At 40.8% G+C, this 72089-nt stretch overlaps 3 protein-coding genes across 5 annotated transcripts; 1 reads left to right on the top strand and 2 right to left on the bottom strand.

Annotated features, from left to right (window-relative positions):
• Positions 1 to 36232: 36232 nt before the first annotated feature.
• Positions 36233 to 37279, bottom strand: LOC109156478. The gene has a single exon (XM_019304336.1). The coding sequence runs from the start codon at positions 37277 to 37279 to the stop codon at positions 36233 to 36235; it is 1047 nt and encodes a 348-aa protein (XP_019159881.1).
• Positions 37280 to 46626: 9347 nt separating this feature from the next.
• On the top strand, positions 46627 to 56733 carry LOC109156480 (protein LHY). 3 transcript variants are annotated; one of them, XM_019304338.1, is made up of 8 exons: positions 46627 to 46914; positions 47088 to 47113; positions 47397 to 47613; positions 47699 to 47810; positions 48028 to 48089; positions 54092 to 54298; positions 54447 to 55910; positions 56043 to 56733. In XM_019304338.1, exons 3-8 carry the CDS (start codon positions 47575 to 47577, stop codon positions 56487 to 56489), a joined length of 2331 nt encoding a protein of 776 aa, XP_019159883.1. In that variant the 5' UTR covers positions 46627 to 46914; positions 47088 to 47113; positions 47397 to 47574; the 3' UTR covers positions 56490 to 56733. The 3 variants fall into 3 exon arrangements, with proteins under 3 accessions (XP_019159883.1, XP_019159884.1, XP_019159885.1); XM_019304339.1 differs by having other exon boundaries at positions 47330 to 47613; XM_019304340.1 differs by lacking the exon at positions 48028 to 48089.
• A 64-nt stretch (positions 56734 to 56797) lies between these two features.
• On the bottom strand, positions 56798 to 71223 carry LOC109156479 (endoribonuclease Dicer homolog 1). The gene is made up of 20 exons (XM_019304337.1): positions 69793 to 71223; positions 69534 to 69647; positions 67534 to 67744; positions 66743 to 67137; positions 66400 to 66631; positions 66046 to 66218; positions 65829 to 65951; positions 64226 to 64386; positions 63907 to 64140; positions 63603 to 63753; positions 63334 to 63516; positions 61940 to 62101; positions 61647 to 61742; positions 60924 to 61552; positions 60456 to 60556; positions 60176 to 60366; positions 58087 to 59004; positions 57823 to 57987; positions 57305 to 57687; positions 56798 to 57233 (listed from the first exon to the last, which is right to left on the bottom strand). Exons 1-20 carry the CDS (start codon positions 70783 to 70785, stop codon positions 57053 to 57055), a joined length of 5796 nt encoding a protein of 1931 aa, XP_019159882.1. The 5' UTR covers positions 70786 to 71223; the 3' UTR covers positions 56798 to 57052.
• Positions 71224 to 72089: the final 866 nt, after the last annotated feature.

The following is a 72089-nucleotide window of genomic DNA, read 5'->3' as shown; positions in this document are numbered from 1 at the left end:
ACTTACGACCCTACACACCGCCGATGGGTACGCCGGTGGACCATAGCGGATCAAGCCCGACAGACCGCAAAGCTATACTCAGTCGGTGGGGGAAGATCCTCGGAGACTATGGCCCTACACACCATCGTCCCATCACTCGGTGGGTCGCAGCCAGCCGTAGCCCTACACACCGGTCCGATTACTCGGATCGGTGGACTACAGCCTTCCTCGGCTTATTGGCCCTACACACCGTCCTGGCGCGTTCAGGTCCGGTGGGTCATAGCACCGAGGCCCATGTGGACCGCAGCCCAAGAAGTGAATCACTGACAGCAGCCAGGAGAATGAACTGCAGCTCATAAGTAGCCAAACAGTGGACCGCAGCCCTATATAATATTTATATACCTGACCGATCACAACCGGCTGGTTAACAGTTGGTATGGTTCTCAACCCATCCAACTGCCCGTATAGCCAATTTGATCGCAACCAAATTGGGGAATCATGCATCACATAACACGTTATAACACATAATAGCACATTGGGAAGAGGAGGCATATAATTAAACTTACGTGTGATCATTCACATACTAAGAATTGTCCTAAGAGGTTCATACGACTTCCACCTAGGTCAACGGGCTACCAATTCAACTAGCATGCAATTCCTAAGATTCACCTATCCTACGAACGATACCCGAAACATCAAACTAGACTTAGGTACGACTAACGGGGTCCGTTGGGAGGCCACGGGGAATGGGGGACATCAAACGGGGAAGCTGGAGACCCGGGAGGGGTCACGAACCAGTGGGTAGCCGGTGGGTGAGGGATCACCCGCCGGCTGCCTGCCGGAGATCACTGCCCAGCAGCGGGTTGCCGGCGGGCGGACGCCTGCCCGGCGCTTGCCCGCTGCCCGGCGGTGATCTTCAGGCAGCGGGTAGGTGGCAGGTGGATCCCGAAACCATGCCTAGACACTTTTAAACGCAATTAACGACAGCACGTAGTCAATTAATGGATCAAAAGCAAGAATCACGTATAACTCATCCTATTATGACTTCTAAACATAAACAACACCCGAACATGTGAATTCCCACCCAATATATATCAAGAACATTACAACACAATTTCCCAATCCATCCTAGGGCTCTAATTCCTCCCAATTCAGCAAAATCACAATTTATCTTTAACATCAAGAACTATCAAGATTTGTCAAGAATCATTACATCAATATCAAGAACCTCTTTTCATCATCAAGATCATCAAGATTATCAAGAATACACACAAATCATCTTATCAAACATCAAGAATATGTCACAATTAACATAGAGGAATTAAACAAGACACACGCATATAGAAGGGGGCCAAGGAAGGAGATTATAGAGAAAAAAATAGGTTTTGTTGAGACATGGGTTACCTCTTAGCCATAATTAGTTTCCTTGGCTATGAAGGGTCTTTCTTTAAGATTTCTCCTTTCTTGATTTCTCCTAAGGGAATTCTTGGAACTTCTTGTGTAGTGAGAGATTATTTGTGGTGTGAGTTCTAGGTGCCTCCTATGTCCCTATTTATATAATTGGCTACTTCTATTTCCTATGGGACTAAGGGTTGGATTTAGGGATAAGGGTCTATTGGCTTATGGTGGGATTTTCCTAATTAATGAGATTTTAATCTTTCTTTCTGGGTAATTAATTAATTGGTTTATAGGCCGTAACACGGGGTGTTACATGTTAAGTATCATACATAGGTAGGATATATATACAAAAATCATTTCGAAACGGAATAATATATATAAGTGTAAAACCAAGAGTAAACACCAACTCAAGACTCAACACTCATCAATAAATACCACGGGAACACATCCCAAGACCACAACGGATAACGACACCACAAGGATAAAGACACGACAAATGGCAACACATGCCTAGGCATCACATGCCTTTGTGACTACACACGTCACAAGTAGAATACACAACCGCGGCTACACAAGCCCTCGTGACATCACCCGCCACGAGTTGATATGCCTTCCTTATGCCCTGTTCCAACCTTATGGCTACCCCCAACCTTATATCTAGTTCCAACCTTTACCTCCAGGACCCCTATACATACAGTCCAACCTTATTCCCCCGGGAATCGTCATTCCCCCTCCGACAGTTCTCCAACAAAAACCACCGATTCATAGTACACGAGGTACCGTACATGCACATGGCACACATGCCCGGATAACACATGTATCCCCCAAAAACGTGAACCTTACACAAAGGCCACAGCTCCATAATCACGCCACGGCCACCACGAGGACCGCTGCAATACCTTGGTGACTAGTGTCCCATACCACTAATCGTGCAATCCAGGTAAAGCCACACACACACCACAACTCAACAAGAGTCAAACAACGAATCACAACGAAGGTATGAAACATACTCAATCAAGGAACGGGTCACAGCCCAACAACATCAATGATGAATAACACAAGTTATCATCAACCAAACGGAAGGTACAAACCACACACACACTAGCATTAAGACAATAAACTAGCATGCTTAACAACGGAGAAACTCAAGATAATTCCGAGGAACACACAAGACACCTCTCGGTCCAACGAAACACAATGCTGAACACTTAGCACGATTCAAGACACCAAAGTCCTACATGGATACCTACCATATAGTTCTAGACATACGAAACATCAAGAAGACGCACAAATAGTTCCACAAAAGCACATTGGGAAGTCAAAAGACCAAATACCGAATCAAACGGATCACGGGGAACAAGTCCCATCACAACACCAACCATGTACTCGCAGGTGGACCCACGGGTAGTGCCCCACCCGTGGTTCCGCCCGCGGGAACATCATCGCACAAGGCCGTGTACCTGCGGGTAGACCGGCGGGTGGTGCCCCGCCCGCAGGTACACTCTTGTACCATAACAAATCCCTTCGGTGATTTTCTTCTCCAAACACAAATTCAAGTCCAAAACATGTCAAATCTCACCCAACACAACAAAATGACTTGAATCATGGAAAATGCCAAGCAATGGCACAAAGGAACCCTAAACACAAGCTCTAGATATGCAATATCACAAGACAAATGCATAAACCCTCACATTTCATAGCAAAACACAAGTAGAATCCAAGAAATCACATATGGGTAAGCAAAATAGGTTTTAGTAGAGCATGGGTTACCTCTTGTAGACCAAAAGACTTCACTTTACACCTCAACAAGCTCCTTACAAGGCTCACTATCCAAACCCACTTCAAGATCAAACCAAAAGATCATAAAGATCCTACCTTTAAGAAAAAGACAACTAAGATGGAACCAAAAACACAAGATAGACTTAGATCTTACCCTCCTAGATGCCCAAATAGGTGAAAGATTGAATCTTGGAAGCAAATCTTTGAATCTTGACAAGGGTCTCAACTTAGCTTGGAGAATAAGCTACACTTCTTTTCTAGAGAGAAGGTAGAGCTAATTTCTAAGAATTGTAAGGAATGAAATGAAGAAGTCTTCTAGGTTAGGTTACAATACTAACTCTTGGTGAAAAGTCAAGAATACCCTTACTAAGCTTTAGAAACTGTAAGGAACAAGGGAACTCCCATCAAAGCTCAAGGTACAACACAACTTAAAGATTGACTAGTCAAATACTAGTCTTTGAGTATTAAAAATCAGGATTTTAGGAATTAATTCCTCAAATGAAATAGGATTAATTACTCAATTAATCCATGGATTGAATGTGGATTTTTGGGGTGTCACATCCTCTCCCCTTTCAAAGAAGCTTCGTCCCAGAAGCTTGGGTCCGACTAATTAGAAACAAACGGTGGTAAGAAACAACGTTGTGACAAGAGTTTCAAGAACGAGTCCTTTTGGTCAAACTCAATAGGTTCCACAAGGATTTCAAACAAGAAGAAAGGCATAGCAATTCAAGAATTGTCAAGAACATAACAAGGAGAAGATTGAGCATCACAAACTCTATGCTTAACACCAACATCTATTTCTACCCAAACACTAAGAACAAGACAACCAACACAAAACACCACTACCACTACAAAGCTAACTAAGCCACAAGGCTCCAAACAAAGCAAGCACAAAGCAACAACAAGCAACCAATAACAGCGACAACGCCTAAAGAAAAGCAACTGCAAGAAAGAAGGCGAACAAGGTAACCACAACAACTAGAAAGACTCACTCTCCGACTCCTCGGACTCTTCCTCGGCTTCTCCTTGATGACTCGAGCTGGCTTCGATCTGATCTAGTCGATGGTGCACAGCAACGAACTGCGTCTTCATGAAGGCAAAGCCCTCCTCTAACATGCGGTTCTGCTGCCGAAGCAAAGCAACAACACGCTCTTCGTGCGACGTGGGGTCGTGCTCCCTCTTGGTGCGAGCTTCCCTTCTTCGTTGGTTCTCTTCACTCTCCGAGTCACTTTCCTCAGCTTCAACAGCTTCTGGCGCTCCCACCTCTTCCTCATGATCGGCTTCATCATTGGCTTCTTCGTCACCTCCCAAGCTCTGAACAGCGAGGCTCAACTTCCCGGCATGGATTCCGAGCTCAGCTGCCAACTCTGCTCGTTCATCAGGTTCCTTCCTTGCCACTTCTTCTAGCGTGATGTACTCACCATCATCCAACTGAAACAGGTGACAACTCCGAAGGTTGGCGGCATCCAACACTAGCTTTCCCACAGCCTTAGGAAGACAACCACCCACACTGACGCCCTTCCTAACTAAGATCCAGCTCAACACCATCCCATAAGGCAAACTCTTCCGATTGTGATCCCGGCAAAACACCATATGTTGCAACACCAAAGCAAGCAAGTTGAACTTAACCATATTCTTCAGACAGAAAGCAAAAGTGCACTCCAGCTTACCCAACAACTTGCTCTTGTTATTGTTTGGCAACAAACAATCCGACACCAACATCACTAAGATCCTTTGATCCGCAGACAACCACTTCTTTTCCGGCCTAGAGGCTTGAGTGAAACCATTCGTACGGCCTAACAAGTAGCTCAAGTAGTCACGGTACCCCATGGTATCCGTACTAATCCAAGAATGACCATTGTACTGAGCCACTCCGGTAGCAGACAAACTGAACAACTGAGCCAACCTCTTCTCAGAAAACACAACCTTTACACCTCTCACCTTAGAGGTGATCTCAAGCCTTTCACCCTCCTTCGCCACAACCATGTGACGGTAAAACTCTTTCATCAAACTCGGGTATGTCTCGGCCCTTATGGCGAGAAACTCATCCAACAAACCTTGATATCTAAGCATATCCAACAAGGAACTAGAAAAAGATTCCAGATCAAAAGCTTTACCTTCAAGAACAAGGTAGTGGGTATCCACCCATTCCGCTTTTCTAGCGAAGCTTGACCTTCTAGGCATGGTAGGAGATGATCCAAAGCTCAACAAACAAAGCCCACAACTTCTACCTCTTCACACACGCTGCCTCTCTCTCTCGAGCTCTCTCTCTCTCGCGCTCTCGGCGACGCGGCGACAGCAGACCGGCGACGGCGGCGGCAGCTCCGACTGTAGTGACGGCGGTGTGGCGGTGGTCCGGCGGTGGTGGGGCGATGGGTTGGTGGTGGTGGAGCTACGAGTTGGGGATGAGGTTTAGGGTGTTCACGGGTAGAGAAGAAAGAAAAGAAGAAGGAGAGAAAATTTGGGATTTAGGGATTTGGGAGAAATTGGGGAAAAAGATGATTAACTTTGGGGATTTTGAATAAAGTGGGAATTCATGGTTTAGAAGGAATTAAAATTGGATAGATTCTAAGAAAGACAATTAGCTCAAGTGGTTTAGAAGTTGGGTTGAAAAGAAATAAACTTAGGTTTGAAACTTAAAGGTTACAATTAAACTTTAGGCTTGATTTTTAGAATGCACAAGAAAGAATTTTTGGCAAGAATTTTGCTATTTCCAAATTCAAAGAATACTTGGAAAAATTAGGAAGTTCACAAGGAATTGTTGTAAGAACAACCAAGTGTAGGGATTGTAGAATTGGTCTAAGCACAAGACATTCCAAAGATAGATGGCTATTTCACAACAAGACTTAGATGCCAACTAAAGAAGTCACTTAGCAATAAGAGAGTTTACACTAAGCTCCAAAGAATTACTAGCAAGAAAAGCATGCCAAGAATTACCAAGCAAAAGACAACTATGAAACACAAGATAACACTCAAGGCAACAAAGGACACAACACTCTCGGGAAAACAAGGATAGACTCGAAGACAAGGGTTACCTGCCAACTCTTCTTCCACCAAACCCTCCGACTCCGCCTGCGAACGCGCCATCATGAAGACTCTTCCAGGTGGCCTTGCTCCAACTGCTCCACGGCCTAAACCGACTCCTGATGCTCCTCCGACTCCTGGGGGTGGCGGCAACGCTCTCTGGCCGGCTAGCTGGGGACACTCCGCAACTCTGTGACCACGATCTCCGCAACGAAAACACCTAAACGCAAAGCCGTTGCAACATTGACCCACATGCATCTTCCCACAACGCTGACAAAGAGATGCCTTAGCTTGGTTCCTGGGCTCCGTCCTGATAGGTCCTTGAGAAGAAGATGGCACAAACTTGGCTGGGAAACTCGGTCTTGACTTCTTGAAGGTAGAAGAACTTCCGCCCTCAGATCTCTTCCTAGCTTGCTCAAACGAACCCCTCTGAAGCTATTGCACGCGATACAGATCAGCGGCACACACGTAAGTGTCCTTAAGAGAACTCGGCCTACTCACAGTCAAAGCTTTTCGCGCCTCATAATTCAGACCGGCCACGAATTTCTCGACTTTAGCGAGTTCTGTAGGCACAAGCATCCTCGCAAAACGTGCCAGCTCCAGGAACCTCTTGTGGTACCCAACCACAGACAAGGACCCTTGCTGCAGGTGAAGGAACTCTTAGAACATGGCCGCGCGCACATGTGCAGGGTAGAACCTTTCACGCATCCGGTCCTTGAGCGCTGTCCAGTCGAACTCTGGTTCTTCAAGGAGAGCCGGGCCATCGTGAACCCACCACAAGTCCGCTTCTTGGCAAAAGTAGAACGTTGCCAGTTCTACTCTTCTTTCTTCGGGGCAGCCCACCACGGTGAAGATCTTATCAAACACCCGTAGCCACTCTTCTAAGACTACAGGGTCTTCCTCGCCAGCGAAGGTTGGTGGCCGATGACCCGACACTAAACGGTCCTACGTCACGGTGCCCAGCAGGGGGAGGAGGCGGCACAGCGTGATTATTGTTCAACAAAGCTTCATTGAGCGTCTGCATGGTCTAAGTCAGCCGATGAAGGTTCTGAGCAAGCTGCTCGTTGGTCGGGGTCTCCGGGGTGCGTGCGCGAGGACGAGGAGGCATCGCACTTCTACAACAACAACACGATAAGAGAAGCAACAAACAAGGAACAGAAAACAACACACAGCTCACTGCGCAACCTAGAGTCCAAAGCCTAACACTTAGCTTTTTAAGGTCGCTTAAAGGTCTCAAAACACACTTAACCACTTAGAAAGTCTAGACTTAACCCTTCCTAGGCTCAAAACCTAGGCTTTGATACCAACTGTAACACCCCCCCAAACACGACCTATATAAAAGGCCTTAACACCTACAGATCATACAACAAAACTAGCACAGCGGAAGAAGATAAAACGAAAACTGGATAAAAGAAATCCAAACGGGGTGTTATGCCACGTCTACCAAACACGGTAAACGCTACGGCGATCAATCTACAAGTGTATACATCTATCCCAAAAGGTAACAGTCTAACACTACAACGGCACACAGGCCACAAAACAAAGGTAAAGATACTAGACTACCGGCCACTAATATCGCGCTCGTCTAGACATCACCTGAAAGATACAAAGATAAACATTGGGACGACGCCCGGTCAGCGATAATGCTGGTAACCGACCAATACCTTTTAAGTATCATACATAGGTAGGATATATATACAAAAATCATTTCGAAACGGAATACATATATATAAGTGTAAAACCAAGAGTAAACACCAACTCAAGACTCAACACTCATCAATAAACACCACGGGAACACATCTCAAGACCACAACGGATAACGACACCACAAGGATAAAGACATGACAAACGGCAACACATGCTTAGGCATCACATGCCTTTGTGACAACACACGTCACAAGAGAGAATACACAACCGCGGCTACACAAGCTCTCGTGACATCACCCGCCACGAGTTGATATGCCTTCCTTATGCCTTGTTCCAACCTTATGGCTACCCCCAACCTTATATCTAGTTCAAACCTTTACCTCCAGGACCCCTGTACATACAGTCCAACCATATTCCCCCGGGAATCGTCATTCCCCCTCCGACAGTTCTCCAACAAAAACCACCGATTCATAGTACACGAGGTACCGTACACGCACATGGCACACATGCCCGGATAACACATGTATCTCCCAAAAACGTGAACCTTACACAAAGGCCACAGCTCCATAATCACGCCACGGCCACCACGAGGACCGCTGCAATACCTTGGTGACTAGTGTCTCATACCACTAATCGTGCAATCCAGGTAAAGCCACACACGCACCACAACTCAACAAGAGTCAAACAACGGATCACAACGAAGGTATGAAACATACTCAATCAAGGAACGGGTCACAGCCCAACAACATCAACGATGAATAACACAAGTTATCATCAACCAAACGGAAGGTACAAACCACACACACGCTAGCATTAAGACAATAAACTAGCATGCTTAACAACGAAAAAACTCAATATAGTTCCGAGGAACACACAAGACACCTCTCGGTCCAACGAAACACAATGTTGAACACTTAGCACGATTCAAGACACCAAAGTCCTACATGGATACCTGCCATATAGTTCTTGACATACGAAACATCAAAAAGACGCTCAAATAGTTCCACAAAAGCACATCGGGAAGTCAAAAGACCAAATACCGAATCAAACGGATCACGGGGAACAAATCCCATCACAACACCAACCATGTACCCGCGGGTGGACCCACGGGTAGTGCCCCACCCTTGGTTCCGCCCGCGGGAACATCATCCCACATGGCCGTGTACCTGTGGGTAGACCGGTGGGTGGTGCCCCGCCCGTCGTTCTGCCCGCGGGTACACTCTTGTGCCACAACAAATCCCTTCGGGGATTTTCTTCTCCAAACACAAATTCAAGTCCAAAACATGCCAAATCTCACCCAACACAACAAAATGACTTGAATCATGGAAAATGCCAAGCAATGGCACAAAGGAACCCTAAACACAAGCTCTAGATATGCAATATCACAAGACAAATGCATAAACCCTCACATTTCATAGCAAAACACAAGTAGAATCCAAGAAATCACATATGGGTAAGCAAAATAGGTTTTAGTAGAGCATGGGTTACCTCTTGTAGACCAAAAGACTTCACTTTACACCTCAACAAGCTCCTTACAAGGCTCACTATCCAAACCCACTTCAAGATCAAACCAAAAGATCATAAAGATCCTACCTTTAAGAAAAAGACAACTAAGATGGAACCAAAAACACAAGATAGACTTAGATCTTACCCTCCTAGATGCCCAAATAGGTGAAAGATTGAATCTTGGAAGCAAATCTTGGAATCTTGACAAGGGTCTCAACTTAGCTTGGAGAATAAGCTACACTTCTTTTCTAGAGAGAAGGTAGAGCTAATTTCGAAGAATTGTAAGGAATGAAATGAAGAAGTCTTCTAGGTTAGGTTACAATACTAACTCTTGGTGAAAAGTCAAGAATACCCTTAATAAGCTTTAGAAAGTGTAATGAACAAGGGAACTCCCCTCAAAGCTCAAGGTACAACACAACTTAAAGATTGACTAGTCAAATACTAGTCCTTGAGTATTAAAAATCAGGATGTTTTGAATGTGGATTTTTGGGGTGTCACATCTTCTTAACATCAAGATCCCTCATAAAATCATCCCATCAATCAATCAAGGTTATATCACAAATATCATAAAGAAATTCGTCAAGACACAAGCATATAGAGGATACCAAAGAAGGAGATCATAGCAAGGAAAATAGGTTTTGTTGAGACATTGGTTACCTCTTAGCCTTAATTAATTTCCTTGGCTATGAAGGGTCTTTCTTTAAGATTTCTTCTTTCTTGATTTCTCCTATGGGAATTCTTGTGTGGTGAAAGTTATTGTGATGTGAGTTCTAGGTGCCTCCTATGTCCCTTTATATATATATATATATATATATATATATATATATATATATATATATATATATATATATATATATATATCTAAGAGTCCCAATTAGGGTCTAAGTGGTATGGCTTTGCTAATTCTATTTCCTATAGGACTAAGGGATTGGCTTTAGGGATAAGGGCCCATGGACTATGGTGGACCCCCTTTTAGCTAATTAATGGATTTTAACTCCCTTTTTGGGCTGAGTAATTAATTAATTAATTTTGGTTTAGGGGTCGTAACACGGGGTGTTACTAGTGGATACATGCAGTTACGTTGAGAATGTAGAGTGCAAATTAAAGGATCTTAATTTGACTTCTGTCACTGCTAGCTAGCTAGCATAACATCATTCACGTAAACGAGTAAGGCTACATAGTCATTACCTGAGCCTCTAGAAAACAGGGAATTGTCTGGAATAGCCTGTTTGAAACCCATCTTGATCAGTTCAGCATTGAGTTTGACATTCCATTGCCTACTAGCTTGCGTCAAACCATATAAAGATTTGACCAACTTACATACCTGACTAGAGTACTATGAAACAAAGCCAGGGGTAGAGTCATATAAACTTCTCCATTCAAATCTCCATGAAAGAATGCATTATTTACATCTAATTGATGTAGTTGCCATCCTTTAACTACTGCTATTGCAAACAGTGTCCTAATGGTGGTAACCTTGGAAACAGGACTAAACGTGTCTGATAAGTGTATTTTTGCACACATTTCACCCTCATATACTTTGGCAAGTTTCATGCTTATCTTGTTCTATTTATTGCGTTACATGAGACTTATTAGTTCTATTTCTTATCTTTAGGTGTTACCATCTTCAACGACAAGTGAAGAAAAATATGATTTTAGGATGTTTTTCAACACTAAGGAGACCTTTTTGGAGATGAATGAGAACAACATTGGTCAACTCGGAAGAAGGCCAGTGCTAAAGAGCTAAGATAGGCTAGGCAGATTGCTGGTGACGTCAAATGGGTGTTGGCACGCCCGTGTAGGAGATAATCTCCAGACACGGGCACTACACGTCCGTGTCGTAGCACATTTGTACGTACGGACACCCGTTTGAAGAAGATAATTAGTCAGTATATGGTTTAGATGAGTGATTTTCTTGGTTAAAGCTGTGAGTTTTTTGTTGTGTTGTATTATTCTAGAAATTTTTGTGAGGGAACATACATATTATAGTATTATGATGAGGAGATAATATTTTGATTTGTGATTGATTTTGAACTAGCTAGCTAGTTTAAGGCTAGCTATTATCAGTATCACACTTCAGAAAATTGGATTTGGTTTTAGTGAGTTATCCAATAAGGAGGCTAGCTAGGAAGAATCTTGAGGAGTTTCTCTTTTAGAACCCTTCAGTCAATTGAGGTGCAATATTCCTTCAAAGCCATCTTTAATACCAACTCTCATTTCTTGATTAATTATTGTGCAAAGTTTATACAACTTGAATTTTAGGATCATTATATTGGATCTCTTCACTTCATTAATTATTTATGTTCTCCCTTAGCTTGTAACATGTTCCCTTGTGCGTATTGTTAGAGGCTTAGAGCAGTGAACTCTTGAACCATATCTTGTAGGTGCTCTCATTTTAAAGCTCTAGGACTATACATTTTTAAGGGGTTTATAAATGTTAGCAATATTATTATTCATATTATTATTTGTGTTACATCTTTGTCTAGTCTTTGTATTAGGTTAGTTCTTTATGGCTTTCCTGATAGATAGGATTAGTTTACGCTATTGTTTATAGTCTATAGTATTGTAATCTCTATTCTATTAGAATTGAAACAGTTAACGTTTATCTCATCTGGTATCAGATAGTCCAGGTCTCTTCTCTCTCATCTCTCCCTACACCGATCATCCTCCCCTCTCCCAAAAACGTCGGCCGGCCACCATGTCAACCAACTCGTCTGAACGGACTGTGACCACCGGCGATGCAACCCCTCCAACCACCACCCCAAATCCCCTCTCAAGTGCTCACCATTTCGTTTCGATTAAACTAACGTATCGGAACTTTCTTTTTTGGCGAACACAACTGGTGTCGTTCCTCCGTGGCCAGGAGCTCCTCGGCTACGTCGATGGCGAGACGCCATGCCCACCGCCGACTATCGCGCCTGTTCCGGCCTCCGGCGATTCCGCCTTCGACGCAACCACCGCCGCGCCAACACCAAATCCGGCGTACCGGGCCTAGATTAAGCAGGATCAGTCCATACTATCCCTGCTTATATCATCGCTTTCTGATGAGTTCATGCATTTGGCCGTCGGGAGAACCACGTTGCGAGCAGTATGGGAATCTGTCAGGGCAGCGCTCGGAAGTTCGTCGCGGGCTCGGTGATTGAGTATTCTCGGACAATTTCACTCACTCTGGCAGGGCAACAGTAGTGCGGTGGAATACTTGGACCGTGCTCAATTATTGGTGGGGGACCTTGCGCATGCCGGCCACCCCATCTCACCCGACGAACAAAACCTGTTCGTGTTCCACGGGTTGCGTCTAGAATATCGCGCCACGTCGTCTTCCCTCACGGGTGACAGGTACACCCGTAACAATTCCGCAGATCTCCGATTACCTGCAAGCGCAGGAGTTTATTCACGCCGAGGACTTCCCGGCCGGATCTGATGGTGGACTAGTGGCTGCTCCGTCGGCTCTGTTTGTTGGTCGAGGCCGTCGCAATGGGGGTGACGGCGGACGGGGTGGCAATGGCCGCGACAACCAGGGCCGTGGTAGGGGTGATCAAGGCCGCAGGCGTGGAGGACGTGGTGGTGCACCGCGCTGCCAGATATGCCGCTTGCAGGGACACACCCCGGTCTACTGCTACAAACGTTACGCACCGCAACCACCGACACAAGCGCACTTGGTGGTCTCTGGTGATGACCCAGCGGCAGCGAACTCGACGGCAGGGTGGTTCCCGGACACCGGAGCGTCGGCCCATGCCACCCCGGACGCATCCATGATGTCCCAATCGGATGAGTACACCGGTAGTGACGTCCTCCGTGTTGGTAATGGCGCAGGTTTGATAATTTCGCACGTTGGTCATGCCTCTATACCATCCGAGTCAAAATTGTTACATTTGTCTAATGTTTTACATGTCCCAAAATTATCTGTCCCTTTATTATCTGTTTACCGTCTTACGAACGAAAATAATGTGTTTGTTGAATTTCACAAAGATTGTTTCATTATGGAGGATTCAATCACTAGGGCGGTACTGCTTCGAGGTTCCACATCGGGCGGCTTATAGAGGTTCCCGGTCTCCCGGTCTCATTTTGCATATTTCACTTCCCGGGCAACTCCCATGGTTTGGCACCGCCGCTTGGGCCATCTGAATGGTCATGTTCAAAACCGCGTCTTATAATCATGTCCGGTTGCACCAAATAAAGCCAAGTCGTTAGGGTCATGCACTTCGTGTCATCTCGGCAAAGCTTCTAGATTCCCATTAGATAGGGTTTCCTATTCTAGTAAAAATGTACTAGATTTATTATATACAGACATATGGGGCCCGACTCCTATAATCTCTGCTAGTGGATTTAGATACTTTTTGCTATTTGTAGATGATTACTCTCGTTTCTGCTGGTTTTATCCCTTACGGGTAAAATCTAACATATATAAAACTTTTGAGTCGTTCCGTGTCATGGTAGAACGCCAATTTTCACATTCCATCAAGTCAATTCAGTTCGATCTAGGCAAGGAATACCGCAAACTACATCACGTTTTTACCCAACTTGGTATAACTCACCGCCAGTCATGTGCGTACAAGCACGAACAAAATGGCAAAGTAGAGCACAAAAACCGGCACATTGTTGAAACCGGATTAGCTCTATTAGTTGAAGGCTCAGTCCCTCAAAAATATTCGAACTTTGCCTTCGAAACGGCTACCTGCCTAATCAACTATTTACCCACACTAGTCTTGCAGTTTGAGAACCCATACACACGCCTATATAAAACTCCACCGCCCTACACTTTCATTCGAGTCTTCGGGTGTCGGTGTTACCCCTATCTATGGCCCTACAATCGGCACAAGGGTGGTGAGCCACAACATTGAGCTTGTCACGGAGAGTTGCAAAACGAGGCCCCGGCAACGGCTTGGTGAAAATATCTACAAGCTGGTCCTTCGTAGACACAAGATAGAGTACCGCTTCGCACCCTGTGTCTTCTTAGGTTACCCTCCCAGCTTTAGGGGCTATAGATGCATGAACCTAAGAAGTGGAAAAATCTATATATGCCGCCATGTGCGCTTTGACGAGTCTATTTTTCCCTTTTCAAACTCAACTTTGTGCAACAGTCCACAGCCCGTACTGACCGTAATACCGTGGGCCTCCGGACCAATTGTGGCACATGCTCCGGGCAACACTCACACGGAACCTACGGATATGCTCATACGAGTGTAACCAATCCGATACCATTGGCCCGGGATTCCCCGCCCTTGGCTAATGAAGGACCCGTTGAAACGGAACCAACCCGGGCTCGGGCAGCCCGCACTCAACATCAAGAACGAGAGCATATTATGCGGCTCATACACATGACACGCAGCACTGGCGAGTAATTTCATGCTCTAAATGTAACTACTGATCCAACCTACTACTCACAGGCTGTAGGGCATCCATAGTGGTGTGATACTATGGACCAGGAATTCAACGCCCTTTTACACAATGACACTTGGAAGCTTATACCGGCCGAGCCACACATGAATGTGGTTGGTTGCAAGTGGGTGTTCCGCACCAAACGGAATGCTGATGGCTCTATAGAGCGGTACAAGGCTTGTCTTGTTGCAAAGGGATTCAATCAAGTTGTAGGCGAAGATTTCTTCGACACTTTTAGTCCTGTGGTCAAGCTGACCACCGTCCGCCTCCTATTCTCTCTAGCTGTGTCACACAACTGGACATTGCGCCAGCTGGACGTACACAATGCCTTCCTTAATGGGCATTTAGCTGAGACGGTGTACATGAAACAGTCACCGGGGTATGAAGATCCCACACACCTAGATCACGTGTGTCATCTTGATGAGAATTTCCCATATTTCTTTAGCAGTAGCACACTTTCAGATCTTTGGAAATATTGTATCATCTACGGCTTTGAATAGAATATCCTTGGCAATATTGTCAAGATTATTCCGTGTTCTATCATTCGATGTCCATTCCGATTTTGGCTTTTGTACGTACTGTGGAGCATCGGGGGATAGGACAAACACCGTATTGACTTTTAATATTTCGATAGGGCTAGTGGAAATTACTTCCCACATTTCATCGTGTAAAGCCGATAAGTGTACTTGCATACGAACATTCCAATCATCAAATTTATCAAGTGAGAATAATAGATTTTGAGCGAAATCTTTCTTCATCATCATCTCGAAAGATATGAAAGATTAATCTAATCACACACTTTGTAGAATGGATCGGCCTAGCAGTCAGAAACAGGCTGACCCAAATAGGCAACGCGCTCTGATACCAATTGTTGGTCCCAAAAGAGGAAAGGTGAAAGTCTAGAGGGGGGGTGAATAGATTTTTAAGCTTTTTTCGCATAGCACAACAATTGCTAAGGCACAGAGAAACCAAAACTCTTAACTAGATTGTTAGAGTATGGTACGCAGCGGAAATAAATAAAGATAAGTGTGTGAGAGATTATGTCAAGTATATCTCGTGAGAAGCAAGCAAAGAGTAGTAAGTAAAGAAAGTAGTAAAGAACACAAGACAATTATAGTGGTTCGGAGGTGGTGTAATCCTCCTACTCCACTTGCTCTTATCTCCAAGAGCAATTCACTATATCCACCACTTCTTGGTTCCAAGATACAATGAATTCCATGATCTAGTGCTTTGATCACCAAGCCCGCACTAATCATGCCCAGTGACACCACACTGCTGCTTCGGGTTTCACGTCGCCGCGCTACTTTCCCAGGATTTCACGACTCCGCGTTACTTTCCCCCCGTCTTCTACGCTCCGGTAGAAACGCTCTTCTGTGATCTAGTGCTTTGATCACAAAGCCCGCACTAATCACGCCCAGTGTCCCCAGCACTGCTGCTTCGGATCTCACAGCTCCGTGTGACAATTCAGGATTTCACAACTCTGTGCTACTTTCCTACACTCCCGTAGGAATATCACTTGTTCAAATACAAGTTTTCTTCTTGCTTTCAACTTCTGAGACTCTGTAGATGATCTTCAATATGCAGCAAGTCTCTTTGATGAAGATTTAACACTCTTGAGTGATTTCTCGTGAAAGCTCTGTATCTCTGAGTGTTTTTCTCTCTTTGAATGTGTCAAGTAAAGCACTTGATTTTTATGCTCTGTTTAGCTTTGCTTTTAGAACTCTTTGAATATTTTTCTTTAAGCTCTCTGAGTTCTTTTTCTTATCTCACTTGAAGATTTCTTTTCGTATGCTCTGTACCAATTGAAACTCTTGCTCTTTCTAAGCTCTTGTTCCTGAGTTCGTGTTCTTGCTCTTCTCTTCAAGTCTTCATATCTTCATCCTTTCATAGCTGGTAATGAGAATCTGCCCGTTGGAATGAGACGATCTCATTTTTTAATTCTTGTATCTTTTGTCAGAGATCTTATCTTATCTTCTGGCAAGGTGTCAGAAAGATAATCTAGCCGTTTGTAGAGAGCTTCAACTTCATGCAAATGAGTTCCCAAACTTCATCTGATATTCCTCTGGTGTTCTAACATTTCTTGGGAATATCTGGGTCTCAGTTTTATGTAGAACGGCTTCTCTGATCAGCTCTTTAGTGGTTCTTGGGATTTAAATACTTCAAAAATATTCTTCAATTTAATCCCATACTAGTTAGACTAGTATTTTTCCTTCTGAGATTTTCTTCACTGTAAGTTTTCTTCATCTTCTTCATTCTCACATCTTCTTCAGTCTCACATCTTCTTCATTCTCACGTCTGGGTATTCTCATGTTTCAAACTGGCTTTGAACTTTCTCCTTTGTAATTAACACCCAATTGACTTTGACTTGTAATTGGCACCCAAACTTCTCCTGGTGCTTCAATTGCTTCCCAACCTGAATTACTTTGACCTTAACTTCGAAATTGGCTCCTAGACTTCTCCTGGTTTTGAATTTCATCTCAATTCAATTTGCTTCCCAACGTCTTCTTTGAATCGGTCCCCTACTTTGACCCTGACTTCAAAATTGGCTCCCAGACTTCTCCTGGTTTTGAATTTCATCTCAATTCAATTTTCTTTCCAATGTCTTCGATGAATTGGTCCCCTATACTACAACTTGAATTGGCTCCCAATTTCAAATTTGCATTGGCTCGGCTCCCAATTGAATTGGCTCCCAAGTGCAATTGCATCTCAATTGCCACCCAAGTATTTGCATTGGCTCGGCTCCCAAATGCAATTGCATCTCAATTGCCTCCCAAGTGAAATTGCTATCGGCTTTGAATTGGTTCCCAACTCCATCAGGCTTAATTAATTTTGGCTTCTCAAATTTTACCTTGTAAAATTGTAAATGGTGAGATTCAAACTTAAGCCATTTCGTATAATACACCAGGCATCTTCCAACTCGTTCGTACAATCATTTAATTACATCTCCAATCTTCTTTGATGTACTCCTTTCTTTCTATAGATGCTTGATCTTCAAGTCAAATTCAAGCAATCTTCCAATCTTAATTTTCTTCAACGAAAATTCTCCTGGGAATTCCTTTTTAGTAGCATCGACGTGAATTTCATATCATTCATTTTCTTCTTCAATTTGTCATTTTCACCAGACAAATTCTTGATTTTAGGCTTGATATCTTCTTCTTCTATTTTCATGCATCTTCCTCTGTTTTTCTCTTTTGTAAATTAAATAATTTCCCGATCATGGTCTAAGACTCTACTAGACCTATATAAATAAAATTGGGGGTTCTACAAATACAAATTTGGCATATCAAAACCATTACACTTTATTCCTAACAATTTCCCCCCCCCCCCCCCCCCCCCCCTTTTAATAATGCCAAAACCTATACTCAGTCATTGGCTTTAAGTCTTTGAAAAATAATCATTTTGTTCAATTTTATTTGACAAAGCCAAGATGAGTTTAACAAAAGATTTTCTAGACACAATCAAAAGCAACTTGTGAATTAATTTTTAGACAAGCTCCTAAACGCATCTTGAATTAATTTTCTTGATCAATTTTAATTTTGATGTGCGTTTGACATTCCTTGTCTTTTTAATTCACGAAGGTCTAATTACAAAAGACAAATAAAATACTAAACTCAAAATACACCATGGGAAATTATTATTGAGATATTTCGAATATTTAGAGAAAAACGCAATAGAGGTTCGAAAATAGCGAAAACATCAGTTCAGAGAATATCCAGATTACCTTCTGGGTTTCTTCACACCCATGTCTTTCTTCAAAATCTCCTTGACATGTTCTCTTAGCTTGAAGATATCATCTTTGAACTTCCCATTCTGAAATCTTTTTGTAACTTGTCCAGCCATGTAATAACCAAAAGCTTCCTTAATATTGGTGCCTGGAAGAACTTCAGCTTCCCACCATACAACACATTCTTCGAAGCTTCTTTCATCTCCAAGGTTCACGCCCATGTTTCCTGTAAAATCTCTTAATTCATACCACATCTCGGTTATTTTCCTTTTGGCTTCTTCTTCTTTGTTCTTGTCCGAGATCCATTGGGCTTGATCGGCTGCAGGCCATTTCTTGATCATGCTTGGTAGATTTTCCTTAGTCCATATTGTCTGAGTGGCGGGACCTTTTGAGCATTCAAACCATCCACGAGATTCAGCAACTTTCGATGTACTCGTACCAATACTAGGACTCGCAAACTGAGCAAAACCAATCTGAGATGGTCCTTGTGAGGATTGTCCGCGGCTTCGGCCTCGACCTTGGGTCGGTGTTACTGGCTGTTGTTGACTTCCAAGAATAAATTCTTGTTGTTGCAAAGCCAAGTGACTGAGAATTTCTTCCCCCCTTTTGGCGTTATCAACAAAAAATGCAAGGGTCTTAGAATCTCGGTTGTGGTTTGTCTTCACAGTTTCAACACCATTGTGTGTTTCAATAGAAACAGCTTGTACGTTGTCCAGCTTGTTTGTTGCAACTGTTAGCTCAACTTCAAGTTTGTTGATTCGGCTTTCTCGATCTTGAATAGCTTTGATCTGTCTTACGTGACGTTCGTTGTGAATATTTTCAGCTGCTTCACGTTCCTTCTTCATAAGTTGGATCACTTCAAGCAATCCTTTTGTCAGTTCTCCTTTCAAGATTCTTTCAGCTTTGTCAATCTAAGTCTTCAAACTGTGTTGATACTCCATGAGTTCTTTTAGATTGACTCGGGTATCCGTGTGTTGTTGTTCTATCATATGATTTTGATCAGCCAACTTCTCTCCAATGGTTTGAGTGTTTGACAAACAACATCACTAGATTCGGCAACTTGGCAAATAAAGATGTAAATATGTCATCTTCTTGATCACTTGCCTGCACAATATTTTGTGGAGATCCGAATGGACTCCTTCTTGGATCTGTGAGAACGGGTGTATCAACAAGTTGCATCTCTTCTTCTTCTTCTTCTTCAAGTGATTCGACTTCTTGATTCAGATCACCAATCTCTTCTTCTAAAACTTCTGTTCTGGTACAAGTGTCTGCAGATAAATTCTCATCTTCTAGAACGAGGTTCACGATAGGCATGGTGGACTCGGTATTGTGCACTGCCAATACACTTGAAAATTCCTCTCTGATTAGTTGTCTACTCTCAGTAGCAACTTCTACTGCCACTTCAACTGGTAGTTCTCCTCTTACTTCTTCTGACACTTCTCCTCTTAATTATTTTCTTATTTTATCCCTTCTTGTAGCCATAATAATATTTTTTATTCCTTTTTTTTATTCATATATTTTTCCCTTTTTTTGGTATCTTCTTGGCTACAAAATATTTGTTCTTTTTATAAGCCTTGGGGATTTTCATTTTTAGGAGAGAGAGATAGAGAGAACCAGTAGCAAAAACAACCATTTTTCTTTATTTATCTCCTTCTTAGGGAGAGAGAGTGAGATAACATTTCAGATCACATCACATATTCAACAAGCAGAGAAACCAGTGCTCATGCAGTTATCAGAATCATCACTCCGTGGTGGTGAAGGAGCGTATCCTGGTCCAGAGTGATCACAGAACTGGCTTTCCTCGAAAATTGATCTGTTTGAGCTGGAAGAAGAGTAGGTTTGATTGAAAAACCTAGTGAAGTCCACGGGATGACGGATGAACGGGTTAGCCTGCATCTGCTGAGGAGGCGGTGGAGGGGCAGGAACTTCTTGCGGCAGTGGTGTAAGAGTTGGTAGACTTGGTGGAAACTTCCTAACACATATTGCAATTTTATCACACAAAATTTCGAATAAATATATGCATGCAAGCACGTAAAACACATAATTTTGAGCACAAGTATCAATTTAAATTGAGAGATTAAGTCCAGTGATACTTAGCTCATTTCGATCATTCCCAATTCGTGCCTTAAGGTAGAAAATCTCGTTTCGCATAAAGGCTTCGTGAGAATATCAGCAACTTGGTTTTCCGTAGGGATATATTCGATCTTTAGATTTTTCTTTTCAACGTGATCCCTTATGAAATGATGTCGAATGTCGATATGTTTGGTTCTTGAGTGAAGCACTGGATTGTGAGTGATAGCGATTGCACTAGTATTATCACAATAAATACTAACGTCATCACAATTAACTCCGTAATCCTTCAATTGTTGCTTCATCTACAAAATTTGCGCACAACAACTTCCTACAACAATATATACGGCCTTGGCGGTACTAGTTGCGATGGAATTTTGCTTTTTGCTGAACCAAGAAACAAGCCTTCCCCCCAAGAACTGGCATGTCCCGGAAGTGCTTTTTCTGTCTATTTTGCAACCTGCAAAATCTGCATCTGAAAAACCCGTTAGAGTAAAATCTGTACCTTTTGGATACCACAATCTAACATTGATTGTGCCTTTTAGATATCGTATGATCTTCTTTGTTGTGGTGACGTGGCTTTCTTTAGGATTTGCTTGGAATCTTGCACACACTCCCACAGCATAAGAAATGTCCGGCCTGCTTGCAATAAGATATAGAAGAGAACCAATCATTCCTCTATATTTTGTTTGATCGAAATCCTTTCCATCTTCATCTTTGTCGAGCCTCATTGATGGGCTCATTGGAATTTTGATCGATGATTTTCCATCAAAGCCAAACTTCTTTATCAAGTCGCAGGTGTACTTTGCTTGATTGATGAATATTCCTTCTTTCAATTGTTTGACTTGTAAGCCTAAGAAGTAATTCAATTCACCCATCATGCTCATTTCAAACTTGTTCTGCATAAGCTTTGAAAATTTTTCACACAAAGAATTGTTTGTGCTTCCAAAAATAATATCATCAACATAGATTTGCACTAATAAAATATGATCACCATCTTGAATTCTAAATAGAGTTTTGTCAACAAGGCCTTTGGTGAGTCCACAACTTATCAAAAACATTGACAAAGTGTCATACCAAGCTCTAGGTGCTTGTTTCAACCCATACAATGCCTTTTTAAGTTTGTAAACTTTATCACCTTCGCCTTTTACCTCAAAACCTGTGGGTTGTTCGACATAAACTTCTTCTTCGAGTAGACCATTCAAGAATGCGCTTTTCACGTCCATTTGATAAACAGTGAAATCTTTGTGTGCGGCATAGGCTAGGAAAATCCTTATAGCTTCGAGTTTGGCTACCGGTGCAAAAGTTTCATCAAAATCTATTCCTTCTTCTTGAGAGTATCCTTTTGCAACGAGCCTTGCTTTATTCCTAACAATCGCGCCTTCTTCGTTTGCTTTGTTCCGGAAGACCCATTTGGTTCCTACAACATTGTGGTTCGCCGGTCTTGGAACAAGTTCCCAAACGTCATTTCTTTTGAATTGATCGAGCTCTTCTTGCATAGCATCTATCCAATTCGGATCATTAAGAGCTTCGTCCACTTCTTTTGATTCAAATTTGAGATAGATAGCACGTGAACAATGCCTCCATGATAGATGATCTCGTTTTCACGCCTTCACGTACATTCCCAATAATTAATTCTGGAGGGTGATTTTTGAGCCATCTTAAATCTAGTTCAAATGGGTGCACGGTACTGGATTGATCCATTTGTTGTGAATTGGCAGAGTTGGTTCGAATTTCTACATTTAATTCATCTTGGAATTGATCACCAACTTCACCTCTGACTTGATCACCAACTGGATTACCAACTTCAACCCGTACTACATCTCCATTCTCACGTGTAGCTTCACCTCCAAAATTATTATTAAAAGAATTTCCAACTTCTTCTGGATGACTCTAGGTTAGCTTGGGATACTGTAACACCCCATGTTACGGCCCATAAACCAATTAATTATTTACCCGGAAAGAGGGATTAAATCTCATTAATTAATTAAGAAAGGTCCACCATGGTCCATGGGCCCTCATCCCTAAAACCAATCCCCTAGTCCTATAGGAAATAGAATTAGCAAACCCATACCACTTAGACCCTAATTAGATCTCTTAAATATATAAATAGGCGGCCTAGGAGGCACTTAGAACCCACACCACAATAATCTCTCATCACACAAGAAGTTCCAAGAATTCCCCTAGGAGAAATCAAGAAAGAGGAATCTTAAAGAAACACCCTTCATAGCTAAGGAAATTAATTAAGGCTAAGAGGTAACCCATGTCTTAACAAAACCTATTTTCTTTGCTATAATCTCCTTCTTTGGCTTCTTCTCTATACTCGTGTCTTGATAAATCATTTGTGATATTGATGATATGATCTTGATGATTGATGAGATGAATTTATGCGTGATCTTGACGATCTTGATGATGATAAGAAGTTCTTGATGATTATGTGATGTTCTTGATAAATCTTGATGTTTCTTGAAGTTAAAAGATGAACTATGATTTTGATGATTTAAATATGATTAGAGCCCTAGGATGGATCGTGAAATTCATATTGTGGTATTCTTGATTTATTTGGGGTGGGAATTCGCATGCTCAGGTGTTAATTATGCTTAGGAGTCATGATAGGATATGTGCTATATGATTCTTGCTTTTGATTCGTTAATTGTCTACGTGGTGTCATCAATTGTGTTTAAAAGTGTCTAAGCATGGTTTCAGGTTTCATAAAGGATCCTGGGACGGGTATTTTGATAAAGAGTCAGTGAGGGGTAGGTAGGGGTAGGCGAACCCGCCACCTACCCGCTGCCCGAAAGTAACGCCGCCGGCAGCGGGCAGACGACTGCCCGCCGGGCACCCGCTGCCTGGAGGTTTGTCTCCGGCGGGTGGTCCCCCACCCACCGGCTACCCACTGGAAATTGCCCAACTTGGGACTTCGGCTTCCCCGTTTGATGTTTCCTCGACCCTCGTGGTGTCCCAACGGACTCCGTTTATCATGCCTAAGTCTAGTTTAATGTTTCGGGTATCGTTCGTAGGATAAATGAGTCTTATATATCGCATGCTAGTTGAATTGGTATCCCGTTGGCCTAGGTGAAAGAAGTATGAACCCCTTAGGACTATTCCTAGTTTGTGGATGACCACGCATAGGTTTCTTTATACGTTTTCTCCCCTTTCCCAATGTGTTAATATGAGTTGCATGTGCTTGCTATGTGTTATGTGTGCATGATACCCCAATTTGGTTGCGATCAAATTGGTTATTCCTGAGCTGCGGTTCAGAAGCTGGCTGCGGTCAGAATTACACTCTCGGGCTGCGGTCCACTGTTTGGTTGCGATCAAACGTTTTTCATGAGCTGCAGTTCATATTCATGGCTGCGGTCAGATGATCACTCTTAGGCTGCTGTCCACTGTTTGGTTGCGATCAAACATTATGATGAGCTGCGGTTCATCAGTCGGTTGCGATCGACCCCTTCGTGTTGCGATACGAGGCAGGGTGCTGCGGGGCCGTGTCAGAGCTATATGCGCTGACCCTCATGTATGGGCATGCAATTGGTCCTACGGCGCTAACAAAGTGTGCTTGTGTGATGAGTTGAATGATAATATAAATGAGATGAAGTGAATCCGTGGCCATAGGATATATGCTAGTATCTTTACATGATTTTTTACAACTGTTGAATGTGCCTATCCCATAGGATATATGCTAGTATCTTTACATGCTCAGTTATAACTGTTGAATGTGTTTGTCCCTATTTGTCGAGTCTATTCTGGTTTTGAAACTAGAGTTTCCTAGGATATATCTTCTGTGACACCCCGGAAATTCGTGCCTTAATCCCGAATTAATTCCTTAATTAATTCCTTGTGATCTTATCCTAAATTCCCTTTGAAATTAGTTGAGGGACCAAATTTGACCAAATCCCTTACTCTTTTAATTTGGTCAATGAGTTGTACCTTGGGCTTTAGACCTTGTACCTTAGACTTTGCCTTTCTCCTAACAAGTTTTGGGAGGAAGAGGCCCTTTTGGTCATTTCACACAATGCTAGCATTAAAACCCTACCCTAACCAAGGAAATCCAAATCACTTTTCAGGATTTCCCTTCTCTCTACATCTCTTTCTTGCTCCCTACTCCTCCTTCTCTCTAGGAAATCCTAGGGTTCATCCTCACAAGTTCTTCAAGGAATCCCAATCCAAGATTCCACCTTTCCAACTCTACAAGGCTAGGAATGGTAAGATCTATCCTTCCCCATCTTTTCCTTACAAGATTCCTCCATCTTTTCTCTAAATCTTTATTCTACCTTGTGGGTTTTGGGAGTTTGTAGAAGATCTAGTGGTGGGTGAAGTGCTAGGTTGTTCTAGAGGAGCTTTGGTCTTGCTTTGAGGTTGAAGAAGGTGTTCTTGGTCTACAAGAGGTAACCCATGTAACACAAAACCTATTTTCACTTGATAATAATGATTGTTGGCTTCTATGTGATATTCTTGATGTGTTTGAGTGATTGATGCATGATCTTGTGATGATGCATTTTTAGAGCTTGTATTTAGGGTTCTTGAATGCCATTTTATGAGTTATTCATAGGTTCAAGTCATATCTTTGTTGTGTGGAAAATTTGGGGTCATTTGGACTTGAACTTGGCCTAAAAAGTGATTTTTTGCGAATGCTGAAATTTTGGGTACAGCGGTACCCGCGGGTGGAGCCCTACCCGTGGCTCTACCCGCGGGGAATATGTTTGAGAAATGGTTTGGGGTTGTTTTCCCACCCTTTCGCCCATTCGTGTGTGATTCTTTGGCCCCCGTTTGATTGGATTGTTGAGCTTTTGTGTGTCTCCTTGTTGTTACGTATGTCTAGAGCGATGTCTTAAGTATCCATGTTAGGATTTGGTGTCTTGAATCGTGCTTATGATCCAACCTTGTGATTCGTTGGATTAATGTTGAGTCTTTGTGGTTCATTGGAACTATTTTGGTTTACCCGTTTGATATGCATGCTAGTTTGATGTTGTAATGCTAGTGTGTGTGGTTTGTTCTTTCCTATTGAGGGTGGCAACTTGTGTTGACCATCATTGGTGTCGGATTGTAATCCTTCCTTGTTGAGTATGGTTTCATATCTTCGTTGTGATCCGTTGATTGATTCCTATGATGGTGTTGTGTGTCTGGCTGTACCTTGATTGCACGGTTAATGGTATGGGACATTAATCACCAAGGTATAGATGTGGTCCTCGTGGTGGCCATGGATTGATGTGATGAGATGTTTGAGCTGGTAAAGTGAACAGTGTGGGGACTTATGTGTGAACGGACCGGTAGTGTAGCTCCGGATGGCCGTTGGATACTTTACTTGTGGGCAACATGGGAAACTTATCCCCGTTGCCAGAGATGTTAACTAACCCGTTGAGCATGGAAACTCAATAGGGGGTGTATACACTTAAAGTTGCTAGCTCTGTTTCCATTGGGCTGCGGTCCTTGTGTTTGCGATGACCACGTGAAGCATGATTGTTGATGATTTGGAGCCCTCCACAATGATCCACTATGAATCGAGTCGTGGTGCTGACTCCACGGTATATGACTTGGTGTGATAGTGTCCTATGTGTACTTGGAACTCGTTATGGTGTGAATCTGGCCTTCCATTTCTTAAGAACATGTCTATTGTGAGACCTTCGTTGTGTATCGTATGTTGTACCTTGTTGTTGAGCTTGTTGCTTGTGGTTCTGTTGTCTTGTTGAGTATGTTGGTCTTTGACCTTTGTTGTGAGTGATTGATAAGTCTATTGATGTTTCTTCTCTCGGCTTTAAATGAAATATACTGTATTCCCAGTTCCAAATGGTTTTGATTATATCTATGTATATTACGATACTTAACGCGTGTTGGTGGGTTACCAGCATTATCGCTGACCGGGCGTCGTCCCATGTTTATCTTTGTGTTCTTTCAGGTGATGTCTAGACGAGCACGATGTCTAGTGCCCGATAGTTTAGTACTTTTCCTTTGCTTTATGGCCTGTGAGCTGATGTAGAGATAGACTTATGAGTTTGGGATAGTTGTGTACACAATGCAGATTTAACCGCCGTAGCGTTTATCATTGTTGGTAGACGTGGCATAACACCCCTGTTTTGGATTTACTTTTATCCAGTTACCTTTTTATCTTCCGTTGTGCTAGTGTTTTGTTGTGTTAAGGCTTTTTATATAGCATGTTTGGGGGGTGTTACATCTTCCTGCTTCAAAATGACTTTTCTTATATCTATATATATATATATATATATATATATATATATATATATATATATATATATATATATATATATATATATATATATATATATATATATATATATATATACTTATACGGTATTTCAACGCGTTAGAGTGGGTTACCAGCATTATTCGCTGAACAGATATATTTGGCTTTCAGGCACAGACGATTAGCTCCGGAGCGCGCTAGAGGACCCAAGACTTAGATAGATAGTTTCATCTTCGGCCTGCGTGCCATAATGATGTAATGATGTTGTTAGATAGTTTAGCCTGTGCATCTGAGTTCTCTAGCTCAGATGTGGCATAACACCCCGTATTCTTATGTTTAGTACTGCTCTGTTTGGGATCTAATGAGAATTTACCTTTATTATATAAGTTTTAAAAGTTTCGAAAATCTGGGGTATTACAGTTGGTATCAGAGCCTAAGTTTGACCCTAGGATAAGACTCTTAAGACCAAGACCTTAGGACAATAGGCTTAAAACACTAGGAGTTAAGCAAGGTAGGATTTAGGGATCATAGGACGCGCGGTGAGACTGTGAGACCTTACGCTTTCCCTCACCCTAACTCACACGTAATTTAAATAAACTTCCTCTACACCCATAGCATCAAGGTAAGGATGCAAAATAATACCGACCTATGAACCCCAGGATGGCACCAAAAAGGAAACAGGAAAAAGCACCGGAACTCCCCACACAGGAATTCTTGACTCAAAATCTGCAACGTCTGGCCCAAATTGCTCAGGCACTAAACAATGCAGTCCTCCAACCGTCACCTACAAACAGAAACTTGGAAATCCACCGCCAAGTCTCGGAACACCAACCACCTACCTTCTCAGGAGAGGAAAATCCCACGATCCTCAAAGAATGGATCGGAACCTTTGACAAAATATTCAGGGCAACGGGATGCCCGGAAAGCCACCAAGTAGAGACGGCCTCTTTCTACTTCAGACACGAGGCAGACACCTGGTGGGTCCACGAGAAACCCAATTGCGTACAAAGCCCCGGGTTCAACTGGGAAAACCTAAAAATACGACTACGAGAACAATTCTACCCCAGCCACCTGAAAGCAACCGTATACGAAGAATTCCTCCATCTAAAACAAGGAGCAACCCCAATCACAGAGTACTACCAGCAGTTCCTCCAGCTAGCTCGCCTCACCCCCGAACTAGTACCTACAGAAACGATCAAAATCGAGAAATTCATAAAGGGCCTCAGCCTCGAAAACCAGAAGGCCCTAACTATACGAGAATCGAGAACTCTCGAAGAAGCCTATGCCAAGGCATCCCAACTACAACAAATACCAAACAAACCACAGTAAACACGCCTGGGACACAAAAGAAAATTCAAAGGGAACCACACGAACCCCCTCCAGGAGCCTAAAACCGCCAGGGCCACCTCGACCCACAAAGCCATAACACCGGCCACTCAAGGAAGGATCCTCAACATAAGCAAGGCCAAAATCGGAGATAGCAACATAGTCTCCGGAACCTTCCTTGTACACACCACCCCCGCCACCGTACTATTCGACTCAGGGGCTACCAACTCATTTATAGCAACCGAATTCGCCACTCAACTCAATCTTAACACCAGCACCAGAGTGCAACTCCAGGTCAAGGTGGCATCCGGTGAAATCATAAAATGTGACCGCATGTACAAAAATATAATAATCACCATCGAAGGAGTGGAATTCCCTAGCAACCTAATACAATTCAGACTGGATGGGGTACAAGTGATCTTGGGCATGGACTGGCTAGGGAAATTCCAAGCACAAATCCTATGCGGTGAACAAAAAGTGGTCTTACGGGGACCAAACGGCAAAAGGGTATCCTACCACGGAACCCACAAGGACCCGGAAATCAAATTAGTAAACATGATAAAAATGAAGAAATATCTAACCCAAGGGAACGAAGCCTTCCTATGCTCAGTCAAGGACCTCAACACCTAAATAGCCGAACCCCAAACCATTCCAGTGGTAAACGAATTCACCGACGTCTTCCCAGACGAAATCCCCGGAGCACCCCCAACCAGAGAAGTCGAGTTCACGATAGACCTAATATCAGGCGCTGCCCCGATCTCAAAACCACCCTACAGGCTGGCGCCAAAGGAAATGAAGGAACTGAAAACACAACTTCAGGAACTACTGGATAAGGGATACATCCGCCCCAGCACCTCACCATGGGGAGCACCAGTATTATTCGTTAAAAAGAAAGATGGGAGCATGCGTCTGTGCATCGACTACAGGGAGCTAAATCAAGTTACAATAAAGAATAAATATCCTCTTCCCGAATCAACGACTTGTTCGACCAACTTAAAGGAGCAGGGGTGTTCTCAAAAATTGATTTAAGATCTGGATACCATCAGATAAAAGTGGCCAACCCAGATATTCAGAAAACAGCCTTTCGAACACGCTACGGCCATTACGAATTCACAGTAATGCCCTTCGGACTCACAAATGCACCCGCTATATTCATGGACCTCATGAATCGAGTATTTCGACCCCACCTAGATGACTTCGTCATTGTATTTATCGACGACATCCTGGTCTACTCCCGAAACAAAGAAGAACATGAAAAGCACCTCCGCACAACCTTGCAAACCCTGAGAGAACACCAACTATACGCCAAGTTCTCCAAATGTGAATTCTGGAAAGACAACGTAGCCTTCCTGGGTCACGTGATAACCAAAGAAGGAATCAAGGTGGACCCCACCAAAATCCACGTCGTCAAAGAATGGCCCACACCAAAATCACTTTCGGAGGTCAGAAGCTTCCTAGGATTAGCAGGCTATTATAGGAGGTTCGTACCCGATTTTACCAAGATAGCTCAACCTCTCACCAAGCTCATGAAAAAGGAAACCCCCTTTCGATGGGACAACGACTGTACCACAGCCTTCCAAGAATTGAAAGAGAAGCTGACCACGGCACCCGTCTTAGCCCTTCCCTCCGGGATGGAAGGATTCGAAGTCTTCAGTGACGCCTCCAAAAAAGGGGCTGGGATGCATACTAATGCAAAAGGGCAAGGTAATAACTTACGCATCCAGACAACTCAAAACCCACGAAGAAAATTACCCCACACACGACCTCGAGCTAGCCGCCATCGTGTTCGCCCTGAAAATTTGGAGACATTACCTATACGGAGTACAATGCAAGATTTATACGGATCATAAAAACCTAAAGTACATTTTCACCCAGAAAGATCTAAACATGCGACAACGAAGGTGGTTGGAACTTATAAAAGATTACGACCTAGATATCCAGTACCACGAAGGAAAAGCTAACGTTGTGGCAGATGCCCTAAGCCGAAAGGCTAACCACTCCCTCAACACCACCTGGATCCTGCCAGACCAGCTATACAAGGACTTCCAGAGGTTGAACTTGGAGGTAGTAGAGCAAGGACAAACCAATTCTGAGATCCACCTATTCAATGCCAGAGTCATACCCACACTATTCGAAGAAATCAAGGCCGGACAATGCCAAGACCCGGAACTAAATAAAATTCGACTCAACCTAACTCAGGGAAAGGACGGACCCTTCGAAATATGCGAAGACGGCAGCCTCCGCTATCAAGGGAGATGGTGCATACCTGCGACACACCCCCACCTAAAGCAACAAATCCTGAAAGAAGGGCACAACTCCCCATACTCAGTGCACCCCGGAGGCGACAAACTATACCAAGATGTGAAAAAGATGTTTTGGTGGCCCAACATGAAAAAGGAAGTCGTAGACTTCGTGGGCAAATGTCTGAACTGCCAAAGGGTAAAGGCCGAACGATGCAAGCCCAAAGGACTCGTATAACCCCTTGAGATACCACAGGGGAAGTGGGATTCCATATCCATGGATTTCGTCGGAGGATTACCCACAACCCCAACAGGCAAGGATAAAATCTGGGTAATAGTGGACCGGCTAATCAAGACAGCACGGTTCATTGCTATGAAAGAAACATGGACAATGACGCAACTAGCCCGAGCCTACCTGAATCGAGTAGTAAAATACCACGGGATCCCCCAAAAAATTGTGTCCGATAGGGATCCCAGATTCCTCTCATAATTCTGGAAATCCCTACAAACAGCTTTGGGGACACAGTTGAACCTGAGCACTGCCTTCCACCCCACTACTGACGGCCAAACCGAAAGAACCATTCAGACTCTAGAAGACATGCTAAGAGCCTGCATGTTAGACTTCCAAGGGACATGGGAAGAACATCTGGACCTCATCGAATTCTCTTACAACAACAGCTATCACGCAAGTATCCGCATGGCTCCCTATGAAGCTCTGTACGGTCAAAAATGTAGAACCCCCTTATGTTGGGAAGACATGGTCGGCCCAGTAGCACTAGGACCCCAATACTTACAAGACACCATAGCTAAAGTCAAACACATACAAGAAAGAATGAAGGCCGCCCAAGACCGCCAAAAGTCTTATGCCGACCTAGGAAGAAAACAAGCCGAGTTCGCCCCCAGAGACAAAGTCTAGTTAAGAATCTCGCCCACACGAGGGGTAATGAGGTTCGGAAGAAAAGGGAAACTCAGCCCCCGGTTTATCGGCCCCTATGAAATCACAGAAAGAGTCGGGAACCTGGCCTACCGCCTCGCCCTACCCATCAAACTAGAACGGGTACACAACGTGTTCCACATATCCTAACTAAAGAAATATATACACGATCCAAGCCACGTGCTACAACCCGAGACCGTGGACCTTGACGACGCACTAGCTTATGAAGAGAAACCCGTAAGAATCCTGGACACCAAGACAAGAACCACCCGCCAGCGAGCCATAGAGGTGGTAAAAGTCCTCTGGACCAACCATGGGGCCGAAGAAGCAACATAGGAACTCAAAGACACAATGAAGGAACGCTACCACGAACTCTTCACACAAGGTAACCAAGACGAAAGCATAGGATAAGGGAAAAAGTCACTCAGCAAGGACCCAAGCTTCGGGGACGAAGCTTCCCGTTAAGGGGGGGAGAGTGTAACACCCCGTGTTACGGTCCATAAACCAATTAATTATTTACCCGGAAAGAGGGATTAAATCTCATTAATTAATTAAGAAAGGTCCACCATGGTCCATGGGCCCTCATCCCTAAAACCAATCCCCTAGTCCTATAGGAAATAGAATTAGCAAACCCATACCACTTAGACCCTAATTAGGACTCTTAAATATATAAATAGGGGGCCTAGGAGGCACTTAGAACCGACACCACAATAATCTCTCACCACACAAGAAGTTCCAAGAATTCCCCTAGGAGAAATCAAGAAAGAAGGAATCTTAAAGAAAGACCCTTCATAGCCAAAGAAATTAATTAAGGCTAAGAGGTAACCCATGTCTTAACAAAACCTATTTTCTTTGCTATAATCTCCTTCTTTGGCTTCTTCTCTATACTCGTGTCTTGATAAATCATTTGTGATATTGATGATATGATCTTGATGATTGATGAGATGAATTTATGTGTGATCTTGACGATCTTGATGATGATAAGAAGTTCTTGATGATTATGTGATGTTCTTGATAAATCTTGATGTTTCTTGATGTTAAAAGATGAACTATCATTTTGATGATTTAAATATGATTAGAGCCCTAGGATGGATCGTGAAATTCATATTGTGGTATTCTTGATTTATTTGGGGTGGAAATTCGCGTGCTCGGGTGTTAATTATGCTTAGGAGTCATGATAGGATATGTGCTATATGATTCTTGCTTTTGATCCGTTAATTGTCTACGTGGTGTCATCAATTGCGTTTAAAAGTGTCTAAGCATGGTTTCGGGTTTCATAAAGGATCCCGGGACGGGTATTTTGATAAAGAGTCAGTGGGGGTAGGGGAACCCGCCACCTACCCGCTGCCCGACAGTAACGCCGCCGGCAGCGGGCAGACGACTGCCCGCCGGGCACCCGTTCCCGGAGGTTTGTCTCCGGCGGGCAGCCGGCGGGTGGTCCCCAACCCACCGGCTACCCGCTGGAAATTTCCCAACTTGGGACTTCGGCTTCCCCGTTTGATGTTTCCCCAACCCTCATGGTGTCCCAACGAACTCCATTTATCGTGCCTAAGTCTAGTTTAATGTTTCGGGTACCGTTCGTAGGATAAATGAGTCTTATATATTGCATGCTAGTTGAATTGGTATCCCGTTGGCCTAGGTGAAAGAAGTATGAACCCCTTAGGACTATTCCTAGTTTGTGGATGACCACGCATAGGTTTCTTTATACGTTTTCTCCCCTTTCCCAATGTGTTAATATGAGTTGCATGTGCTTGCTATGTGTTATGTGTGCATGATACCCCAATTTGGTTGCGATCAAATTGGTTATTCCTGAGCTGCGGTTCAGAAGCTGGCTGTGGTCAGAATTACACACTCGGGCTGCGGTCCACCGTTTGGTTGCGATCAAACGTTTTACATGAGCTACGGTTCATATTCCTGGCTACGATCCACTGTTTGGTTGCGATCAAACATTATGATGAGCTGCGATTCATCGGTCGGTTGCGATCGACCCCTTCGTGTTGCGATACGAGGCAGGGTGCTGCGGGGCCGTGTCAGAGCTATATGCGCTGACCCTCATGTATGGGCATGCGATTGGTCCTGTGGCGCAAACAAAGTGTGCTTGTGTGATGAGTTGAATGATGATATAAATGAGATGAAGTGAATTCGTGACCATAGGATATATGCTAGTATCTTTACATGCTTGGTTACAACTGTTGAATGTGCCTATCCCATAGGATATATGCTAGTATCTTTACATGCTCGGTTATAACTGTTGAATGTGTTTGTCCCTATTTGTCGAGTCTATTCCGGTTTTGAAACTAGAGTTTCCTAGGATATATCTTCCTGCTTCAAAATGACTTTTATTATTATTATTATTATTATTATTATTATATATATATATATATATATATATATATATATATATATATATATATATATATATATATATATATATATATATATATACTTATACGGTATTTCAACGCGTTAGAGTGGGTTACCAGCATTATTCGCTGAACAGATATATTTGGCTTTCAGGCACAGACGATTAGCTTCGGAGCGCGCTAGAGGACCTAAGACTTAGATAGATAGTTTCATCTTCGGCCTACGTGCCATAATGATGTAATGATGTTGTTAGATAGTTTAGCCTGTGCATCTGAGTTCTCTAGCTCAGATGTGGCATAACACCCCGTATTCTTATGTTTAGTACTGCTATGTTTGGGATTTAATGAGAATTTACCTTTATTATATAAGTTTTAAAAGTTTCAAAAATCTGGGGTGTTACAGATACAATCATAAGGTGAAAAGTCTTCTTTACCCTTACTAAAGTGGAAAAGTGTAAGGAGACAAGGGAACAATTCATGAAGCATAGGGTACAACCCATTGACTTGGATTGACTAGTCAATTACTAGTCCTCCGACTATTGAATTTTCAGGATTTTAGAAATAAATAAATTACCAATTAAGCTTGGATTAATTATCTAATTAATCCTTAAATAGAATTAGATTTATTGGGTGTCACATCCTCTCCCCCTTAAAAGAAGCTTCGTCCCTGAAGCTTGGGTACGACGAATTCAAACAAAACGGCAACACGAAACAACAATATGACAAGAGAATCAAGAACATCTTTTTGACTCAAAACTTCAAGATTTCAAAAAGATACAAAAATGGTCAAGAAGGCATAACATTGCAAGGGTGACCACGCGCTCCTCGTGTGTCATGGCGTCGTGTTCCCTCTTGGTTCTGGCTTCTCTCCTTCTCCGGTTCTCTTCACTCTCCGAGTCACTCTCCTCAACTTCGGCAACTTCTCAACAACCGCATCCTCCTCTTGATCTTCTTCTTCATCATCCCCCGCATCACCTCCCAAACTTTGAACCGCGAGGTTCAACTTCCCAACGGGGATCTCGAGCTCAGCAACCAACGCATCTCTCTCAACGGGGGTTTTCCTGGCAACTTCCTCAAGCGTGATGTACTCTCCGTCATCCAACTGAAACAGGTTGCAACTCCGCAAGTTGGTGGCATCCAACACCATTTTGCCCACTGGCTTCGGCACACAACCTTCAACACTTACACCTTTCCTGGCAAAGATCCAACTCAAAACCATCCCATACGGTAGACTCTTCCGGTTATGATCCCAACAAAAGACCATGTGTTGCAACATAAAGGCAGGCAGGTTAAACTTCACCATATTCTTCTAACAGAAGGCAAAAGTGCACTCTAACTTCCCCAACGAACGGCTTTTGTTGTTATTGGGCAACAGACAGTCTGATACAAGCATAACCAAGATTCTCTGCTCAGCAGTCAACCATTTCTTTTCTGGTCTCGTGGCTTGGGTGAAACCACTAGTCCGACCCAACAGATAACTCAAATAATCTCGGTACGCCATGGTATCCGTCTCAATCCAGGAGTTACCACTGTATTGTGAAACTCCCGTAGTGGTCAGACTTAAGAGTTGAGCCAGTCTCTTCTCATATAAAACAACCTTCACACCCCTCACTTTAGAGGTAACTTCTAACTTTCCACCATCTTTAGTCACAACCATGTGACGGTAAAACTCCTTAACCAAACTCGGGTATGTCTCAACCCTTATGGTGAGAAACTCATCCAACAAACCTTGATATCTCAACATCTCTAACAAGGAACTTGAAAAAGAATCTGGGTCAAAGGCTTTACCTTCCAACACAAGATAGTGGGCATCCACCCATTCCACTCTCCTTGTCAAGTTTGTCCTCCTAGGCATGGTTGTAAGATGACCCAAAGACTCAAAGGGAAGCCCCAAAGTTTTTTCCTCTTTCTTCTCCTTCTCTTCTTTCTCTCTTGGCTTCTCGGCGGTCGGACAACAGCTCTCGACGGCCGCGGCTTCGGGCGGCGACAATGGCGGCAGGTGGCATCGGCAGTACTTCGATGGCAACGGGCAGGCAGCGACGAGAGGGGGGTTGTTCTTCTCGGCTGACTCACAGGTAGGGAAGAAGAAAAGGGGTGAAGGGTTTAGGGAATTTGGGGAGAAATTAGAAAAGAGAAGGTTTTAATTTGGGGATTTTTGGGTATAATGAACAATTATGGGTTAAATGAAATTTAGATGAACTAAGGTTTCAAGAAATATAATTAGTTTAAGTGGTTTAAAGGTTAGGTTGGTAACTTGCACACTTGGGTTCAAAACTTGTTGGTTATAAATTAAAATTTCCTTGGTTTTTTAGGCTATACAAGAAGGGATTTTTTATTTTTTATTTTTGTAGGATTTTTGCCTAAAATAAATTCAAGGATACTCAACTAAACTTAGATGACTCACTAGAAAGGTTGGGTTAGAAGAGCATATAAACAAGGCTACGGGATTAACACAAGCATTACCCAATCTAAGAATAAACAATTAACTTGACGAAAGACTCTCACTTAAAACCAAAAATATCACACAACAAGGAAGCGAGGCAACACGAAAAAGCAACAAGGAAAAAGATACACTCTCAAGATAAGGATAGGCTTAGGAAAAAGGGTTACCTGCCATCTCGTCCTCAACCAACCCCTCCGTCTCAGCCTGGTTTCGTCCCATCACAAACACACGACCCGAAGGTCTAGCTCCAGTTGCTCCTCGGCTTGAAATCCCTCCCGATGCTCCCCGGGTCCCGAACTAGGTGGCGACGCCCTTTGATTAACTTGCTGAGGGCACGTAGCAACCTTGTGTCCACTCTCCCCACAATGGAAACAACGGAGTGCATGACCACTGCAATCCTTTCCTACGTGCTCTCCTCCACACCTTCGGCATGCAAACGTCTTGGCTTGGCTTCCGGACTCCACCCGGGTTGGTCCTTGAGGTGGGGATGGTGCGATCTTGGCTCGGAAATCCTGTCTTGGCTTCTTGTAGTTGAAAGATCCTCCACTCTCGTTCCTCTTTCTAGCGAGCTCAAAAGATCCGCGTTGCAACTTTTGCACCCGATATAAGTCCGTAGCACTCAAGTAAGCCTCTTTCAAAGTCCTCGGCTTGCTCACGGTTAAAGCCTTGCGAGCATCGTAGTTGAGTCCGGCTACAAACTTCTCAACCTTCGCGAGCTCGGTGGGGACAAACATCCTAGCAAAACGAGCGAGCTCCAGAAACCTCTTGTGGTACTCAACCACCGACGAAGAACCCTGTTGGAGGTGCAGAAACTCCTCATACATAGCAGCTCGAACATGTGCCGGGTAGAACCGCTCTCGCATCCGATCCTTAAAAGCCGTCCAGTCGAAGTCGGGCTCCTCAAGACAAACGGGTCCCTCATGCACCCACCACAATTCAGCTTCATGACTGAAGTAGAATGATGCTAGCTCCACTCGGCGCTCTTCAAGGCACCCAACGATTGAGAAGATCTTGTCAAAGGTTTGCACCCACTCCTCGAGCACGACAGGGTCTTCCTCACCGGCAAACGTCGGTGGTCTATGGCCCAATACAAGGCGTCCAACATCTCTATGCCCGGCAGGCTGTGGTGGCGGAGCAGGATGATTGTTGTGCAACAGCGCTTCGCTGAGGGTCTGCATGGTCTGCGTGAGGTGTTGCAGATTCTGGGCTAGCTGTTCATTCATTGGAGTCTCCAGTGTGCGAGCACGTTGACGAGGAGGTGCCATAGCAAAGCTTCTACAACAACAACACCGTTACAAAACAAAACAACAAGTAAGCAAGCAAACTATAGACAACACACAGCTCACCGCGCATCCTAAGAGTCCTGAGTCCTAAGCACTTAGATACTTAAGGTCGCCTAGGGTCTCAAAACCACACTTAACTTCTTAAAAGTCTGGACTCTAGCATCCTAGGCTCAGACCTAAGCTCTGATACCAACTGTAACACCCCTGATTTTCATGCCAATTTAAAGCTTAAATATGCAAGGCAAACTAACCAATATATAACATAAAACATAAACACACCGGAAGTCTAATATAAAACCGGGAAAGCCAAGGAGTGTTATGCCACGTTCACCCCAACATGAACGCACAGGCAAAGTCTAAAACCATCCATCTAGTATGTTCAACATCTGTGGCACACAGGCCAAAACACTATCTATACTGTTCAGGGGATCTAAACTATCCACGGCTAACGCTCTCGCCATCTACTCAGGACCTGAAAAGCATATAAAGAAAGGGGACGACGCTCGGCCAGCGAATATTGCTGGTAACCCATCAATACGCGTTCAATAGCATATATATAGATAGTTTAATACAAAATCATTTTCGAAACGGAATACAGTATATATCAGTTCAAAAGTCAATAAGAGAAGTCAACTTGAAAAGACTCTATTTCACTCTCACAAAGGACAAGGGAATCAATATTCCAAGACAATATCAAGAAAAGAACAACAATAACACAAGCACAACTCGAGGTGTATTCTACTGATCACAAAGTAGAATACCACCCAACGTGCTCATAAGAAAAGGATAGACAATCACACATTAGCAACACATGCCACCGTGACACTACATGTCACATGTTACAAATACCACGTTCCATCCTTATGCACAGTTCCAACATTATGACTACCCCCGACCTTATAACTAGTTCCAACCTTTACCTCCAGGACCCATGTACTTCTGAGTCCAACCTTATTCATCCGGGAACTGTTGTTCCCCCACCAACAACCACCAACATTTCCACCAACACATAGTACACGAGGGTACCGTTCATTTCAATCACACAACCACCAACAAGTGAGCCTGAAGCCCATGAGCCTGAAGCCCATAAAACAACTCCATAAAATCATTTCATGGCCACGACGAGGACCACATCTGTACCTTGGTGATTAATGTCCCATACCATTAATCGTGCAATCCAGGTACAACCAACACACACATCATCAGAGGAATCAATCAATGGATCACAACAAAGATATGAAACCATACTCAATCAAGGAAGCATTACAATCCGACAACAACGATGATCAACACAAGTTATCATCCACAATAGGAAAGAACAAACCACACACGCTAGCATTTCAACATCAAACTAGCATGCTTATCAAACGGGTAAACCAAACATAGTTCCGAAGAACGTACAAGACTCATCATGCTTCAACGAATCACAAGGTTGAACACTTAGCACGATTCAAGACACCAAATCCTACATGGATTCCTACCCTATCGTTCTAGACATACGAAACATCAAGAATACACTCAAATAGCCTAACAAAAGAACATCGGGAAGTCAAAACATCAATTACCGAGTCAAAAGAATCACGGGGAACAAATCCCCGACAACCAACATCATTGTACCCCGCTGGTGGGGCCACGGGTGGACCCCCACCCGTAGTTCCGCCCGCGGGAACCAAAGCCCAAACCACTTGTACCCTGCGGGTGGTGCACTACCCGCCGTTCCGCCCGCGGGTACACCTCTGTACCACAATTAATCCCTTCGGGGATTTTCAACACCAAGTCCAAATTCAAGTCCAAAACACCCAAAATCTCACAAAATATAACAATATGACTTGAATCAAAGAAATAGCCAAGCAATGGCATACAAGAAACCTAATAACAAGCTCTAGATATGCATTCTCACAAGACAATGCATCAAAACTCACATTTCATAGCAAAAATCACATGTAGAAGTCAAGAAATTATCATATAGGTAAGAAAATAGATTTTGTAAAGCATGTGTTACCTCTTGTAGCATAAACCTTCACTTATCACACCCTTACAAGCTTCTAACAAGGCTCTCTTTCAACCCTAACTTCAAGAACACACCAAAAGGCAACAAAGATTTCATCTTTCGAAAAGACACCTTAAAAGGTACTAAAAACACTAAAGGACCAAGGATCTTACCCTCTTATATGCTCAAGGTTAAGAAAGGTTGAATCTTGGAGACCAACTTGAAGAATCTTAAATTGCCCAAACTTGGCTTGAAGAAGAAGCTAGCTATTTTCTAGAGAGAAGGCGGAACTTTTCTTTTTAGGGTGTTAGGGAAAAGAATGAAAGATGACTCTAGATTAGCTTGGGATACAATCATAAGGTGAAAAGTCTTCTTTACCCTTACTAAAGTGGAAAAGTGTAAGGAGACAAGGGAACAATTCATGAAGCATAGGGTACAACCCATTGACTTGGATTGACTAGTCAATTACTAGTCCTCCGACTATTGAATTTTCAGGATTTTAGAAATAAATTACCAATTAAGCTAGGATTAATTATATAATTAATCCTTAAATAGAATTTGGATTTACGGGGTGTCACACACACACTTGGTCTTTCTTGAAGATAATGTATGGTAAGCCTTCAACTAAATTCTTCTTCGCAAGTTGATTGATAGTCTTGAAGTTTAAGTGGTTGAGCTTTCTGTGCCATTCCCAATTAGCTTCATTCGAATTTCTCGCCATTAAGCACACTGAATCTTTGCTTGTACTCCAATCAACAACATACATGTTCTTTCGCCTTTTTCCAGTGAGTATAACTTCATTTGTGAGCTCATTTTTTATTAGGCAATTATCTTTAGAAAATTCCACAAGATAGCCTTTATCACAAAATTGACTAGTGCTCAACAAATTGAATTTCAAGCCTTCTACGAATGAAACATCTTCAATCTTTAAGCCATTTTTCTTGATTGTGCCAACTCCTTTTGTAATTCCATAATTTTGATTTCTTCCGAATATAACTTTTGGTCCATCGATTTCTTTGAAATTCACTAGATATGATTTATTCTAGTCATGTGGCGTGAGCAAACACTATCGATGTACCAAACATCCTCTTCTTCCTCTGCTCCGAGTGCCATAAAGCAATCTTCACTTGAACTCAACTCAATTGATTTGCATACTAGAGCCATGTCATCTTCCGAACTTGAACTTTCATCGCTTGATGACAATCCATCCGACTCATCATTTACGTTTGGTTCATTGCTAACGAGAGCTTTTCTTTTGTCGCGCTTGAACCTTTTGCTTTCGGATTTGTTCGACGTAGGTTCAACATTTTTGCCTTGATACTTGCTAACAATCGGATATGGACAATTTATTTTAAAATGTCAGGGTTTGCGGAAATTGTAGCATAAATCCTTGTTTTCTTCGACTTTTCTTCTTGTGTCATGCGAGAGACGAATTTTCCACGTGCAGAATTTTTGTTGTCTCCTTTTCGCATAAACCTTTTGAATCTTTTACCAAAAAGAGCAAACTGTTCGTCCGTCATAAAATCAACATTATTTTCTACTGACCTGGAGGTTGACGGTTGTTCGGCCATTAGAGCAGAATTTCGAGCTTCATGAACATTATCATCTTTGGCCTTCATTTCGAACTCATATGTTTTTAGATCACTAAATAATTTTTCTGTTGCCAACATTCTTAGATCTTGGTGATCGCGCATAGCCATAACCTTCATATTCCATGCAGATGGTAAGCCTCGTAGGATTTTGAGATTAATTTCTTTTTGGCTAATATTTTTTCCAAGATCAATAATCTCTCCAAGAACTTTGATCATTCGAGCTTGCATGTCTGTAACACTTTCATTTGAGAGCATTTTGAATTCTTCAAATTTTTTCATGGCGATTGTGAGCTTATTGTCTTTCTCTTGTTCATCTCCTTTGCCAATCTTGATGAGAGTTTCCCATATTTCTTTAGCAGTAGCACACTTTCAGATCTTTTGAAATATTGTATCATCTACGGCTTTGAATAGAATATCCTTGGCAATATTGTCAAGATTATTCCGTGTTCTATCATCCGATGTCCATTCCGGTTTTGGCTTTTGTACGTACTCTGAATGTAACTACTGATCCAACCTACTACTCACAGGCTGTAGGGCATCCACAGTGGTGTGATGCTATGGACCAGGAATTCAACGCCCATTTACACAACGACACTTGGAAGTTTGTACCGGCTGAGCCACACATGAATGTGGTTGGTTGCAAGTGGGTGTTCCGCACCAAACGGAATGCTGATGGCTTTATAGAGCGGTACAAGGCTCGTCTTGTTGCAAAGGGATTCAATCAAGTTGCAGGCGAAGATTTCTTCGACACTTTTAGTCCTGTGGTCAAGCCGACCACCGTCCGCCTCCTATTCTCTCTAGCTGTGTCACACAACTGGACATTGCGCCAGCTGGACGTACACAATGCCTTCCTTAATAGGCATTTAGCTGAGACGTTGTACATGAAACAATCACCGGGGTATGAAGATCCCACACACCCAGATCACGTGTGTCATCTTGATGAGAGTTTCCCATATTTCTTTAGCAGTAGCACACTTTCAGATCTTTGGAAATATTGTATCATCTACGACTTTGAATAGAATATCCTTGGCAATATTGTCAAGATTATTTCGTGTTCTATCATCTGATGTCCATTCCGGTTTTGGCTTTTGTACGTACTGTGGAGCATCGGGGGATAGGACAAAAACCGTATTGACTTTTAATATTTTGATAGGGCTAGTGGAAATTACTTCCCACATTTCATCGTGTAAAGCCGATAAGTGTACCTGCATACGAACTTTCCAATCATCAAATTTATCAAGTGAGAATAATAGATTTTGAGCTAAATCTTTCTTCATCATCATCACGAGAGATATGAAAGATTAATCCAATCACACACTTTGTAGAATGGATCTGCCTAGCAGTCAGAAATAGGTTGACCCAAATAGGCAACGCGCTCTGATACCAATTGTTGGTCCCAAAAGAGGTAAGGTGAAAGTCTAGGGGGGGGGGGGTGAATAGACTTTCAAGCTTTTTTCGCACAGCACAACAATTGCTAAGGCACAGAGAAACCAAAACTCTTAACTAGATTGTTAGAGTATGGTACGCAGCGGAAATAAATAAAGATAAGTGTGTGTGAGATTATGTCAAGTATATCTCGTGAGAAGCAAGCAAAGAGCAGTAAGTAAAGAAAGCAGTAAAGAACACAAGACAATTATAGTGGTTCGAAGGTGGTGTAATCATCCTACTCCACTTGCTCTTATCTCCAAGAGCAATTCACTATATCCACCACTTCTTGGTTCCAAGATACAATGAATTCCTTGATCTAGTGCTTTGATCACCAAGCCCACACTAATCACGCCCAATGACACCACACTACTGTTTCGGGTTTCACGCCGCCGCGCTATTTTCCCAAGATTTCACAACTCCACGTTACTTTCCCCCCGTCTTCTACGCTCCGGTAGAAACGCTCTTCCGTGATCTAGTGCTTTGATCACAAAGCCCGCACTAATCACGCGCAGTGTCTCCAACACTGCTGCTTCAGATCTCACAGCTCTGTGTGACAATCCAGGATTTCACAACTCCGTGCTACTTTCCTCCCTTCCTACACTCCCGTAGGAATATCACTTGTTCAAAGACAAGTTTTCTTCTTGCTTCCAAATTCTGAGACTATGTAGATGATCTTCAATATGCAGCAAGTCTCTTTGATGAAGATTTAACACTCTTGAGTGATTTCTTGTGAAAGCTCTATATCTCTGAGTGTTTTTCTCTCTTTGAATGTGTCAAGTAAAGCACTTGATTTTTATGCTCTGTTTAGCTCTGCTTTTAGAACTCTCTGAATATTTTTCTTTCTGAGTTCTGTTCTTTTTCTTTTCTCACTTGAAGATTTCTTTTTCACTTGAAGGTTCTGTTCTTTTTCTTTTCTCACTTGAAGATTTCTTTTTCTCTGAGTTCTGTTCTTTTTCTTTTCTCACTTGAAGATTTCTTTTCGTATGCTCTGTACCAAACTTGAAGATTTTCGTATGCTCTGTACCAAACTTGAAGATTTCTTTTCGTATGCTTTTTTTAAGTTCTATTTTTTCAGGTGGCAATATGGATGTTTTATCATGTTCCATCAATATAATACCCTAAAGGGGTTATACGATATATCTGGTTTGGAAGTAGGCCAACATTTCTATTGGCAAATAGGCTCACGGCCAAGTACTTATTACTTCTTGGGTTGTAATTGCTTTCTTATTAGGTTCAGCCACTATAGCTGTTCGCACCCCACAAACCATTCCGACTGGGGGTCAGAATTTCTTCGAATATGTTATTGAATTCATTCGAGATGTGAGTAAAACTCAAATTGGAGAAGAATATGGTCCTTGGGTTCCTTTTATTGGGACTATTTTTCTATTTATTTTTGTTTCTAATTGGTCAGGGACTCTTTTACCTTGGAAAATCATACAATTACCTCATGGGGAGTTAGCCGCACCCACCAATGATATAAATACTACTATTGCTTTGGCTTTACTCACGTCATTGGCATATTTCTTTACCAATTGAAACTCTGGCTTTACTCACGTCATTGGCATATTTCAACGAAAATTCTCCTGCGAATTCCTTTTTAGTAGCATCGACGTGAATTTCATATCATTCATTTTCTTCTTCAATTTGTCATTTTCACCAGACAAATTCTTGATTTTAGGCTTGATATCTTCTTCTTCTATTTTCATGCATCTTCATCTGTTTTTCTCTTTTGCAAATTAAATAATTTCCCGATCATGGTCTAAGACTATACTAGACCTATATAAATAAAATTGGGGATTCTACAAATACAAATTTGGCATATCAAAACCATTACACTTTATTCCTAACACTCATCTCATGGATGTCCTGGAAACAGCGCACGGTCGCTCGGTCCTCAACCGAAGCTGGATACAAAGCCCTTGCCGATGTCTCTGCTGAGGTCACGTGGGTTGTCTCCCTGCTTCGTGAACTAGGCCTTCACTCTGGCGAGCCTTCCACGCTCTAGTGCGATAATCTGGGTGCTACCTACCTCTGCGCGAACCCTATTTTTCACGCCAGAACCAAACATGTTGAAATTGCTTTCCACTTTGTCCGAGATAAGGTTGCGTCTGGGGACTTGGTTGTCAATTTTGTGTCTACGAAGGACCAGCTTGCAGATATTTTCACCAAGCCGTTGCCAGGGCCTCGTTTTGCAACTCTCCGTGACAAGCTCAATGTTGTGGCTCACCACCCTTGTGCTTGAGGGGGTGTGTTAGCAATATTATTATTCATATTATTATTTGTGTTACATCTTTGACTAGTGTTTGTATTAGGTTAGTTCTTTATGACTTTCCTGATAGATATTATTAGTTTACGCTATTGTTTATAGTCGACAATATTGTAATCTCTATTCTATTGGAATTGAAACAGTTAACGTTTATGTCATCATAAACATCTCCCATAACTCTTATTCTAATAAACGTCTTCCGAACATTATTGTTTTTATCAACTTCATCTATTTCAAAATTACCTAACTTATACCCTACCTTCATCTATATCTTATTTGATGTGGAATATATTCTTCTAAAAGGCTAAACCCCAACCCCGATCCGACAGAGCATTGACACTGAACATGAACCACAGAGGCTAGACCGATGCTCACTGCGCACAAGGAGCCCCCCTCACTTTGAGAGGTTGCTCCCACACTGCCGCTGGTGAGACTCAATCCCTGGTCATTCTTCCAAAGTTTCACCTCTATGACCAGTTGAGCTACCCATGCGGGCATTTGATGTGGAATATATGGATCATTGGTTTATTGTCAATAAAACATTTTTATTTCATTTATTGTGGTATCGATGTTAAAATCTAATTATAATATACAAATTATCAAGAAAAACTATTTGCATTTGCTAAAAGCTAAATCTAATATTTTTCAAACACAATACCTATGAAGTTCAATGCATTTTTTAAAAAAATAAATAAATCTATATTATTATATTTCTTATTATTAAAAATTAAAGTTTCATCTTCTAATATTTATAAAATTTATGTTTTTTTTTATTTATTTTGATAATTTATTTTACTATAGTTTTTGTTAGTATCCAATTGCACATGATGTGTATTTACAAGTAGTTTTACTTTAAACCGCTAATATTATTCACTGGTCAAATACATTTACCGAAATTTATTATAAGCTATCAACTAATATAATTAACTATCCATTAATTGTCAAGCACTCATAATATAGTAGTAAAAGACTGATACTATATATATATATATATATATATATATATATATATATATATATATATGCTCTAAATTAACTAACATGGTTGGTGTGGTGGTTCAGTATGAGGGTGGGGGTTCGTTCCTCATCCATGTGAATGAAGCAAACCATTTGGTCAGTCCCCTACCACTTAGTGTCCTGACAGTAGGGACGGGGAATTAGTCTTCTGACTATCGGCTGGAGGAATACCTTTGCCAACCAAAAAAAAAATAAATACTCTAAATTGTTAATATATTTTTTCCTATAAAACATGTTCTAGTTGATCCCAAAAAAATATAGATCAAACTTTTTATTTAATTTTTTTCAATATAATCAAAAGAGTTAATTACACTGATGATCCTAGGACTATTGAGGTATTATTAATTACAGTTCACGAGTTTTAAAATTATCAATTTAGTACCGCAACTATTTAATTTTTTTCAATTTTAATCCTTCCTATTAAATTACAGGTGAGAACTAGCCGAAAGTTTTTAAAGACTAAAATGACGTAATTAGTCATTAAATATTAGTTAACTCAATCACATATCACTTAAACATCTAAAAATAGGACGGAGGGAGCAATAAATTTGATAAAAGCGTTTTGGGGGGGAGTGGTGGACATTTTTTTTTTTTTTTGGTAGAGTGGAGTGGTGGACATTTGAGTATGTAGTGGAGTCAGAAATGGGTAATTCTTGGTTTTGCCCTTTGAGGAAAGAAAGGAGAGAGTTGCGGAATTGCATTTGGGAAACAGCCACGTAGGTGGGTGGGTCCCGCGTTGAGTAGCTGGAGTTCAGTACGAATTCCGAGTTTGTGGTGGAGATTTGGAGTTGTATAAAATATACCGAGATTGCCCCTGAGTGTTGAAAAAGTGCAGGGTGGGGGCTTCTGGAGTAGCCCTTTCCCCATTAATCGCCCGCCACATGGCATCATCTTCTAGCCCTTTGGCGCTTTTAGCCCTTTCCAGCCTCAAATAAATTCCTCCATTTTACTGTTTCTTCAAAATTAAAATTCTGGAAAAAACTAGTGGCTCAAATTACTCATCGCACCCAAAAAAAAAAAAAAAAAAAAAAGAAAATAGCAGCTCTCTCTCTTCTCTTCTCTTCTCTTCTCCTCTCCTCTCCGCTTTCTTCACTCTGCTGTTTTCTCTGCCTGCCAGTGATCTTCCCTTCTGTGAATTTCATCCTTTTTCCTTTATTCAACTTCCAGTTCCCGTATTTATACTTTCCCCCCATTCATTTCTGAGATTCCGATCCGCCATTGCCGGAAACTATGACTTCTCCGACGAGTGCCGGATGATTCTGTCACTGCATGTCCGGAGCCTCTACAACCTCTTCCTGCTGCTTCAACATGGCTATCTCCCAAGGTACTCCCCTGATCTTTTAGGATTTGTTGCTTTTCCCTGATTATACTGTTCACCGGTTGCTGGCTGCCTGCCTGGCTCTGGAACCTCACCTATTTCATCGTTACTGATCAAAATTTCTTTTCCTTTTTCCCATTCTCTCTTTCTATGTCTACTTTTTTCTGTGCTTTCTAAAGGTTTAGGCATCACGCGGTTCGTTTTGGTGAGGATTCTGGATAAGGAATTTTCTTCTTTTACTACTTGTTTCGGATTCAGAGATGCGTCTCTCTCCTTTTTCCCTGTCCGTTGGTGATTTTTACTTTCAAAAATTAAAATCTGCTCATTAGGATACTACCACGGTTTTAGTGTTTCTCTTTGCTTAATTTCTCCCAAATCTATACTGCTATGTTTTTTTTCTTTTCTTTGGAATTGATTATAGGTGGTCTTTGGAAAAGAGGCGGATCTCTATAGAAATTTTGTTTGTTACCAATTCCTCTCTTTTGCAGTAGTATTACCTTGTCAGGTACTTGAGCATACCACCACGGCTAAGCTATTTCTTCTTGTGTTTGATGATGATGATGTTGATATTGTCGCGAGAGTTGAAAGATGGCTTGTTGTATATCCTCTGCTTGTACGTGAGGATTTGAAGCAGCGCAAACAACCCCTAACTGGTCTTCTATTTTGATGGACACTTACTCCTCTGGAGAGGAACTTGTCATTAAGGTCCCCTTTGCACACTCCCCATTTCATTATGTCTTCCCGAAATTTTCTCCTACTCATAGTTGAAGTCTTCAATCTTTGATAGCAGACTAGGAAGCCTTATACTATCACTAAGCAGCGTGAGCGATGGACAGAAGAGGAGCATAACAGGTTTCTTGAAGCTTTGAAACTCTATGGGCGGGCTTGGCAACGTATTGAAGGTCACACTTTTTTTACTTTTTTTTTTTTTTTCCTATTATACTCAACTCATATATCTATGTCCAATTCATTTTTCACTTCACTTTGAGGGATAGTTTTATGGTGTTATTAGATTGTTGCATCAAATCATTGATTTAGTTATCTTTATTAATCCAAACCACCTCATTTTTCTTTGTTTTTTTTTTCCTTTCGGTTCTATGAATTTCTTTTTGTACACAGAACATATTGGCACCAAGACTGCTGTGCAGATCCGAAGTCATGCACAAAAGTTTTTTACAAAGGTCAATAGCTATAACTTTATGTTGATGTCAATTAGTTTCTTTGTTTTCTTAGTTAACTGCATTTTATTTCAAATTTCTGCGTAGCATTCTACTGTTTCAAGGCTGTTGCCATCTTGCATAGTGGGTGGTTTATTTGCATTCTGTTATAATCACTTAAATGGTCATTTATGCTGTATGAAATTAAATTGCTTTGAATGAACTTAAATTGTTAAAAATTGCAGTAAATTAGCATTTATTTTTTCCTTAACTTGTCTTTTCATTTGTAATGCCTATGCTAATAATGCTCACAACGAATTAAACTAAGTTTAAGGGATGTGTTGAGTAAACTCTGTAGACTTTTTGATACAGTAGCCTCTAGTTGCCTTTTATTCAAACTTCCTATTACCTATCATACCATGTTCATGTTGATTGCAATAATTTTAAACTATTAGATGATCTAGAGAATCTTTGTGAAATACTGTGCACATTCTCCTAGTATAAAGACACGGAGGACAATAGGACAATTTTCTCACACTTTATCAATCACTCAAACCTCTATTTAGCCTTGTTATATTAATATGGTATTAGCATCTGGGGTGAAAGGTCTCTAACATCTCTTTGTCCTATCTTTTTCCCTGTAGAATTACCCATTCTTATCCAAGTTCAATTCGTCTTACAGTATCTCCCTTTTCTTTTCTTTAGTCTAAAATTCTGGCATGGGCAGTACCTCGCGAAGAGTAACTTTATAAACTGTCAATTGTGCCGTCATGTTGAAATCTTCTCTGAATTTCTTCTCTTCCTGATTCCGCACCTATTCCAGGTGTTGTCATTATTCCCCAACAATGTTTTCCAACATCAAAAGTTCCAGATGTGAACAGGTTACATATGTCACTGGCTCACTGCTAAGTCCAATTATTAAGTGTAGTATATACACTCTGTTAAGAATAAGTATAGAAGGATAGAACAATGTTTTCTTATTATTGCTTAGAATCCTTCATATTACACACCAAATATATAAGCATACAAAAGGCATTGGAAAGGGCCAAAATAAATGCAAGACTGCCCAAGAAAAACAATCCTCTTCTCAAGGCACAACAGCTAGAGTAAATAGAGTAAATTTCAGGCTGCCCAAGACAAATATTTTCCAACACTCCCCTTCAAGCTGGAGCATATAAATCAAATGCTCCAAGCTTGCTACAAATATATTCAATCCTAAGTCTTCGAGCATATCAGCAAGTTGATCATTTGACCCAACAAATGTGGTAATGATGTCTTCGGATACAACCTTTTCTCGAATAAAGTGGCAATCAACCTCAATATATTTGGTCCTCTCATGGTAGACAGGATTGGATTGGATGCAATATGTTGAGCTGTTTGATTATCACAAATTAACTTCATAGGACCAAGTTTATAAAAATTGAGTTCTGTGAGAAGATGCTTAACCCAAATTAGCTCACATATTCCAAGGGCCATTGCCCTATATTTTGCTTTTGCACTTGATCGTGCAACCACTTCTTGTTTTTTTCTTTTCTAAGAAACAATATTACCTCCAAATAGAATACAATATCTAGATGTTGATCTCTTATCCCAAGGGCATCCATCCCAATTTGCATTTGTATAACCAACATTTTATGTATATCTATGATCTTTATAAAGCAATCCTGTACCTGGTGATCTTTTCACATATCTTAAGGTTCTAATGGCTTCCCAATGACTTTGACATGGCTCTCGTAGAAATTGGCTAATTACACTTACAGCAAAGGAGATATTTGGACAAGTGATAATCAAGTATAGTAGCTTGCCAATTAATCTTCGGTATCTACTTGGATTGGATAGAGGCTCCCATTGTCTTGGAAGAAGTTTGACATTTGGATCCATGGGTGTGCCAACTGACTTCAAGAATATCCAAAGCATATTTCCGTTGGGATACATTGATACTTTGTTTGGATTGAGCAACTTCAATACCAAGAAAATACTTCAATTTTCCAAGATCCTTTGTCTCAAAGTGTTGAAACAAATGTTTCTTAAGCTGATTTATTTCTTCTATATCATCCCCTATGCTAACAATGTCATCAACATAAACCACAAGATATGTACTTTTTCCAAACAATTCCAAATGGGTAAGTGGTCAACCGGTTGACTTTGTTATAACCGGTCCAAACAATTGCAAATGGGCAAGTGGTCCTCCTCCACGCAACCGGTGTGTTTCAACCGGTTGTCCACTTAGTTTTAGGGGGAGGGCCCAATCCAATTGCAAATGGGCAAGTGGTCAACAGGTTAGATTCAAAATGGCCTGATTGTTTACTTGAGGGGGAGTCTTAAGAGTCCTACATTGAAAAATAAGAGAGAAACATATGAATTTATAAGGTCATGGGTTAGACTACCTAATTGATTGGATTCAGTCTTTTAATGTGGTTTGGCCCATTGCATTATAGCCCAGTTAAGTGACCTTGGCTCTATTGTGAGATATATATTTCATGGTGTGATTACCCCATTGCTCTAATCACCATATAAGAGAACAAAGGAAAGGGTAAGACTAAAGTCACTTTTGCATTTGAATAAAACTTGTCACTTTAATGAAAGTAATTGTAGCAATGGATGTTAACTAGGTAGCACGAAAATGAGAAATGAGGACACAGAACACAATGAAATGCATGATAAGGAACACAAGAGAAGCGTATAAATATAAAAAATATGTGTGTATTTGCAAATAACTTTTTCTTTAAATATACATGAATATTTAATTGTTTACTAGTTTCTTTTTAGGAAATGCATTTTTTTAAAAAAAGGAATAAGGGTCAAATAGGCCATCGAACTGCACACGTTAATAGGTCATCAAACTGCACACGATAATGTAATTAGGTCACTGAACCTAAAAAAACTACAATTAGATCCCTAAACTAACCAATTTGAAGCAATTAGTCCAATTTGCAAGTTTTTTAGGTTTCTAACAGGTCATCCCATATTTAAAATATTTTTTAAAAATTATTATTTAAAAATAATTATTTATTTATTTTTTAAGAAAAAAAGAGCGTCGTCTCTGCCAGTAATGGTGTGAGGAACACCGGAGTTGAGCACTTAAGCCAGCTAACCGTCGACAAGCTTACTGACGCACATCGCTAAATTTCAGTATCTGTCAAGCACACCAAACTGCATCGCAAGGAGGCGGTGGTACACTCAACGGAACGGCAGAAAAATGCTTTACAAAAACTGAAATGGAGTACAAACAATCGAACAACTTTGAAACTATCCTATAAAACTATATAAATTCTTTCTCAAATCAACATATAAGATTTTTTTTTTTTTTTTTTAAAAAGGGATAAAGATGAATTGAGATAAAGAGTGAAAATAGCCATCGTCAAATAATTGTAGTTCGGAAGTAATTCCGGATCGACATATCCTTTCCTTAATCGATTATCCTCACCTCGATGGCATGTAAACATACAAGTAAAAAAGATGAAATGCAGAGTAGGCTCAGAAGGATCCATTGGTTTTATAATCACAAGAGAAGTGATTATGGATGGAGTGGTAGTGGATATCAATACTTCTTTAGTGGTTTTTTGTCCAAACTAACTCCACCATCCTACTTGGAATCACACCCATCCTCATGCATAGCTCATTTGAAAGGTGGTTTCCAGTTTTCTAACTTAGATCTCTTCATCAGTTGTCCAATCATTTTGCCATTGGCACCATACAGAGACAGTTCTGATCAACAATATTCATGTGCCTTATGCAGTGGGCTTTTTAGTGGTAGAACCAGGTGATACTCTGTCTTCAGAGAGGTTCAATAGTAGTTAAACATATTTCAGTGAAGTTGGACTTGTCTCCTTGAGGCAAGTCATTTTGTGATGTTTGGTCCTGCATTGCTGCAGGCCAGAGTCACCAGAAGTCAATATTATTTTTTTTCCTCCTTGTTGCCACTTCTCCATCCACTCCAACCTTTACCTCCTTCCATCCTATCATTATGGTTAAGTCAACATGAAGTGATCATTACACTTCTTGGGTAGCTTCCACAAAACTCTGTTCAAAGGTCAAGGTATGTTCACTTGGCAACCAAGTTAAAAGATGCTACTGAGAAAAGGGATGAGTGGGAGAGAAGATGGATGCCCTAACTCTGTGATATGTTGTAGACACAATTCACATTCTCAAGAACTTAGACTAAATGAACTTGGAACTATTTGTATAACCATATTAAGGTCATGATGACTCAAGCAGCTGTGATTGAGATGAAATGGATCAATGTTTGTGTAGGCTATGGGGAGGGAGGGGGTGGGGGTTGGGGAGGGGGCATATAAATCATGATGGAGCCCTTGATAGTGATGGATCTATATATATGTTAGTGGGGGTTCAAAATTTTAACAAATTATATTAGTATGTATAATTTTAACAAATTTTACTATGTACCTTATAATTTATAGTGGTATGGTCCTACTCAACCTTAAGAAAATATTTTAATCTATCAGTTATTTATGGTGTAAATTTAATCTCTAAGTTTTTAGCAAAGTGCCATATTTAGTTCTGCCATTTTGTTAAGAATTTAAGGATTAAATCTACATTGCAAATAATTAAAGGATTAACTTTCCACCATGGTCACAATTGAGAACTAAAAATGTCCTTTTCCCTTTCTATTAAAAAATTAGGCCCAACTTATTGAAAACTCTTATAAACTAAGATTGTGCTATAATGCACATGGGCCAAACCACCCTAAAAGATTGAATCCAATCAATTAGCTAGTTTAACCCATGGCCTTATAAACCCATATATTATCACTTATGTTATCAATGTGGGACTCTTAACAAAAACCATAGACTTGCCTCTAGCCTTTGATATACATTGTGTCAATCATTCTTCCACACTCCTGTCTTGTAAATCATGGATTCTTATAGTGACTGAGCAATTTAGAGAACATCAAATTTATATAGAAATCAAACTAAATGGGTAATTGGGCTGATAAAGAACAAAAGATAATGGGTAATGAAGTGGTTTTGCTTAACTTATTCTTGTTGTCATAGACTTTGAGCCATCTTCAAAGACAATTGAAGGAACATACCCTGGAGAGGTATGCAAGCAAAAAGATTGGTGTTTCCAGAGATAAGATTAGAAGCACCCAAATATAAGATCTATGAGCCTGAGGAATGAGATTGTAATATGCAGGCTTTGGTGCTCTGATGCATTCATTGGGAGAACCTATGACAGACGCAGGCCACGCTAAGCTAAGCTATTTATATTGGTCCTTTTCCTGTTTTATTTCTTTAACTTTTTTAGGTTTGTTTTAGTATCCTAATTTTGTGGAAGTATACGTTAAGTTACCGTTGGGTCTTAGGTATTTATTGGTTTAGAAGTGCTAGGAATAAGGCATCTGTTTTGTAATCTGAAATCTGTCTAATGACATTTGGGAGAGGAAGAACTCCAGAACTCTTCAACCTTTTGCTTTGTTTCCTGGTTTTTCTTAGTCCATTTGCAATCATAGGGAGATCATCTTCTTCCTCCATTCTCCCGGCTCGCCCCTCAAGCCCTGTCGGTCGCCCAGTGACACGTTCTCAGGCTTCCAGGCACACAACATGCTCTTTGTGTGGGTGATCGGACTTAGGAGCAATATATTGTTTACTAACCATGCTAAATATTCCCAACTACGCACTAGGACTTTTTGAGATATATATATATATATATTATATATATATATATATATATATATATATATATATATATACATGCAAGAGAGTATCTATTTTCTAGGAATATCTTACGAATTGATCATTTTTTTTGTGTTGCTCTTAAAATCTAAATAAGTACAAAGATTTTAGAGTGCTCTAAACTTAACAGCAAGACTAGGAAATTAATGAAACATTGAACCTGGATAAAAAAGTTTCCATGGATGGGATTTTGCGTCTTGAAAGATGGTCAAGACCTCCTCCTTCAATTGTGAGTACTATGGTTACATTATTTATTTATTGACAAGGTGTATATTGACATTTATTATTATTGACAAGGTGTATATTGACATTTATGTTGCTGTTCACCAGTTGGAAAAGGAGGCTCTTATTAAGGGAGTTCCAATAGGTCAAGCTCTTGACATTGAAATTCCTCCTCCACGACCAAAGAGGAAACCGATTAATCCATATCCTCGAAAGACAGTGGCAGGCACTCCTACCCCCGTTGTAGGGGGAAAGGATGGAAAGTTATATGCATCAGATTCTTCTCTGTGCCAGCAGAAGGAACCGCTTCTGGAGGTATTGTCTCCAGTACAGTTTTTGTTCTTCATTGCCTCGTATCTTTTTTATGGATTCCATAGGCAGTTTAATGTATTATGCTCACACTTTATTTCTCGCTTGTTTTGACATTTGTAAGTATTTTTGTTCTTGAACTATTCTATGTCAGAAACCTGGTGGTGACAAAAAGCTGGATATTGCAAAAGAGAACAGGGAGGAGGTTATCTCTGATGTGCTTACACTTTTTCATGAAGGTCCTACCTCCCCTTCCGTCAGAAACAGAGATTGTTTGCCAACACAAGTGGCACCTCAAAACTCCTGCACTTTTAGGGAGTTTGTGCCTATTGTGAAAGGAACTAACAGGGATGATGCAAGTAAATCTTATGTCACTGTTGAATCCAAAGGCAATCAAGAGCCAGATAAACTGGATACTAAGCAGTCATTTCAGGATGCTAGTTCATGTAATAGCCTGGATATGGAAAACTCTTTTCCATCAAAGGAAAAATTGACACATGGAGAAAAACTTGATGAGCCAAATCAGCCAGATGAAGTGTTCACAGAAAATGATATGCAAGCTGTACAGAGTTGTCCAAGGCATGTGCCCGTGCATATACTTGATGGGAGCTTAGGGATGAATACTAATAACACCCAAGATATGACATATCACGAGTCTATTGTTCACCAAATCGGCGGAGTCCAAGGGCATTTGAATCAGTTCACACATCATGCCTCGTCTAACACATCTGAGCATCAAAGTAATCCTTCCAGGTCTTCCATTCACCATATGTTTCCTAGTTTCCACCCAATGATGGCCTCAAATTGCGACTCCAATGATTACAGATCATCATGCCTGCATATCTCTTCTACATTTTCAAGTCTAATTGTTTCTGCTTTGTTGCAAAATCCAGCAGCTCATGCTGCTGCAAGCTTTGCAGCTAGCTTTTGGCCCTATGCGGCGAACTTTGAAGCTCCAGCAGAATCTTGCACGGGCACCCCTGGTGGAGTTCCATCAAGGCAGATGAATTCAGTACCTAGTATGGCTGCAATTGCCGCTGCTACTGTAGCTGCAGCAACTGCATGGTGGGCTGCACATGGTCTTCTTCCACTATGTTCTCCATTTCACACATGCGTCACCTGCCCTACATCGTCAGGAACTGCAGTTCCAATGGATGCCTGTCAAACTAACGTAGCAAATAATGAGAGAGAGGATGGGACTCCTGATCCGTCTTTGCATGTTCAACAACTGGACCCAGGATGCACTGAAACTTTGCGAGAACAACTTTCAGCTTCTAAGCCACCAGTTTTGTGTTCATCAGACTCTGAGGAAAGTGATGGCATGAAAGTTAATACGACAGTTACTGTTACTGACACTGAACAGGCAGCAATAGTCACTGAGCTTATTGATTCCAATACAACTAAGAATAGAAAACAGGTTGACCGTTCTTCATGTGGATCTAACACACCCTCGAGCAGTGAAGTTGAGACAGATGCTTTGGAAAAGATTGAAAAAGATAAAGAAGATCCAAAAGAGTCTCCTCATGTCAACCATACACCCACACCCACAGAATCTGGTAACAGACGAGGAAAGAACTCCAGCAATCCAAATGACCCTTGGAAGGAAGTCTCTGAGGAGGTAATTGAAATCTTTGTATGTATATTCACTCACTAGTTTGTGCATGTGTTCACATTGTGCCGCATTTCTTTTATACATAGTGTTTTTTCTTTCTTTCTTTCACATTAAATGCTTTCTTTCTTTTATACATAGGGACGAATTGCTTTTTGGGCTCTTTTCTCGAGAGAAGTATTACCCCAAAGCTTTTCTCCCCCCTATGATCTTAATAGCAAGGTAAAGAAAAACAGCGAGAAAGGCAAGCTAAAAGGTGAACAAAATGAGGAGAAGGATCAAAAGGGATTACAGTTAGAGGTGAATGATAAATCATCATCATCAATTAGATGTTCCATTCATTATGGGAATAAGGACAAAGAATCATCATTATCATCATCACGTTTTGGGGGTGGAAACAACACACTGACGGTGAAACTTGGAGAGGGGAAGCTGAAAGCATGCCGAACAGGATTCAAACCTTACAAGCGATGCTCAGTGGAAGCTAAAGAGAGCAGCAGGATAGGAGGAAGTAGTACGGGCTGTCAAGATGAAGAGAAAGGTCCCAAGAGGCTTCGCTTGGGAGGAGGGGAGACTTCAACTTTATAAGGGGCTTTGGCTTGGCTTGCTTGGTATTCTCATTCTCAAACAAACATGTATGTCGTCCGTCCTATTGCTTGTACAATTATCTAGTCCTAAAGATCACGAAACTTGTCGTGTAGGTGTGTGTACCATATACCCATATATATGTTGTTTTAATTGGAGGCTATGAAATGCAACTCAAATAACTTGCAACAATTATATTATATTATATTATTATATTATATTATAGCAGCCAGCTAAAATTAATGGACTTTCTGTCAGGCTTCCCCTGCTGCAAGATGGAATAAAAGGAAGGGTACTCCTTTTCTCTCTCATTATCATAATCTAATAAATTTCTTTCAGATTTGCAATAGAATTGGACAAGTTAGTCGTACTAGATACATAAATAGGATCTTCTCAGGAAGGAAATTCTTGAGATTTGGAATCTAGCTAGAATCATCCATCGAATTATTAGAGCCTAGGTGCTAGGGTTTAGTGGGGAGTTTTTACAACTTCCTGTAGATGAGAGAATGAAGGGTTAGACGAGACTGCCAATTACCAACCAGGTCACTCCAAATTCTTCACCATCATCATGAGGAGTACCATTTACTTATGAGCTCTAAGAGAACTGCTGCAGCAGAATCCTTGGCTTTCTTCACACTCGGCATAGCCTCTCCGATGCATTCATCTATCCATCCTCTATCGGAAGTATTTACACGTACTGCAAACGTAAACCTCTTTGCATGTGCAGGACCACCCTCATGGACACATCTGCAAAATTTTCAGTTCACCGTAAACTAAACTAGCAATTAACAACTTTATTCTACAGATTGACTACTCACCGATACAATGGCATTGGCCAATTTCTACGCAAGCATATATCATTCAATGTCTGTCTTGTAAACGTTTGGCTGCAATTTTTCTTATTCTTCCCCTCCTCCTCATCTTCAACCTTATTGGCGGCGGCTTCAGCAGCCTCCTTCTCTTTCAATGCAACAAGGGCATTCCTAGCAGCCAGTTTTTGAGCCATTTTCTTTTGAGGATTTTGAGCAATTCCAACCTGGACACCATCAACATAAACCTCAACAGTAGCTATGTTTCCATTCCTACAAGCTTTATACTCCAGGCCTTCTGCTTGTTGTTGGCACCGTTCTTGCAGTTCTCGAACTGGATGCATTGGAAGTGTTTCTGGAGTCACCATTGGATCCAATAAGGGTTGAAACACCTGGGGTAATGGTAATGCATCAAATGATAGAGTGAGTGGATATTTCAACTCAACAACCCCAAAGTTTAGAATAATAATAATAATAATAATAATATTAATGAGGTTGAAAATTATTAGGAGCATTTATAAACTAACCCTCCATACAGCTGCTGTGTCACAGCCACTATCAAGAAAAACAGCCCCTGCAATTGATTCAACAATGTCACCAAGAACCTTGGGAGCTTTGCAATCCCCTAATCCAAAAGAGTTTAATTCTGGCTTTGACAGTTCATTTTGCACTTCAAAAACAAAATCGCGAATCTGACCATGGGAAAGAATTAAATTAGTTCAACATTTCACAAAACTAATATCAGTGGAAGAAAAAGGCATCTTAACAAACTGCCAGAGAAGATACTAAACCTGCTTTTCAAGAGCACTAGATCCATGTCGAAGGTGTACGTGAAGGCTACGTTTAACAGCAACACGTGCAAAGTTTTCATTATTCACAGCAGCAGCTCGCAGGTCAGTCAAACGTCCCGGTGGCAAATCTGTGTATGTGAAGAACAAGTACCTAGTAATAAGATGGTCCAATACTGCATCACCTACAAACTCCAGTCGTTGGTAACAAGCCACTCCGGAAGATGGACGTGAAGCATGAGTAATTGCTTCAACCAGTAGACCTTTATCATTGAACTTAATGTTCAAAGCACATTCCAGTGCCTCAAAGTCAACACTCCTTAGTATATTCTCGGGAATGTTACTTGGGCAAATTTTGTTGTTAATATCGTTAGAATTAAAATCAATCTGAATTCCAATCCATTTCATTAAGTGGTTTGCTGAATGCTTTCCACCTTCAACATAATACACACCAATAAGTGCTTCCACAACATCAGCCAGTGTCTTACTAGAGAGAACACGATATGAACTTGAATCATTCTCAAGCTCACCATCTTCTGTTTCCTCATCTCCATATCCAGCAACATCATGGTATGTTTCTGCTCTAGTTGCATTAAGTATTTCATGATCAAATAAGGATGATTCTCCTTCATATGTGTCCTCATCAAACACAGGTGGAACACCAGGGGCAGCCCATCTTGATGGAGAGAACCGATCTGCTTGAATGTATGACTGAAGTCCTTTGTTCAAGGCAAACTGATATAACACCATATTACTGACCATTTGCTGCCGCATTCTGGTAAGTTGACCTTCATGTTTTTGGGGATACTTGAGAAAAAGGAATCGACTAACAACCCACTTTAAATAAGCATCTCCAAGAAGCTCTGCTCTTTCATAACAGAACGTCTCTTGGCAAGAAGCAGCTGTCAAAGCTTCCAAGATCTGAGGAATAGAAATCTCATTAACCAACTGATCAACATAAATAATTTTATATACATATATATATATATATACATATATATATATATATATATATATATATATATATATATATATATATATATATATATATATATATATAATAGGTCATTAAACTACACACGAAATTGCAATTGGGCCATCAAACTTTAAAAAATCTACAATTGGGTCCCTGAACAACACAAAAATCATGCAATTGAACATAAAGTGACCTGTTGACCTGGTATCCGCTGACGTGGCGGTTATCAGATTAAAAAAAATAATTTTTTAAAATTTATTTTAATAATTTTAAATAAAATTGAACTAAATTTATTTATTAAAAAAAAAAAAAAAAAAACACGCCCAAACCCCATTGACGAGGAGACCTCTTTATGGGTTTGAAGTAGCCATTTGATTGTGTGAATTTTCAAGCGACAACAAGCTGAGGCTGCTACCCTTGTGCAGCCATGCCTTTCACATACATTATATAGACACTTGGCTGCTGTCAAACTCGACATGCCCTTTGTGAAGAGGGCTGATTAGTGGCTCTGCTCAACCTGCACTCCCAACCCCAAATTTGTTGTTGGCTCCTGAAGAATGGAGGAGTCGGCCCTCCTCAGGCATTCATAAGACGCAAATAATGCAAGAAAATAATGGTGGTGATATGAGGGTGTTTTCAGTGAGGCTTGAAAACTTCAAAAACCTGAATGTGCAAGGGCATGAAAATTTCAGGCGAAAGAGGTGAACAAGAAAGGGAAAGTAGTAGGTGCAACATGGATGCAAGGAGATGCTTCTCCATGGGGTCATTTCTGTATGATTGATTCTTCATCTCCGGTGGGAGACGAAGAAGAGTTCTCCAGCAGACAAAGAGGGGGTTTGGGGTGGTTTATTTTATTTAAAAATAATAAAATAAATTTAAATTAATTAATTTTTTATTCTGGCGGTTAATTTTTTATTTTGGTAACCGCCACGTTAGCGAATATAAGGTCAATAGATCACTTTATGTTCAATTGTATGATTTTGCGTTGTTCAGGGATCTAATTGTAGTTTTTTTAAGTTGGATGGCCTAATTGCAATTTCGTGTGTGCCTATTTGACCCTTATTCCTATTTCCTATATATATAAAACTCTTGTAGTTGACCCCGGGTTCATCTTACCTTTGAAGCAGGGACAGGGTAGCTTATGATATCCTTAAGCTGCACAGCAAGTAGCATGCTTTCAACTCTCCTCATTATAGAGGGCAATCTCTGAGCACCACGAACCAGGGATCCAGGAAGTGGATGCACAAAACAGAGCTCAGGAGGGAGAAAAACATAATATGTTTTGTCAATAATCTCCTCAGATTCACCTTCATGCACTCAAACATCAAATTTTAACATTTAGTTCAACATGGAACTCTAGCTAAACCAAAATGTAAAGCACAAAAAATATGCTTACCTTCTGAATGTTCAAATCGAGGGGAAAGAAGGTTCTTGCAATATGAAACACCACGGCATCTTAGTAGAGGTTGTTGTCTATACAACAAGTCAACTCCATATCTGTATACAATTTGAACTGAACAGTTAAATGCACAATCTGTTGTACTAGAAGAAATAGCATTTTCCCAATCAGGACTCCCTAAACTACTTCAAGTGGGAAAATACAGGAAAGACAAGTTTCTGTATCCTTAGAAAAACACTGAATGATCCCACTTAAAGAAGTTTAGATAGCCCTTCAATGACTGAGACAAGCTTTTCCTTCAAGCACAACAAAAATGCATTAGAACCATCCAGTCCTCAAAAGGAATCAAGCAACAGTTAGCAGAGATAAAAAAAAACTATGCTAATTCTCTTTCCCTCTTTTGAATCTCCATAGACCATAGAAAACATGCAAAGAAGGCCAAAGTAACAGGAAATAGATGCATACTTTAGCTTATAGTAATCTGCATAAGTACTGTACTCCAGAGGACCCAGATACCCTTCTTTCCTTGGAAATGAGCTCTCTGCAGTCATCTCATAGCGAACAGAGTCAACATAAAATCTTTTCCCAGAGTGAGCTGCAGTGACGATTCTTCCAATCAGCTCCTCTGCCCTTGAACAACAATCAAACATAACTAGCTTGCTGTTGCTTGATTTCACAGTATCACACATTTTAATGGTTAGCCTGCTAGGAACTAAACCAGATGCTTTCACCACATCAAATTGTGCTACAGCTCCTCTAATGCCATATGTAGGATGGGACTTTAATCCAAAAGCCAAACCATGGCGCAACTTTCCAAACCCATATTCCCTTCTATCCCCACCAAGTGCTCGTTCATTAGTACCAAGAAAAACATCAGGTCGTGCTCTTTGAAGTGGATTGTTCCATGCATCTGTTCTAGTTATTTTTTCAACAAGATCCCAATCAATACCTTTTACAGGATCTCCAGATTTACCACCAGCAATGGGAACAAATAAATATGCCTTCGCAGTGTCCCATGGTGTGGTAGATGGCTCAACATCAACATCCAATACAATGCTCATCAGTCTCACATGAAAGCTCTTAAGGGATGCCAACTGAATGAAACCAAATGTCGAGATTTATTTAATATAATTAAATATTGAACACATAAGTTGTATGATAATGAGATAAGGCATACAGCTTATCAACCTGAGTCTCTGTAATCTCCACTAGTCCTTGGAAGACAAGAGATGCCTTTGTTATCACAGTACGAGCAATAAATAAATCCATAGACATCGATAATACCTGTAAGCAAAGATCAGCAGGATGGGTATAGCCCCCATCACAGCAATATTATATGAGAGGAGAAATGAGTTGAGAACTAGATTAAAATGAGAAGAATGCAGAGACAGAATCTGTAGAGGCAACCCCAAGTCCCCAACTAAATTGGTATTAGGGGATTTAGGGCTTAGTAACTTGTGTTAAAGATGAGAAATGAAAACCTCTGCATCCAGCTCATTGCCAAACAGTACAGCAAACTCTGACGCCTGAGTTAAGAATGGATCTTTTGAGGAACCAACATTTACACATTTTACAGCATACATATACAGATGGAAGAATTTTGAGCTGTCACAATCATCCTTCCCCGACAAAATCCACTCACCCTGCAGTTGCAATGTGAATTTAACAAGGAATGAACTTTAGATTCTATCAACACTGGGATTAACACAAAAGTACTAAAGTTGACCATGTTTTATGATAAAATACTAGGAGTTAACATAACCACAACAAAATTTTCTCACTGTTTCTTCAAATAACTTTCATGTTAATGTTCCCTCCATTATGCATATCTAGATCTATACAAAGAATAAACTTAAATCTCTTGCAAAAATTTGACCTTCAACTTAACCTCATAACAACAGCTAGCATGCACAAGACACGTTTATCTAAACAAGGGGATGCATAAAAGCGTGTGGTGTGTCAATGGCCTCATTACAAGAGGGTTTGCAAAGTCTGTTAGTGAAGCAAGTTGATGCGACTGAGGTTAGGGTAATGTGAGCGACTATAACGTGTAAGATCTGAAAATACATTTGGATCTGGGTTGAAATACTTAAGCAGGCTTGAAGCTGAAGCTGACTTTGCAAAAGCGCAGATTTAGCAACATGTTAACAAGCAAGAACTTAATCCAGCCAAGTTAAACTGGGCAAAACTTAGTCCAGCAAAAGCAAAGCCAATTAAAATCAGTTAGGTTTGACATTGAGCTGTAGGCTGAATCCTACATTCCAGACAAAGAAATCTTTCATTCCACTACCAATAAGTATTAGTAACAAACTAACAATAATTTTTTTAATAAAAAATAGAATAACCCTTTTGGTAAGCAGTGATTTTGTTCAGAATATAAATGCACAGAGCTGGTGCTACCAACAGACTTAGAAAACGTCTGTTTTGCATAGCGCTCATGAATCCTCTAAAGCTTCTTCTCTAAACCATCCAGAGATATTTGTTTACATCAAAATATACCCAACTTTAAACTTCTCTAGACTAAGCAAATGGCAAAGTGCTGCAAAAGAAGCTTGTCATTGAGCTGCAAGTTGCAACTTTAGACCCTTTGGAACTTTGGAAGACATTTAATTTTATTTGCATGGACCTAAAAAAATGACTTCACCTACAAGAAAAATACTATATAGACAATTGTGTCTGCTTTGCAAGTAATTACAATAGATCTTATTAAGTCATCACACATCATGAGCATCAGAAAATGATCCTGTGGGGTTTTCTTCTTCCCCTTCAATTTCTACCACCTAATTATTTTGGCCAATACCTGTTCAGAAGTGTCAAACAAGGAAAAACAGAAACAAAAAGCAAAAAGCATAAAACAAAACTAAATGAAACTAACCCGGAGAATGTCAGCTACACCTTCAGGATAAAACTCCCTATGCCTAGCCGTTCCAGGAAGGGGATCACCTTCATCATTTTCCTCAACCTTTTCAGATTCTGTGCCACTTCCCTTATCTGGCAAGAGCATATCAGTAAATGCTCCCATCTCATGGAGCTTCTTGCAAGCATCCAAACAAACCGCCTATACACAACATAGTAAGTATTTAATGAATAATCTCAACTAATGTAGATAGCACTTAACTAAGTTGAGGGCAGTAATAAGAAAACCTGTTGTGAAAGATGCATTGAGCTGCATACAGGGCCCTCAAGTCTATCGAATGGGGCATTGCAGGGGAGTTGAAGCCTACATGAATATTCAGAAGGACCTCCTGGCTTCTCATGGCGCTTCATTATAAACTCGGGACGAAGTATTGAATACCTGGAATAAAAGAACTTGGAAAGAGTCCAAGAGAACAGTAATAAGTAAAAATATTTAACGTGTAAATATGAATCAAAAGACGTGCTTTTTAAATTCATTTTTTGTTTAATTAAAAAAAGACACCTAAGCTCATGCTACAAGAAGAAACAGCACCTATCAGTGGGTAACTGGGAGCAGTAGAAGTGGATAAGTCCAACAGCAGAATTTAAGCTCACAACAGCACCAGTGGATTCCACCTGATAAACTGTACCAGGCAATACCTCTGTGGAAACTAAATCGGAGGCACCTTTGAGATGGCTAATGTCAGTTCTTTCAATGGCTTCCTTCCGCAATGTCTCTTCACTGTTTCTAGCATTCCTTAGGAAGGTTTCATGTGACAAATTTCCTCTAAACAAGATATGGTAAGATTTTTAGAATAAAGGTTGCACATCTTTACAAAAGCAGACGTTCAGACAGAACACAAACAATGTACCTTTCGACCATCAAAATGTAATCAGACCCTGGCTTTCTAGCACGGCCCCTAGACTGAATGTAAGCCAGAACAGTTTTCGCAAGATCAAAGCGGATGACAACATTGCATTGCCGTATATCAAGACCTTCCTCAGCAACACTAGTAGCAACTAACAAGTTAACCTGGCAAGGATAAGAAATTAAGTATGAGAAAATGGAAAAATAATTACAAAGCTTTGTCCTGGAACTGTTAAAATATTCTGAACTTTCAAACGAGAAGCAATTTCATAAGTAGCTACTGGGTGGGTAGCACAATTCTCATTGGCATGACGAAATATCACAAAGAAGTTTCAAGGCCGATGAGGGTAGGGGTAAACAGTTGTGGAAAAACTAAATAGTAAGTGGTAGCAGTGGTGGCAATAAATAGGTAGAGGTAGGGTGGGGGTAGTAAGTAGGTTAGGGTGAGGGTGAGAGTAGTAAGTAGGGGGTGGGGTTGGACTGATTGATAGGTGATTATGATGATTGTCATACATGAAGACACATGTAAAATTTTACATTTGAAAAATTCAGAAAATACATTGTGTTTACCAAATTCCTTTATCAAGTTAGAGCATCACCATCAAAGCATATTTTGGGGAGAATATACAATACCTGATGACTTGGAAGATAGAGAGGGTAAGAGAGAGAAATTTGAGACCTTCCTGCAAGAGTGGGGAGAATAGCAGAAAGTGGGACCCATGCCTTCATTTGCTCCACTCCCGCACGCTGTGCGTGAGGGCCAAAAAAGGCGCCCAGCAGGCGCGTGCACTGCACGCGCCCGCTAGGCGCGCTGACAGTTATTAAAATATTATTATTTTTATTTTAAAATTCAGTTTTCCTTTTTTTTTTTTTTTTCTTTTTTTCTCCCCCCTCCCATCTTCTCTTTCCTAATCACTCTTACATTCTCCCCACATTATCCCCAACTGATGCGGATGCTCTTAGTAAACAATCCATTCCATTTTTCATTTTCCAACAGTTCGTTTTGATCAGAAAACTATTTTTCGTTGTCTATTATCGATTTCCCCAAGAAGAATTCTCCAGCTACTAAATAAGCCCTTACCATCTCGAGGATTCCTAAAGGAAAATAATTTTTGATGTTGGATTATAACAATTTCTAAACTAGGATTATTTCTACTATAACAATTTCTAAACTAGGATTATTTCTATTATAATAATTTATATATCTAGTATATGAGTATATATCCATAATCCACTTGTAAATAATAAGATAACGGGAGTATAAGTTCATTTTCTCCCGTTTTCTGCTCCTCTTCTACATTGATTGTGTTCTAATACACATTTTAAACATACTAGGAAAAAAAAACATATTTAATATTTTACTAGAATATAATAACTCGTCTAGTCAAATAAGGTAGTCTAAAGATGAAGGAATAGTTAATGAAATAATTTATAAGTATTCGAAATTTTTGCTTTAATGACAATCATTGTTGATTGGCAAAAATTCAGAGAAGGTAATCTTAGAACTAAAGCATATGTGATCATCACAGATCCAACATATTGGTTGAAAGACAGACATTATTGAAATGATAAAAATAAAAGGGAAGTATCTTAGGATTTAGACATACTCGACCATCACGGAATTTGGCAATTGTTTCTTGCATTTGGCAAGTCTGCATTTCTTGGCTATTATTGTGGCCAATCAAGCTTGCTGACTTCACAAAACTTAGTGAAGGCAGCTCTGCAAATACCTGCATGGTTGTCAGATGTAACTTTCTTGCAGATCAATGATATGAGTATATGACGAGTTTCACCTTAAAAGGAAACTAAAGTTAGTTTGTCCACCTTAGGGAGAACCAAAGCAGCAACAACACGTTCAACAAATATAATAGCACGAAAATCCTCCGTGTGCTGATAGTTCAGAAGAACTTTTATTAATGATTGAACCTTTGGTGTAACTTTTCCATCGGCAACAGCAGCTCCAATTATCACATCAACATGCTCTCCACCAGATACAACTATAAAATACAATAATAACAGAATAAAATACAACCTCAGACATATATTTAGAGCAAGTATGCCAGTGGTTAATATCTCACACATCAGCCACTGTTTAAGAATATCAGTAATTAACCAAAGCACTGTTCAACATTAATCCAGAAAATAATTAAGGAACTAATGATATCCATAATTTCTCACCATAACTATCGAGAAGCTCTCCCTCCTCTATCTCATCAGGCATGTTGCTGTCTAGAGTCTTACAAATATCCATGTCCTCAACTCTAGCATTACTTTCTGCAACAGCTCCCTCAGTCAGCTTGCATTGCAAAAGAGAGACAACTTTACTGAGATAGGATTCTTGAAACTTGACATCAAGCTGATAATTTGGTCTCTCATCACTTTGTAAAGCTGTTAGAAAAGAATGGGCAACCTGCAATAGAGAAAAGGCTTCAGTCAAACTAATCACAAACTTTCGTTTGCCTATAAACAATGAGATAAGAAAAAAGAGAATTTGAATGATATGAGCCTATAAAAATAACACCTTAAAGGCACACCATTGCCCTAGTTCACCAAGTGCATAATTTATAGCCCTCAACTTTTGAATTAAATTAGCAGCCCCATCACTTTCAGTTCTTTCAGAAACACCATAGACCTGGCGCAACTCTTCCTTAACTCCAGCATCTCGAGCTCCCATAAACTGCCATTTACTTCTTCTTGAACTTGATTGGGCAGCTAATTCAACTTCCACTTCCATTCGTTTAATTTGTTCGTGAAGAGACCATAAAGTAGCAGCTTTATCATACTCCACTACTATTTCAGATGGCATTGGCACATGTTTCTCCAGTTCCTTGCGGTCTTTTATAGTGCAAACAACAGAATCCAGTTTACTCTCCAGATTACGAATCTTAATTGCACAATCCACTTGGCTGGAAACACCTGCGTGAGTGCCAAAAAAATCCCCTCTGACATATCACTTGCCAACTCATTGATTCCAAGTCAATTCAAAGAGCAAAGAACTTTCAGAAGAGATGGCAGTCCGTGTAATTATAAAGCACGTATCAAAATCTTCTAGACACCCTCACTGATATAAATTACAAGATAAGGTACAACACCTCCATGCAGTATTCCGCTATACAGGGGAACTTTAAACAGGAAATCAAAGAGGATACAGCCTAATATATGCAAATAAGAGACACACCAATACACATATTGACAAACCTAATAAACAGGGGGGGTGAGGGAAGAAACCTTGAAAAGCATCAATTAGGAACTCATTAACTTCAACAAATCCAAAGTTCTAGCTAGTACAGGAAGAGAAAAGCAGAAGAATACCCTTTAAGTTAACAGGAGAAGCAGTCATTCCAAAAACTGATGGTCTTTTGCCCTTTGGAGTTGTGTGGTAGAACTCAGACATCACTAAAGAGTATGGATGCTTCTTTACAGCATGATGGCATTCATCCAGGATAAGGAGATTGATAGACTCCATTTTTATTATACTATGCCTCAAGATGTTCAACAAAATTTGAGCTGTCATTACTAAAACCTGGAATTAGAAGACCAGAAAATACAGATGAGGCAAACAAGCTGTACTGTCATATGAGCATAACCTACAGTCTTCAATCAAAGATTGATGTGTAACAACCATGGTTGCAATAGGCGCTAGGCGCTAGTCGGGCACCCGGACAGCGCCTAACGCCTAGGCGGTCTAGGCGGAATCTATGCGGGCGCCAAAAAAACAGTGGTAGACTAGCAGTTTGACAATTTTAATGAGGTTGTTTTCAACATTTAATCAAATAACACATCCAAATAAATGAATTAATGATTATTCATAAGTCATAACATCAAAACAATGGTTTTCAAATAAAAAAACATTAAAACAATATTAAAAATTAAAAACACTCAAATATGAAATACTCAAATACTTCAATCATCCAAAGATTCAAAGTATCAAACTAGTCTACAAGTGTATATATGTCATATTATATATATGTATGCGTGCGCGCGCGCGCGCACACATATATAATAAAAAAATAGGCCAAGCCGATGGGTTAACTCGACCGAAATGGACGAGTTAGCTCGACTAACTTAGACGCTAGGCGGCCAAATCGGCCGAGTTAGGTGCTAGGCGGACGCCTAGGCGGCCGGTAACCTAAGCGGGCACCTAGGGGGGAAATCGCCACGGTCTAGAGGCGCCTAGACCGATTTTTACAACCCTGGTAACAACTTGATATAATATTCAGTTCTTTCTCCTTTACAGCACGTTTGGTTCACGGAATGAATTTGGAGGGAATATGAATGCTATTCCACATGGAATGGAATAGGTAAGGAATAGAATAGGAATTGTATTCTGTTGTTTGGTTGGCTGAAGGAATAGACTTTAGTAATTGTATTCCAGTGTTTGGTTGGTTAAAGGAATAGAAATGGAATAGGTTTTAAAGACATAAATACCCTTATACAAAATAATAATAATAATAATAATAATAATAATAATGAATATGATTATGATATACTGAATGTTTTATATATATATATATATATATATATATATATATATATATATATATATATATATACACACATGTATATGCATGTGTGTGTGAGAGAGAGAATAATAATAATAATAATAATAATAATAATTATTATTATTATTATTATTATTATATAAATACATAATTATATTTATATTTATTTTCCCACTTATCCCACATCGATTGGAGAAGTAAGGAATGGAGCCTTGAGACTCCTATAAAAGGAGCCTCAAGGCTCCATAATTTCAATTGCAATGTTCATCTGCTAGACAAGCTTGCATGCCCATCCGCTAGGCATGCAGATGGGCAGACTACTTATTTTAGGAGCCAAGGCTCCATAATTAAGAAGTCTTATACAATTAATTTTTTTATTTACATATATATATATATATATATATATATATATATATATATATATATATAATAATAATAATAATGTGCAAAGGGTATTTTTGGTATTTGTGATATAAAAGCTATTCCCAAGGGCATGGGAATAGCTAATACCAAGACCCCCCTAGGAATGGCTATTCCCCTTGCGAAGGTAATAGCTCATTCCTAGGCATGCTATTCCCATGACAAAATGATTCAACCAAACGATGGAATAGGTCTATTCCAAGGAATGTTATTCCATTCCTGACCTATTCCATGAACCAAACATGTCATTAGAGTCACAAGGGATACTATGACTCTCAACCCAACTAAGGGAAAATACAAAGTACTAGAAAAGAACATTCTTTGCAGTCTATGCAGATAGTATAATGCAATACAGCAAAAATGAGATTTGAAGTTAAAATTCTAATCCACCTGTTTGGTCTCAAACTCGCGTTGCCACCGGCGTGCATCCCAGAAATCTTGGCCCATTTCACCACAGTAATGCCCTACTTGATAGCCAGTTCGCTCCCGAATGACTTCTGCTTGCTGCATAGTAGATAACAAGATCAGTTGAAAAATCATTCCATTTCATAAAAATAGAAAAAAGTTTAAAGCAAAATAGAAAAACCTTGCAAAAAAAACAAAACAAAAAACAAAAAACAAAAAACAAAAAACAAAAAAGAGAGATCACCTGGTAAACCAGTGGAACTTTAGGAACCAAAAATACAGCCAGTATCTTTTTGTTCTGTTTTTGCAAATCAGTGTAAAGACTCCTTATAAGAAGGATTGCTATGAGTGTTTTCCCCGCCCCTGTTTCAAGAAAAGCAATAGTATTTTTCTGCTTTGCCTGTTCAAGAACATCCAATTGGTATTGGCGGGCCTGCTCTTCAGGGGGTTGTTCCTTTGGTTTTTCGGGTTTTATCTCCTGCCCTCCATTCCATTCAAGGCTTTTCCCGGAAGGGAGCTTCCCTTCTCGGTTCCGATCAGCTTCCCATAAACCTGTTCGGAAAACCATCTCATTCCTCTCTTTATCCCTCTCCCAATAACCTCTCCCCTCATTCCAATCTCTCTCCCTCCTGAAACAACCTTGGTGTTCTCTTCTCTTAATTTGATCCCTATCTCGCCTATCAATATCACTAAACTCACGAAGTCTTTTCCTCCCTAGAGGTTTGTCAGGGTTTCTTCTCTCATTCATGCTGCTCTCACTGAGACGCGCCCTTTTTCCGTATCTCCCTTTGTCACTAAGCTGGGAGTATCCATTTCCTTTACATTCAGGCCTCGCCCTCCCAAAACCACTTTCACCCGGCTTGACGTTGTTATTCATATGCAGGTGTCCATTACGATGATTAAACTTGGGATCCTTGAAAGGACAGGAAGTTTCAGATGTCACAGGTGAAGAGGCATGATTTTCATGTCCATTGATGCTGCAGGGTGTGGATGGAGGATGAGCACTACTTCCATTCTTGATGTTTTCAAGAATATGATCAATCTCACCAAAAAAACAAGGATCAGGCTCCTCCTGATTGGAGGTTTGGGAGACCAAAGTGGCAGTGGCATGTGAATCACAATTGACATATTCGTGAAGAAAATCATCGCAAGGAATGTCCTCGCAAGCATCAATCCAGTATGAGGGCTTCAAATCATCGGCGGCATTAACTGAAACCCTAGCCTCATCACCATCCATAATTTTGTATTGTTTATTGTTTTGTAATTTAAACAACACTGAAATTGTAGTAGCAGTAGCAGTGCATAATAAGTGAACAAAGAAGACGACGGATCGTAGGTAGCAGCGGGGTGAAACGTAGAAGGCTCAAAAATTGCAACAACAAAAACGAATAATAAATAAATAAATAATAATAGATAAAAAGGAGTAAAGCAAAAGAGAATAAACAAAAGGAATCGAATGCTATTGAGATAAAAAAGCAAGCAGCAACAAGTTGAGTTGACTTGCAGGGACGGAAAATTTCTTGAGACGATAGATTGGCGTGGGGATAGACCGTACGGAGCACGCAAATAATAAAAGTAGCTCAAGCCAGTGATGGATCGAAAAACAGACAGACAGAGAGAGCAACCCAGCAAATTGCGTGATTCCAATATTCCCCTCCCCACCCCCGCGATTCTGCCCCCTCCGACCGCCTTTACTTCTTTCCCCCTCTTTATTCCCCTTTCTTTCCTCCCTTGGATAATTTTTTTTTTTTTTTTATAAGGAAGGGGGATAACCTACATATACACACTATTGCCTCAATTGAGGTTTGAACCTTACAAACCCCACTTAGGGGAGCAACCCGATACCAGTGGACTACAAGCCACTTGGTTCCTCCCTTGGATAATTAAATGTACTACTATCATCTATCTATCAAATTTCGGGTTTAGGTTTACTATAATAACTTCTCCCAAATGTAAGTGAAGAGCATGGTTGTTTATCTAAGGGTCCATTTGGAAAGTAAGAAAATGACTTCAGAAAAATATTTTTGTATGTTTAGTTCATTTTCTGGAAAATAAGTAGAATTATATAATTAAATATTTTAATTATTTTATTTAGAATAATATAACATGTATAATAATATAATAAAAATTTTAAATATAATAAAAAAATAACTAATAATATTTCAAAAATATTATGGTGGTGGTGGTGGTGTAGTGGTAATAGTGTTATTTGTTACATAATAATAATAATAATAATAATAATAATAATAATAATAATAATTGGTGGTGGTATGACGGTGGGGGCAGTGATGGTGATGATGTGGTTGCGGTGGTATGGTGGTGGTGGTGGCGGCGGCGGTGGTTGCTGTGGTGTGGTCGTGGTGGTGGCGGTGGTAGTGGTGGTGGCGGCGGTGGTGGTGGTGTGATGGTGGTGGTGGCGGCGACGGTGGTTGCGGTGGTATGGTGGTGGTGGTGGCAGCGAAGATGGTTGCGGATGGTGGTGTTGGTGGTGGTAGTGGTTGCGGTGGTATGGTGTTGGTGGTGGTAGTGGTGGTGGTGTGG

Source organism: Ipomoea nil, unplaced genomic scaffold (assembly GCF_001879475.1).
Source record: "Ipomoea nil cultivar Tokyo-kokei standard unplaced genomic scaffold, Asagao_1.1 scaffold2730, whole genome shotgun sequence".
NCBI classification, from domain to species: Eukaryota; Viridiplantae; Streptophyta; class Magnoliopsida; order Solanales; family Convolvulaceae; genus Ipomoea; species Ipomoea nil.
The sequence above is the reverse complement of the archived record's forward strand: the minus strand, read 5'-3'. Positions and strand labels throughout refer to the sequence as shown.

Excerpts from the sequence above, each read along its gene's own strand:
- LOC109156478 (XM_019304336.1), bottom strand. The coding sequence starts at position 37,279 with ATGGCACCTCCTCGTCAACGTGCTCGCACACTGGAGACTCCAATGAAT.
- LOC109156480 (XM_019304338.1), top strand. The coding sequence starts at position 47,575 with ATGGACACTTACTCCTCTGGAGAGGAACTTGTCATTAAG. Across the intron at positions 47,811-48,027 it reads GGCTTGGCAACGTATTGAAG|AACATATTGGCACCAAGACT; the intron begins GTCACACTTTTT and ends TTTTGTACACAG. Across the intron at positions 54,299-54,446 it reads AGAAGGAACCGCTTCTGGAG|AAACCTGGTGGTGACAAAAA; the intron begins GTATTGTCTCCA and ends ATTCTATGTCAG.
- LOC109156479 (XM_019304337.1), bottom strand. The coding sequence starts at position 70,785 with ATGGATGGTGATGAGGCTAGGGTTTCAGTTAATGCCGCCGATGATTTG. Across the intron at positions 61,553-61,646 it reads TGGAGATTACAGAGACTCAG|TTGGCATCCCTTAAGAGCTT; the intron begins GTTGATAAGCTG and ends GGTTTCATTCAG. Across the intron at positions 57,988-58,086 it reads CTAGTGCTCTTGAAAAGCAG|ATTCGCGATTTTGTTTTTGA; the intron begins GTTTAGTATCTT and ends TCCCATGGTCAG.